Consider the following 71,269-nt stretch of genomic DNA (forward strand, 5'->3'; position numbering starts at 1 on the left):
ATCTCCTGGTCTGGGAAGGACGTACTGCCCAGGAAAGGGGTGGGTATTGCACCTGGTCCCTCTGTAAATGACCCTCTCCACCCCTCTGGCACTGCAGACATCCTAACAAAGCCAGAACAGCTCTGTGAGGACGCTGGGCACTTTTCAGTGAAGGTTTTGCACTCCCTGATCAATACCTGAAGCCTCCCGCTGCTCCGTATTAGGGCTGAGGTTCAGGGACCGTAGCTGATTAGGCACAGAAGAAAGCTCTGGGCTGGATCAGAGGCATCCAAGATGTCAGATCCTCTTTACTCATCAAAATACAAAAGCAAGAATCTCATCTGGCTGCTTGGCTGTGCTGAAATAATAGCTCATTCAGGAGGTGGAATTTAAGCCTAAAAGCTAACATTTGTGGTGTGTATTTATAACAGGCAGGCACAGGGAACCTATCCATACTCCATTTAATTTCTTTCACAAGCTCCTTTGATCCAGGCATTATTGTCCAGGCAAAATTGGCACAAATTTCATTGCAGACATCACCAGCCGTGCTGCTGTGAGCTGCCCAGCATCAGGGCTGAGAGGAGCTGCATTATAATTCATTTTAATTGAGCTCTTGGGCTAGCCACGCCAGCCAGCTCTCCTACTTCATCTGGTCACCATGAGCTCGTTACCTCCAAAACCCAAAGGTTTGCCTGCCTCATGGACAGGGGGCACAGAAATCATGGCACTTGCCTGACATCTGCTGTGGGTCTCAGCTGTGGTGCTTTGGGTGATGGAGGCACCTGCCCTGGCTGGGAAGGACTCAGCAGGTATTTGTGGAAGCTGCTGGATGCCTGTGGGATGTGTGGCGTCAAACCCTTGCGGAGAAGGGATGGATTCTGGGTTTCCAGGAAGTTCTCACCCTGCTTGCTCTGGGGAGAGCAGGACCTTGAGTCCTGGTGAAATTGGGCATCTGGTTTCCTTTGCAGACAGGGACGTGACTGCTGGAGACAGCGGTCCTGCTCCAGCTGCTCCCTGTAGCCCCTCAGGCTTCAGGATGCAGTTATTCTTATAAAGCAAAGAGGTGCACTGCTGTTGGGTGCTCTGGGCTCATCGGAGCCAAACTGGGACAGAGATCCAGCTGGGAGAGGAGACAAACCCACGCCCTGGGCTCCTCCAGTGGCCCATGCCTACCCCATGCCTAGCACATGCCCAGCAAAGCCTGCTCCTTCCCCAAATAATATCCTGGCCTGTTGCAAACATTGGGCTTGTTTTCCTGAGAAACTAGCCTTGGGCTCTTGGCCCATCTCTAACCAGGGAGAAAACCTCCCTGCTCTTCTGCTGCCCTCCTTTAATGACATTTTGCTGCTTGCCCTTGGGTTTGTTTTGAGATGGGCCATAAGGAACACCTCCAGGGTGGGAACCTTCCCTAAGCTGCTGGCCGTGTGCTTGAATAGATGTGGTGCCCTATTTTGTCCTCACCTGACCAGCTCATGGTGCTGCAGATCCTGCTGCTCCTGTGGCCGACAGAGGAACCCTTCCTTTGTAAGTCTTCAGCAAATTCATCTTCAAACTCTTTTCTGGCTGCTTTATTGTGTGTTTATGTTTAATCTGCCTGTTCTCTTTTTTAATTCCTCACTTGGACAAGCCTTCAGCATGCAAAGACCATCCCCTTTCCTTCACGGCCTCCTTTGCCCTGCTATTTAACCAGGATGCCCTTTCAAATGCCTTTTTCTGCAAGGAGGAACGTGTCTCTGCTTGGCCTCCAAAAGGGCATCTTTAAACCTGCCCCGTGCTGCCCGCACACGTTTCATCCTTTGGCTCTTTATCTTCTTTAGATCCTTTTTAATGAGCGCCCTCATTGCAATGTCATTCCCTTTTTCCAAGTAAACACTGGCAGGGTGGATTTTTGCTGTCCCTGCACGTATCTGATGGCCACATCACAGCCAGGCTTTGGGTACCGCTGGCTTGGAGGACCCAGGAGGGTGTTATGGATCCTTTGTGGGCTCAGAGACCAGCTGCTCTGCACGAAGACCTCTCTGGTGCCAAAAGCCTCATCTCAGCATCACACGGATAAAAGCTCTATACTAATTTGGTTTCAAAGAGTCACCAAAGCCATAGCTGGGAGGGACCCTGGAGGTGTCCTTCAAGCTGGAAATGGGCAGCAGTGTTGCCTCACCACTTCTCATCCCTGCTGCTCCTCTACGAGAGGTGTCTCTGAACCCACAGCTCGGAGGCTGGCTGATCCTACACCATAGCGATGTCAGCAGACAGCCCTGCTCGGTCAGAAGAAAGCTGATGTGTCCGGCAGGACCCAGATGTTCCTATGGTCATTTTGGGAAAAATATCTGTCCACTCTGTAAAAATGACTAGTGAGCAGTGGAGGAAGCACATGCCAGGCCTTTTTAAAATTTTCGTGGTATCAACCTCCACTTGTGCAACAGCCAGTTGTCCTCTTCATTAAAATAAAATAAAAATTAAAAACCTTGCAGCTCACAATGCCAGCTGCCCATGCTTGAGTGTAACAGCCAGGAGCTGTGCCCTAACACCGATGTGTTATTTCATGCTTGCAGCATACCCACAGCTCAAAAGGAGGAGGTTTTCATGCCAAGCTTCATCATGACCACTGGGATTTACTGGTTTGTTCCTCAGGGGTGTTTCCTCTGTCGCTGATGCTCACAACTCCATTGGAAACGTACCACGTGTGGGGACGTCTAGGGAATGGGATGGGATGGGAGACCCCAGGTGCTGCCCCCTGCCCTGCTGAGGCTTCCCGAGTCTCCTTGTGCCCAGATTCCTGTCCCAGTGCCAGCTGGAGGCACAGCACATCGGTGCTGGGTGAGGAAGGGCAGTGGGCAGAGCTCCAAGCCCTGCAGCTCGATAGCTGCCTCTGTCCCACCTCAGGGCTCTGCGGAGGCTGAGCCGGGGAGCCTTTTGCACTGGGATCAGCCAGCCGAGCGGGGGGCTTGCAGTGTTAATTAAACATCTGGAGAATTTGGCAGGCAGCCCGCTTAATTATCCCTGGTGCTCGAGGATGCTTTCAGGAGTCCTCCCTGTCCTGCACCTCCTCTCGTGGCTTCTTCCTGCCAGCATGTCACTGTCTGCATTCCCAGCAGAGATCTTCTTCTCTTGGTGCTGGTGGGGAAGTGAGCACCCTTTGCCCATGAGACGTGCTTCAGGCACCACAAAGTGCTGGGCAAAGCAGGCTGAGGAGCACTGCCATCCTCCTGTGGCCCTGCTGCATTGCCCAGAGCTGCCTTTGGGCTGTCCCAGAGGGAAGCTGCACATCTCTAGCCAAATGCAGTGATGAAATATCTCTGGGGAGTCCCCCGACAGCAGCTCAGAAAGCATCTACAATTCTGGCCCTGTGCTCCTAGGCTGAACCCAAGCCTTGGGTGAGCAGCTCTCCATGGGGCAGGACGTCCAGCCGCCTTGTCCTTCCCTGAGCCGTGACATCTTCAAGCCCTCTGATGGAGCTGGGAGGGCAAAGGGACGTGGTGTGGATGCAGAGAGCTCCTTTCCGAACCAGGAGTGCCACTCACCAAAACGAGGAGGGCCAGTCCCCACTTGGAGGGTATGTGCATGGAAGAGGCTGGCAAAACGCATCTGCTGCCTGGATCCTTCCTGAAAGTTAAAATGCAACTGGTAGGCTATGGGAAACAGTTATTTTGCAATTAGTACATGGGAGGCACAATGAGATAATTAGCCACCAGTTAACAGGATGAATGTAACGACCACATTCCCTGCTTACTGATGTTTGGCTAATTTGCCATCGGTGGCCTTGTTAAGCTGCTGTGAATTACGCAGGAGGCACAGCGAGCTGGAACGTGCTAGCAGGGGTGCAATGGCGCGTGGCTAGGGCTGGTGACATTTATTGCTCTGCAGGGGTGACAGTCCCCGTCCCACGTGGTTATCCCAGCTCCTGCTGATCCCTTTCTCCAGCAGCTGTGATGGCTTTTCCGGGGCTCTCTGCTGGCTTTGTCCCCAGATTTGGCCTGGTTGGAGATGCCCCCTGGACCTTGGTGTCCTCTGGATGTTTGTGCCTAGCTTGGCAGGCCTCCACATCAGGCACGGCAAAGAGAGAAGGGAAATGAACATTTTTTGGGTGGTGTCTGACCAGATTTGAGGCAGGCAGAGGTGGATGTGCCCACGAAGGCAGCTGTGTGGCTGGGCAAGTGCTGTGCAGGACCATCCGCTCGCCCCGCTGCGAGCTGGAGGTAATTAGCCTGAGCCCAGCGTGACGCTGCCAGTGCTTTGGGAAGATGCTGCCTGAGATATTTCAAGGGCACGTGGTTAAGCAACCTGTTAAATGCTCCTACAAATCTAACAAGATAACCAGCCCCCCGGGAAGCTGAGCAAACAGTTGTATTTGCACTCGGAGGAGGTGAGTGACCTCCACAGACGTGGAGCTGTTCGCTGGGAGCCCCGGGGGCAGCGCGGGAAGAACTCCCAGGGGCCACAGAATGGAAACTCTCACAAAGCAGCTTGTCTTCGGCAATTTGCTTCTTTTCTTCCTGGCTTGAAGGAGAAGCTGCAGAGACAGCATGAAAATGAAATATAACCAGGAGGGATACCCATTTCAGTTCTCCTGCATCTCTTACAGCTCCCTGTGGTCCCCGCTGCTCGTCTGCAGAAGTCCATGGCAAAGTGTTATTGAGCTGCTAGAGCTGACTGATTTTTTTTTTCCATATCCCTGAAGGGCCACAGTGACGAGTGCTGCTTTGAACGAGGGAGGACATCGTTAGCCAGTTGGCAGACCTTGTCCTCACGAGATCCGTGTGATGCCTGGCCGGGGCTGCTGAGTGAGCGGGTAGCACGGCCAGCTCTGCGCTGCCAGGTGGGAGATGGTGCAGGTATTTGGAAGAAGGACAGAGGCTTAGATTAAACCTGCCTCGATACCAAGCTCAAATAATACTCCTGCAGTGTCTCTGTGCCCCAGGTCTCTTTCAGGGAGGAGCTCCCTGCTGTCCTGCTGCTGTTATTCCTCCTGAGCTCAGGCCCTTCCCTGGCTGCAGGCAGGCAGGAAGCACAAGGGCTCCCAAACCTTGGGGATGGGGAGGAAGCCTTTTGAGCTTTTGCAGCTGTTTGCAGAGCACAATCCCATCCATGACTTTCGGGCTCTCTGTCATGTTCAACAAACTGGCTGAGCCACGGTCTGCAGTCCCCTCCCTCTCCAGGGGCCCCATCCATGTCTCTTTATCTTTCTGCTGGTGCTGCCCTGTGGTCCATGCACAGGGATATCCAAACAGGGTGTGCATCTGCTCCAAGCCAGCACGGCTCAAGCCTGGCATGGAGATGGCCCTGCTGCTGGCTTTGGTGACAGCAGGCTGAGCTGTGAGCAGGGCTGGCTCAGGAACACAAGTCCTTGCTGTCCAGCCAGCCCCACCAAAGGGAGGAGCAGCGACCTGGCTGCTGTAACCTGTTTCCACCTCCCTGTTGCAATCCCTGGGGGAAAGCAAGAAAACTTGGGCCAGCAAGGAGGATGCGTGAGCTGAGCTGAGATGCCATGGGCAGGGAGGCTGGTGGTGGGGCTGGATGGAGCACACAGGAGCTGGGTCACAGCAAAATCTGCCGAAGGGCAGTGGCAGCTTGCACATCCTCCTCCCCGTTCCTTGGGAGCAGAGAGAGACCTCGGCTCTGCATTTCTGTGGTTTCTTTGCTCATTATAGGAAAAACGAAGGGTGAAGACAGGTCAATGAATCATTACTGTTTGGTTTGGCTGCGCCACTGCATCGTGTTTAGGAATGGCTGATTCTTTTTCTTCTGTGAGTTGTTCTCTCTTCCCCTGCTCCTTCGGGTTTTGGGGTTGTTTTGTGTTTCTTTTTCTTTTCTTATTTTTTTTTTTTCTCCCCACGATTATCCTGAATTATTGCAAGATGGTGAAACAGCAGAGATCCTCTTTTCCTTGGGTTGGCTTCCCCTGCAGCAGATGTCAAATAAAAGAGCCTGTCTTTGGGATAACTCATCCCCAAAGGGGGTCGGTGCATCCTGGAGCCTTCACCCGTCCCATGCTGAGACATTGCAGGGAGCCATTGGCGCGGCCCTCAGGCTCATGACAGAACTTTCCAGGGAAGAAAACAAAGTAAAAAGGAACAGAATTCCTCTATCTGTTCCTGAAGTATGTATTTTTTCGGGTCCTTGCTGGAACATCTGTTCTGCATTTGCGCAAGAGACGCTAATATCTCTAGATTTGTTCCTTCCTTTGCTGCTGGGACTCTGGGGTTGCACGGCGAGAAGGGTGCACAGAGCAATGCACACGGGGACATGGGGAAACCCTTTCTCGAAGTTTAGGCATGGTGGAGGGTGCTGCAGGAGCTCTATGTGCCTTGGGGCCATGCAGGACCAGGGCACCACAGACCCACCTCCCTCCTGCCGTGACACACTCAGGCTGGAGGGGAGGCAGGGGGCAATTTTCTCATTTGAATCTCTGCTGGGTTATAATTTTCCCTAATTCCCCACCTGTCATGACAGAGGAGCTAGGAAGGAGAGCTCCCTCTTACATGTCGCTGTTTGATTACACGGTGTCAGAAGAGCCTACCCAAAATTATACCGTGGAGGTGGCACTGTCTGGACGGGGACTTGGCGGGGAGCCACGTGCAGCTCTCCTGGTGGTGGGGGATGCTGAGGGGGCTGGGAGGTGGAGAGCCCACTCCTTTGACTATCCCGGCACTCCCAGGAGTCAAAAATCAATATTAGGATGAGCCGGATGGGAAAAGGCAAATCTCCCCTGGAAATTTGAGTAAAGCTGTGGTCCAGATGACTTTACCCATGTTTTGGCTCCCTCTGTCCCCCCAGGGTGGGTAGGGAGGGTTGCAGAGCAGACCTACATAGTGATGGAGGTCAGGCTGGAGAGCTGTTAACCACCCAAAACTGCAAGAGGACTGTCCTGGGGACTGCAGCAGGCAGCTGGAGGGCCGATCAGAAGGCAGCCTGATGGTGGTGTAATCAGACTTTGGGGAGACTGCTGCGACAATCGGCTGTGACATTGCAGAGGGGGAGATACTTGCAGAATGAGGGATGCTCTGCCCAGAGGAAGGCAAGCGAGCAGCCAAAGAGTGGCAGTGAGCCTGGCTGGCAGAGCCCAGCTCAAGGGCACGTGTTATGGGTGGGGTTCAAGCTTTTTCTTCTGAAATTGTCTACCCTGGTAAACAATTTGATTGGCTCTTCAGGAAAAGCAGGTCTGTGTTGCTTCATGAAGCCGCAGCAGCACAGCAGCATACACTGGGTGAGGGTCACGGTGCACTGCCTGCCCTGGTGCATCCTCCATCACCAGCACAAGTGTTAGAGAACCTGGACTGCTGAGCCCATGGATTGCACTTGCCCAGCATGAAGAGCTTGACTCACTCATCTGAGGTCTCCAGGGGCTGAATTCCCCCTCCATCTCCTGTGTGTGGGTTTCCTGACAGAGCTCGAAGCAGAGGCTGGAAGCAGAGGCCTTGGGGCTGCTGGCTGGGGTCTGCAGAGAGCTGAGGCACGGCTCTCTGTTCCCTGTGCTGGCTGTGACCAGCCCCAGGCTGTGCCCAGGGCAGCTGCAGGGCAGGATCTGATGTGGGCAGCACCAGGAGAAGGAGCTGGTGCAGATCACAGTGTGCAGCCACTGGTGCCCATCTACTACTCTAAAATGAGGTGATGCTTTCAGCATAGTTTTGAGGAACAGGTGCCTGACCCCAATCCCAGTGAGCACACGGCCCTTTTCTTCCTCTCTGAGATGTCTGGGTGCTGCTATAGCAGTTTTGCTTTATGACCCTTTTCTGATGAAGGTCAAGGATGCCCTACAAGGGATGTAGGGGTTTGCCCAGATTTGCCCTCCAGCTCATCTCCTGGAATCACCCTAAACACTGCTGCTTTGTGGGGGTGAGCAGCATTTTCCATGCCTTGACACGGGATGCCCAGGGCTGTGCTTCAGCTGCCAAGCAGGGTTAGCTGGTCCTGATGCTGGCAGAGAGGGGTGTTTAACGATCCCTGCAGTCCACACTGGCCACTGAGTTCCCCTTCCCTGTTCACAAGGACCAGCGCCTGATGATGGATGTGATAGGAGAGCATGAATAGATAACGGGACGGGCCAGGAATAAATTAGCAATGGGCAGTGCCTCACCCAGCTCCCTCTAGCCCAAGTCTCCTTCAGTGCAAATGTGCTCCCCGTCTGCATCTCCGGATGCGCTCTTTAATCTGGTTTCAAATGTCCCAGGGTTTCCTTGGGAGAAACTTCTCCACAGGCTCATAAATCTTCTTGTCAGGAAGTTTTTTTCTTGCTACAGACCTGAAATCTTCCCTTTCTTAATTTCATGCTATTCATCCTCCCTTCTCGGTGCTGAGCACCTGGAGAGGTGCCGGAGTGCTTTCCCAGGGGTTATTTCTTTACTTTCCAGCTCTCTCCCTGCCTCCTGTTCCTGTCTGCCTGAGGTAACACAACGAGAGCCCTGGGCTACACTGGTGGAGGTGGGCAAAGCACAGGGTGAACCCCATGGCAAAGCAGAGGGGCTCCAGACCCAGCACCAGCTCTCCTTAGCCTGCCCTGCCTCTAACCTCTTGCTAACATCCTCCTCCCCCACCCCAGGCACTCAGAGATGATTCCCCACTCCCCTCTTTTCTGATACCCAGCCTAATTTTCCTTTGCTGCAGAGGAAGTCCCTCACTGTTCCCCTTTGCCTGGCGTGGCTGTGGAGAAGAGCTCGTTGCCCTGATCCCTGCTGCATCCATCCCTGCCTGCCCGTGCTGCGGCTTGGGGTGACGAGGAGCTGCAAGTCCTGCAGGCTCTCCAGGCTGCTGCTCGTGCAGCTCGTGCGCTGCAAATAGATGAGCCCCGAGGATCACCTTGCAGGTTAAATCTCGAGACTCTAAACACGGCCAGGTTGGGTTGCAGATGTTGATGCCAGAGTGTATTTATTCATTTCACAGTTTTGCTTATTTATCAGATCCTGTGATCATTAAATTGTGCATTACCATTTGGCATGTGGCAGGTTTTAATTCCTATGGCTGGTTTATGCCCTCTGCAGGTATTAGCCTAAATGCATTTCCTGACAAGTGATGGATGCTCCAGAAAGCCGTGGCAACATATTTATTGATCAGAGCTCTCCGTAACCCCAGCTCGCTAATGCAAGCTCTCGCAGCGCCAGGAACTATTGTCTCCTCAGACTGTTTCATTAACTCAGATGTGAGGGTTTGGACTTTCCTTCCATGCAGGATGGAGTAAATCTTGAGCGGTGTCAGCTCTGACAACAGCTCCGGCTCACTAAGTAGGGTAGACCTGGCCTGTGCTTGACAAGGAGACCACTGGGGCACATTTAGGGATGGAGAAGCCCTCCAAGGGCTTTCCGGTGAACGTGGGGGCAAGCACAGACCTCCCAGGTGTATTTGGGATTGGAGGGTGAGGCGTTGGCTTGAAGGTCCCTGCAGGGTCCGCAGTGCAGAGCCACCTTGGTGCTGCAGGGAAGGGGATGTGTGCGCTGCCTGCAGGGCTGTGCTGGGGAAAATCCAGTAGGAAAAGCTTCTGCTAACCCTTGATGAGATGGAGGAGCGTGGAAGTGTCCTGAGTTACCCTGAGTTTGGTGGAGATGTACACAGACTCTGACGGGCTCAGAAAGCTAATGAGCAAGGGGAGATGAGGAGCAGCTAATGAAGTGGCCAAACATTGTCAGAAAAAGGTGCAGTGGACCAGGAAGCCTCTTCTGCCCACAGGTGTGTTATGGAGGCTTGAAGGAGTGAGAGATCTCCTGGGTGGTGGTAACGGGGGCACTGTGAGCTCCTTGCCTTCCCCTGCATGTTGCAGGGTGCATTGCTGACACTCTTTCACTGCAGCTGCAAAAAGCTCTGATCTTTCCTGCTCTTCCCGAACCCAGCCTGAAGGAGTCCAGCCTCACCAGGAACAAGCACCTGAAGCCTTGAAAATATCCAGGTACTTTTGGGACAGAGGAAGGGGAGACAAATGCAGGGTGTCCTGCTCCATTCAGGGTCTCTCAGGAGCAGGGGATTCATGTCATGAAATGACCTTGCCAAGCAGCTTGTGCCCAGAAGTGTGAAGGTGGCACTGCTGTCCTCAGCGATCTGCAAACCTCCTCTCCCTTCAGCAACCTGGGGATTGCTTCATGCTGGGAGCAGGGCACAGCAGGCAGCTTCTTGGCCCCTCTACACTGCAAGATCCAGTGGGTGAAGGTACGTTGTTTGGGGCCAGCTGCTAACAGCTCCGAGCCTTCCTTCACCTCTGTCCTCAGCTCCAGTGATGGGAGGCGATCTCTCCACCCTGAAGCAAAAGCCAGCAATGCCAGTGGCTGCTACATAACCTCCCATCAGCTTCCAGAACCGTATTTTAAGACTCCCCTTCCTGAGATTGCACCTTGGGTCCAGCCATCTCCAAAACCCCAGCCCTGCACCATCCTCTCACCCTCTCTGGGAGCAGCAGGATGGGATGGATGGCATTGTCAGGGGGCTGGCCGCAGCTCGGTGCCTTGCAGGGAGAAGTCTGTGGTGCAGGACCACTGCTGTGGGGCACTGGGGATGGAGCAGATGCTGGCAAAGCAGCCAAGGCCACAGCTGGATGGGAAGAGGTGGGAGCTGGTGGGAGGTGGGGTGGGCTTGTCAGTGCCTCTGTTATGGGAAACTCCAGCTGATTCGGACCTGGTGGTGGGGACCGTCAATATCTGCAACGCTGCTCATTACCAGCAGCCCATCAGGTTTAAAGCCTCTGACTGTCCCCACCACTTAAATGTCCTAAATGTTAAGGAAGGGGGTCTTCAGGGCGCTGGGATGCTCTTCCCACCTTCCCCTGCTGGAGTCTGGTGAAGAGAAGGAGATGTTTAATAGAAAGAAACTGGATCTTACATTGATAGAGAGAGATTACAGCTTAATGTAAGATAAAGGAAGAATCCAAATGTCCTGTTGATGCAGCGAGGGGGGATCTTTATTGTTAAGCAGAGCCTTAATAATGCATGGTGTTGTGCTTGTCTTCTGGTAACTTTATTCCACCACTGTAAATCTGTTTTTAGTGATCTCATTATTTCAGCCTTAACTCCTGTTTAGAGATGGCCTGGAGGAGCCATCTGCCAGCCAGGAGAAATGCCTGCCTGCCTCCCCTCACCCCAGATGCTGAAAAATGCCCCTGTGCCCCCAAATATTGCTCCCAGGTACCAGGGGGGCAGTGCTGTGTCTGGCAGGTGGCAGGAAGCTCCTAGGATAGGGAGGAAAAATCTGTGTCATCCAGCAGGAGAGCAGACATCAGGTGGAGAGGAGCCCTGGTGGGACTGGAGGAGCGACCGAGGAATTTTTGGTGGCACCACGGTGGTGCTTGAGGCTTACAGGGTCCATGCATTTCACAGGGACTCTCCAAACATTAAAAATCCACTCTTATAAGAGCAAAAAAGCCTGACCTAACTACTTGATATGGTTCATTATAACCTCCATAGCAGGACAGCACCTGGCTGGGTTCCTCCTGCACCCCAGCAGTGCCCGTGTCCCTTTGCTGCTTTGCTGAGGCCGGGGACAAACCTCGGTGGCCGGCGCGGCTCTCCCAGCAGAGCTTTAATTAACAGAGAGTGGCAGCCGTTGTGCGATTTCAGGCTTCTTTTGCTGATCTAGGCGAGAGCCATTGCTCACCAGGTAGAGGGAATAAGGCTTGCATCGGAACATAAAAGATTGTTTTAATTAAACCTGGTATTTCCAAGCTCGCTGCTGGCTGCAGCCAAATGGAGGAGGCAGTTGGAGTCGGTCAGAAAATTCCATGTGAAAAAAGGCACTTTCTACTCTGTGGGCTATAAACGGAGCGGGGTAGAGCTGGAACAAGGCTCTCCTTTTGTCTGGAGGAGTATTTGCCTCTTGGCCAGGCGATCTGGTGGCATCAGGTCAGGCATCAAAGACATGCAGCTGCTCTGGGGTGCTGCGGAAGAGGAGCAGAGCTGCACGCAGCTCCTGCAGGGGTGCCCTGGGCTGCTCCGAGGCGTTTTTTGCTCATCAAACCTGGCGAGGAGCTTGAAGAACATATCTCAGCCTCTGCCCTCAGCTGCATTTCTTACTTCTGCCATGATGCTGAAATCCTCATTTGGGGATGTGAATCCCTTGTGCTGCTCCCTGTGTGCTTGCCCAGCCAAGCAGGGCGCTCAGCTCCTTCTGCCGAATTTCCAGTTCCCTGGGCAGCAGAAGCAAGCCAGGCAAAAGCACATTTTTAAGTGCTTATGGGCTCAGGGCTTTGCCTGCATAGCCAGGTAAATATCAGAGCCCCCAAACAGTGTGACTGGCCCGGGAATGGAGTTGGGTTTTGGGATGAGCATCACAAAACTGCCAGGCAAGAGATCACGCCATCCAAATAAACTCAGACAGACAAACAGACAGACACAGGGTGATGGCAAGGACCTCCCAGATGGGGCCCCCGAGGTGGAGCCAACTCACACGTGTTTTTCTGTAGCCACAGGCCATCTCCCACCCATGCACCGGAGCAGGGTGAAGAGCAGGCATCTCCAGCTGGATCTGCTCAGGCACTGCCCCGTGTCAAGCACGGCCCCTTTTCCTCCATCTGTTTTGCTGGTTTATTTTGACCAGGCGAGGATCTCGGTCTCCATGTGCCTGCAGATGGGCTGGGGTGATGTGCCCCACGGGCTGTGCATGGGACATGGGCTCCTCGGAGCCCTCGGAGGTGCTCAGGGGCTCCAGGACCTCCTGGACCACGGGTATGAGCCAGGAGAAGGGCTGGGCGTGGGATGTTTAGCAGCACAATCAGGCCGTAGGGTCCAAAATGGAAACTTCCCAGCTTGTTTTGTGCAACTAGTTGATATTAAATCCGCACTCTCTCGCCTAAAATAAACACAACTGAGCAAAGACATAAAAATATGCATGTATCCACAGACCGGGATACGCTTACACGCCACATATCTGGAGTTTCAAGCGTTGTGTTTGCCCAGAATGCTGCTTCAGCAAAACCAAAACTATTTGCAGAACAGAGTCGGTTACAGAAAAACTTCCCAGCTCAGAAATTTTTGGGGGCAAGAGCAACAGTGACTATTCAAGTGAAGCTGTCTGCCAAGGTATTTTCAAACCAGAAAGCTGCAGATGAATCAAAGTGGGCCTGTCTCAAAATTGGAGTAAATTTAAACAAACAAACAAATATGTTGAGAATGGCATGAAACTACTTGAAATGATCAAACCGAGCTACATTAGTTACCGTCCTTCCGCCCTTGAACTGCCGGCTTGTAGGAAGATAAAAGATCTCACATTCTTGTCTCGATATGAGACAGGAAACGTTTCTTAAATATCAAATATTTCTATGCATCAGAAAATACTTTTTTTTTTTTTTTTTTTTTTAACAGTGTCTCATCTGCTGTGGGTGCTTCTGCCAGGACGTTTTTGTGGTACGGCAGCGAGGTTTGTCAGATGTCTGGATCCCCTCAGTGGCTGCAGCCAGCTGATTTAAAGTGCATATGAAAACCTTAATTAATCAGCAATTAGAAATGGCAGCCTGTCAGCTTGCAAAGCCTGGCACTGCAAGGCACGGGCTCTGGCCATATACTTTCAGAGTGCCATTCCTGGAGCAAGGCATTGTGAAAACCTTTGCTGTAGGGATGCACCACTAAGCCATGGGCTTTGTCAGCATCCAGCACAATGTCAAGGAACAGAAAATGGATGGCAACACGCTGGAGAAGTGTCCCACATCTTGCATGGGGGGAGAAGGGACTGGGAGCTGTTAATCCTCCTTGCAAGCCAGCTCTGTGTTGGTCGCTCTGTGGTGGTTGCTCTCAAGTGATTTTCCCACAGAGATGCATGACTTCTGTGTGGAACAGTTTGCCCACAGAGGCTGTGGGGTCTCCCTTCTTGGAGATCTTCAAAAGCCACCTGGACTGGGCCTGGGCACCCTGCTCTGGGTGTCCCTGCTTGGGCAGGGGTTGGAGCAGAGGGACCCAAAGCTCCTGCCCACCTCAACCCCTCCCCATGAAACATCCATTTCAGTGCCCTGCAGGAGCAGGACTGCATTGCTGAGCTAAACAACAGGAAAGGATGCCCATGTTCACCCCCTACTTAAAAATTTCCCCACCAAAATGGGTCTAGGAGCAATGGCGTGAGCCAGCCAGGGCACATTAGAGACCCACACAGGGATATTATTGTGCTGCTGTGATTTAATATCCTTCAACAGGAGATAACCCATCTCCACAGATAAAAACAGGAACCCGGCATGAAAAATGCAGCCATTACCCAACTAGACACCGTTTCCTCGGCTCTGGGAAGCTCTGAGTGGAAGTAAATGCACACAGGATTGAAATTTCAGTCTGCTCCAACTTCCTCCTGGGGCCAGGGACATGTGGAGAGAAAGAAAAAGATTTACTTCTTTCAGGAGAAGCTGAGAGTGCTTTACATATCACTGGGTGCCTGGTGCGGCATGCTGACCAGGTCTGTGCATTTCATCTCGTTTCATCTCATTTCGTTAGACCTTTAATCACGTTAATGACAGTTCTAATGTTTTGGGATGGCTCTGGATCAGGGGCTGTGCTCTGGGCATTTTACTGCAGTGGGGAGGATGCCAGAAGTTGGATGCTTCTCTTGAGCAACCTGGCTTTCCTGCTGCTCTGCGCCAGCACCTGGGAAATATCAAGTGCAGGATACGTGGCCACTGGTGGAGATTATCCCCTTGGATCCCTCTGGCCATGTCCCTGCCACGTTTTCCACTCGAGCTCTCTCTGCAGCACTTTCTCCATCCTGGGTGTTTTCTTATGCAAGCCCTTCCTTCAGGTTTGTGCTCCAGGACACAAGCAGGCCAGCGGCAGTCCCCTGTTCCTGGGACATTTGAACAATCCTAGTCCCAGAGACTTTCATAAACCTTTGGAGGGTGAAAAAAACAACCCTGGTCTGGGAGGAAATTTTGTAAAAATAAAGACATCTTTATCCAGGAGCTCTGCACTGCTCTGGGGTCTGGGAACACAAAGAAAATCCTGATGCATTAACTGAAATTTTGTAAGTATTGCTGAATTACTGTCCCATTACCTCCTGCCATGGCCTTGGGCAACTTTCCCCATCCCTCCTTGGCTGCAGTTGCAGTGCATGGGGAATCAGAGACTGGTGCAGGACAGGGGCAGCTGCAGGGCAATGGTTTGATGGCACCACACATCCAGGTGATGGGAACACACGAAAGGTATGAATCCCACTGGCATTTCTGCTCAGCCTCCCAGGACTCAGCACTGCAGCACCTGCTGAGCAGTCTGTGATGAGAAGACTTGCTGAAAACAGGACCTCTGAGCTGCCTCTAAATGCCTCCCGAAATGCAAAGAGCTCCCTGCAAGAAGTAAATCTTTGTCATTTTTTCCCCACAGTTGCTCCGGACCCACACTGGGGCAGGTTTTCATATCAAACCTGAACTTTCTCTCTGCAGAAAATGGGCTAAAACTGGGAACGTGAAATTTTGTCTGAAAGCAGCAACTCTGTGTCCCGTCAATGCAGCTGGGCACCCCACGCCTCGGCAGCTCTCAACCCCAGCACACAATTCACAGCCACCTCATTTCAACCAGCAAGCCTCAAACACTTACCTAATTGCCTGGTATTCATCTCTTTGTGAATCGCTAATTACTGTGGTCTTGTTTGTGTTTGCATTTATACCACTAAACAGATGCCAGACAGCATCGTGCTCATTCTGCCACACTTCTTGCCCATCTTTTTCTTGTGTAGCGGCTGCATATCTCCTTTTCCAAGTAAATTTTGTTCTTTGCATTGCTTTTGCTTTGAATACATTGTGAATACAGTAACTCATTAGCTCCAAAAAATTCAGTGGCCAAGCCCATGGGTTTTGCAGCCCATGCCATCCTGGCAGCCACTGCTGTCAGGGGTGGGATGTTTTCTGAACAACTGCCCTGGGGATCTCCCTGCAGCTGCACCAGCTCCAGTCCTCAGGAAAAGCGTCAGCAAGTTTGGACTGCAAGCTGGCCCTTCTTTTCTTCAGCAAAATCTTCCTGATTGGAAACCGAGATGTTTTCAGCAGGAAAAGAGCAACTGGGAGCAAGTTACTGCAGTTCAGGTCAGGCAGAAGGGAGCTGCCCAGGATGTTTTTGTGGGCAGAGAGGAGGTATTTATGACTTTTGCCTGCTCCTGCGTGCATGCGTGATGGGTGGCCAGCCTCACTACCTGTGCTGCATGATGTACAGTCAGCTCCATCACCTGCGATGCATTTTTTCCCTCCTGCAGGTCTTGCATCCCCATGTACCAGGGGAGAACCCTGCCTGAGGCTGTCTCCTGAGACCATTTTCCATTTCTTGACACCACAGCTCTATGGGCATCGGTGGTATTTTTCCTCTCCTGCACACAGCTCTGATGCAGGCTGTTTGCTTGCAGGCTGGCAAGCGCAGGAACCCAGCCCGTGGCCGGCAGCTCCCGTCCTGACCCCAGCCAGGCCCCGCACCGATTGCTCTGCTCAGGCTTTTACGACTCGTTCAGCTGCACTCAGCTTTGATTGTGCCTGATCAAAATGCGCACGGCCAGCTTTGATAATCGCTGATGATCAGGAGCTTTTAGGAGGCAAGTGACAGGGCCAGTGCTAGCGTGATGGATTGGGTCATTAGGAGCAGCTGTTCCTGCCTTGCCTTGCCTTTTGAAGAGCCGTGGCTTTTTCCTGCTGCCCTGGGAGGGTGTTTTGGGGGGTCGTGGGGGTGCTGCATCCTCTCAGAAGCACAAAATTGTGGGGCTGCCCATCTTGCAGCCACCCCCAGCCCGCTCACTGCAGGCTGCTGGGATGCTGTGCTGGATCACCCACCTTCCTCGAGGACGAGCTGTGGTTTTCCAGACGAGACCTCAGCTCCTCCAGGACAGGGAAGCGTCTGCAATTACCACCCACCGACGCGAAAGAGCATAAACACAGCGGTCATAAATACCCCCCTGCCCTGGAGGAACCGAGCTGCTGCCAGCAATTAGTGAGCTGGTTACAAACCCCAGAGCAGGCTCCCAGCCCGTCTCCTGCTGCCCTGCCCCTTTCCCTGGCCTCCTTGGGGTTTCTGAGCCGCAGCTTGGGAAGCCCGTGTGTGCTCGGAGAGGTGATGCAGCCCTGGCAGTGCTAAAAGAGAGAAGATTTGCCTTGCACCAGGTCCTGTTGTTTTGGGGAAGCAACCTTTGCATCTCCAGCCATTGGTGGTCTCTCCAGAGCATGTTTCCACCCTGCAGAGCCCGGGACCTGTCACAGCACCAAAGTGTAGGGAAGCGTGGTGTGGAGCAGACTGCAGAGCATGCAGGGCTGAGAAACCCCGGGGAGAAGGCAGGCAGGGGAAAACGGAGCTGCACCTAGAGAAACCCATCAGAGATGCCACGACAGCTCACTCTGCTTGTAGAGATTTGGCAGCCCCGGGCTAGAGGCAAGCTGATAGAGCACATAGCTCCGCGTGGTGGGGCTCCTCTGAGCGGTTTGGCCCTGGATGGTCCCTGGGGATGCGTGAGCAGGAGAGGTGAATTGCACTTGTGGAGGAACGCCACGTACTTGCTTCCCTCAGGACGCCTTGTTCAGCCCTCCTGCTCTGCTGAGATGCCATCAGTTTAGGAATTAATTATAAATGTGAATTGGGAAAAAAAGTCATTTTGTTTAATAAAAAAAAAAAAAAAAAAAAAGAGAGAGAGAGAGGGGAGAGAGAGAAAATTTGCCAGAGCCATACATTAAAAACAAATTATGCTCAGCAGGCAGGTGAGCCAAGGCCCGCCAGGCAATCGGGAAGGCAGCGTGCAGGCGGTAATTGAAAAAAGTGAGACGCGAGCAAGCCGCTTATGCGCCGGCATAATAACTCCCTCTGCACGCAGGCAGCCACGGAGCGAAACAACTGCAGTGGCAGCCAGGGCAGGGATGAGAGATGCCCCGGGTCCCACGTCCCTGCTGTCCCCGTGCTGGGGTCAGTGCCTGGGAGCTGTGCCTGCAGCGGTTCCTCGCCGTGCTCGGATCGCTCCCGGGTTTGTTGAATGTCAGTGAGTGAGGGCTGGGGGCTCACTTTATAGCCCAAATTATGAGATGTTGTAGAGCACGAGTGTTAAACAACTGCTGCAGGGGAGGTGCTGCTGTCCCTCTGCAGTGCTGGTGGCTTCTCGTCCATAGGGCATGGCGCACGGGGTGGGGATGGAGTGGGGTCTGGGGGTGTTCTCCATGCGCAGCCCTGGGTTTGCATCAGAAGTTTGTAGGTCCAGTAGGATCAGGGCACATTAATGTGAGATGCTGTGCCAGCAGGGATGCTGCTCCCTGCCCTAGGAGCCACCAGCTGGCTCCACAAGCTGTGGTTTGTCTTGGAGTGGGAAAAGCAGTGAACCAGAGAGCTGGATAACTTGTCCCATGTCACACAGAGGACCCCGCGCGGGGAGCAGTCCCAACCCATGGCCCCGTGCAAGGCACGAGGAGTGCTAAAAACAAGACAAACTAAGTGCAGCTGGCATAAAATCCATGCAGTACATTGAACTGTAATGATTCTGACAATAAAGCAACCCAATAAATATTATGAAATGAAAACAGCCCTCCGGGAGCGTTTGCTATCGATTGCTGAGAGCTGGCATTTGTGCAGCAGATTACGTGTGAGACAGATTCGCTCTGGCTTTTCTTCTTTCCCTTTCAAATGCAGAACGAAAAGAGCTCTCTGGAGTCTGTGTTTGAGGGGGACCCCCCCTTGTGCCTGGGCTCTGTCAGCAAGGAGAGAAGGAGGCGAGCGAGCTGGGACGTGGGAGAAGGGTACGGCTGTGAACCATGTGGGGATGCAGCTCCTGTCCTTGCAGGTGATGGCAGCCCAGCTGGTGTCCCTTTGTCCGAGCCTCCACGTGTCCCCCAAAACCTCATATCCCCTTGGTTTGTGCTGGCTGGTGAGTGGGGCTGAGCTGTGGGGTCAGGGTGGGTTTGCCCCAGGCTGACAGGGACTCTGTGGGGCTGGGATGAGGGAGCTCGCTGCTGGCACCTTGCAACACCACAGCCCTGGAAGTTCTGCCTCCCTCGCCCCTAAAGCAGGGCTGGCAGTAAATGCTCCTTGGCTGGTCCTGTACGTGGGCCAGTTTTGGCTTCCTGGGTACCCCAGGTGTCCTGAGCATCCTGAGCAACCTCAGCACCATGGGCACCTCTGTCCTTGCCTGCACACAACCCCTTGTGTCTAGACATACACTCCCCTGGGTTTCTCTGGCTCCTGCCTGCTGCTTGGTGTCTCCCCTCCTTCTCCTTGCTAATTAACCATGTTTCCAGCAAGGACCTCTCTATTCCTGCTAATTACAGGACCACCACCCTATGAGACAGGAGTTTAAGTGTGATGGACTGGTCCCTACCTGCGCTTTCTAACAAGCATGGGCAGACTCTCAGGAGGTGGAAATGGGTAAGGGAATTCCTCATAAATTCAAGATATGGTGGGCAAGGCGGCTCTTCTGGTGTGAGGAGCAGGGTCTCCAGGTTTGGAAGCAAGCAGTCCTTCCAGCAGCAGGCAGGGGAGGCTCAGCATCCTTGACATGGATGCTGAGCTTACCCAGGCTGAAGGAAAGTCTGGACAATTTCATAAAAAAGAAAGGTTCATGGACACACGGCAATTACATCTGGCTCATGGAGACCCTGAGCCGAGAGGCAGCTGCATCTTCAGCTGATACACCCAAAAGATGCTGGCAAAAGAGAGGGGGTGTCAGGAAAACTTGGTGCTAAGCCAGGCTCCTCTGAGCACAAATGCTCCTCAGTGCATCCCTCTTCTCCTCTGCCCTCAGACACCCCCCTCTCAGCAAACCCTTTGCTGCAGACTCAAGGCAGAGCACCTGAGACACCGAGAGTCATTGCTCAGCACAGCTGGCATGTTTGACATAAACAACTTGGTCTTAGAAAAAAATAAGAAATACATTTAAAAGCTGCCGCAACATAAAAAGAGAAGTCCTAGAGTGTGTGTTATCTCAGCCAGAGCACCCAGACTGAGCTCGGCGCTTTCACCAGCCTCATTTTTTTTTCCAAGCAGCAGCTGGTTGTGATATACCAGGTGACATCTCCAGAGATCTGACTCCTTTTTAAACATTTTCATTTATTTATTTATTTATTTTCCCGAGAGATTGCTTGCAAAGGGCTCAGATAGGACAGGTCTGAAAAACAAAAACAAAACAAACAAACAAAAAAAGAAGAAAAAGGAAGACCGGTTATCCCTCTCCGGAAAGAGAGGATAAAATTGCTGGGCATTTTGCACACCGATGTTGTGACCGACCGCTGGGCGCATGACAAGAATGGGCCTGAATCTACTCACAGATATTTACCAGGATAAATGTGAAGTATCTGTGCTAGAGTCAATAGTTATTACTTGGGATTTTATCGGTGCGAGCAATAGCAATTGAAGGTGTTTTTTTTTTTTTTTCAAGGCATCTCCAAAAAACCCATTCCTGCTGGCTAAAGAGATACAATTCTTTGGTAACTGGAAATAATCATACGCATTTTGCTATCAGCGCCTGCTAAATAAGTCTGGGGCTGTGTATTAATGAGGACACTGCAAGAACTTTGGAGGGCAGCCTCGGCATTCGAAATGAAGGGGATGGATGGGAACGAGTGTCTGGAAGCAGCCAGAGGGAATTTAACGAGGAGAGCAGGGGGTGCCGTGGCTGGGGGGGGGTATAAGTGAATGCATGAGAGTGGAGCCAGGGGAGCGCGGCGAGGCAGCGGGGTGGCAGGAGAGGATCGGGGGGTTGAGACGGATCACTGACTTAGCATGAGTCAATAGTGTGATGGTTTAGCAGAAAGGGCAGCTCACCTCCTGGGATGCATTAATGCTGGATGCTGGATGCGAGCCAGGCGGAGCCGCGATTCTGCTCGGTCTGAGCCGTGTCCAGGACTGGGCACTGCAGCGGAAGGCATCTGCAGATGAACCGGAGAAAAACAGCGGTGTGTTTGAGCTCAGAGACACTGAGGTGGGCCAGGAATCAACCTTTCCTGCCCGTGAAAACATCTGTGTTTTTTTGGGGGAGTGGAGTGCGTTGGTTTCTAAAGGGCTCGTCCCACTTCTGCAACAGACCTCAGGATCCTCTGAGTGAGTCTGCGGGAAGAGGTTTCCCATGTCCTACCATTTCTACCCCTCAGATCCTCCTCCCAGGTCGTTCCACATACCCGCTTTATTTGGCTAAGTCTTCTCCCATGGAAGAAGCAATCCCCATCTCCATCTCCTACAGGGTATCTCCACGCCACCTGCATTTCTTGGGTCCACCCGAGGAGGTCTGGGTGCCTTGGCTGGGCAGGGAGCCTGGCTTCAGCCTTCCTGCTCTGGGCTTCCCCTTGTCTTTACTCCCTGGAAGAGCCCAGGGACTTGTAGAAGGGGCACACGCAGGGCTCCTGGGCCAGCAGATCGTATAGGACACACACCTTTTGTCCAGGCAATGTTTCTGACTGCAGACCCCTCTCCCACTGCCCCAGGACCCACGTCTGGCTCCCAAGGACACATCAGCAAGACACAAACCCTTACTGATTGCTTGATGAAAGCAAGGGGCAGACATCTCCACACTGGCCCCATCCTGCTTGGGATGCTCTGTGAGTAGTGGTTCTGGGTGACATTAGTGCTCAGGCAGGCCTGCACACACCAGGGGAATATGCCAGCACCACGCGTACCCCAGGGCGGTGATACAGCCTCGGGATTAAGCTCTGCTTTCAGCTATATTAGGAGGAATCTGTGGGAGGTCTCTCAAAATCAGAGGGATAGATTATCGTGGTAGTAAACGCAATCAGAACCTGTCCTGCCCAGGGTATTTAAATAACACCACCCGCTGCGTGGCTTCTGGGGATGTGCGCTCAGGGCTGTGACTCTGGCACTGGCATGGGCAGGGATTTTTGTGGGACTTGTGGCTGAGCCCGAGGTCAACTCTCCCCACTCCTGCATGCTGGGCACCCACATGTGCACTGCTCTGGGGTCCCAGCACCCTGAGAACATCCCTGTGTCCCACACCAGCCTCGCTGAGTCCTCCCCTCTGCTCCCTCCTTGCTGCTGCCGCATGCCTGCCAAACGCTGGGGAGATACCAGGTTCCCTCTCACACCATTCAGGGGGCACCCGAGCTGGTGGGCACACCCCAGGAGCCCTCTCCCAGCAGCATGGGGTGAAGCATTCACTCTCCAGCACGCAGCAGGGGCTGATACAAATCAGCTCTCGCACAGACCGCAGCACTCAGATGCCCGGTGCTTAAGGGGGCTGGCGAGCGGCGTCTGAAGTGCTGGTGTTCAGATGAGACACGTCCTCTTCAGAGGGCTGTGCACCGCTGTCTGCCTGGTTTTCATTCCTCCTCGCCTTTATTCTTTCTTTTCTTTCTTTCTATTTTTTTTTTTTTTAAGAGGTTTGGAAATGAGGCTGGTGCTGGAGCATGACACGCTGCTTGTTTTTGAGGGTGAGGTTTGCACCAGAATCGGAGGCCAGGCACCTTGTTCAGCAGTGGTGCTGCTGGAGTGCCCCATCCTGTCTGCCCTGTGGGAGTGGATGTCACCCGTGTGCCACTGGAGCTGTGCACAGGCTCACACACGGGCACACACACACATACAGGCACCAAACTAAAGCCTTGCACACCCTCTGACACACATGCAGCGTGCAAAAGGCATCACCCACCTCCCCCGTCACCGACTGAACGCCTTGCTGGAGCATCCCTTTGCACCTGAACGCACGTCTCCATTTCAAGCCTGTTGCCTGAATGTTTAGCTGTACTTACAGCTCCCACATAACCTCTCCCATGCATTTCTTCAAACGAACAGAAGAGTGCACGCAGAAAGAAGCGCAGCCTTCGTACACCATTGCCCAGGCACAATCAGCCTCCCCGAAGCTGCCTTGCTGACAGCCCCTGCTTCTCGCACCCGCACCCTCGCCTCCATCCTGTCCTCCCACCCTGGCGCATCCCCTGCAGGGATGGTGTTTGTCTGTGGTTTGATCTCTTTGCCTTGTGCTTCTGCAGCAAAGAATAACCAAGCTGCCTCAAAGGGAAAGAGGGGAAGCACCTCTGGGGCAGGGTAAATCACCCAGCTCAGAGAGCTCGAGCTGGCCACTGCCTGCACGGGGTGTCCCTCCTGGCACTGCCCCAAGCAATGCCAGGGAGACTGGTGTCTTCTGGGCAGATGGATCTGATGGGAAGGAAATCAGGATGGGAAGGGAGAGGATTTATTTGAGTGTTTGAGTGTAGGGAAGGCATTGAAACTAGGGCTCCTGCCTGGGGATGCTCCCTTGCCCCCAGGGCCACCCTGAGCTGGAGGGCACCGTGCCTGCTCCCACCCCAGTATGAGGGTGCTACAATCCCCATGGGAGGTTGCAGGGTGTGCTGTGGGTGCCACAGATAACCCCTGGGTTTTGAGCCCCAGTGTAGGGCTAAACAGTCCAGCTGGGATTTGGGAAGCTGAGGGGCAGGGGCAGGGGATGCTCCTCTGCCCCCTCTTCTCTGTCTGGGCAGGTTCAGCCGCAGCAGCTCCATGCAGGCTGCTCTCCTGGGCTGGCCTGATCCTGGTCCTGGGCCCCATCTGCTGCCAAGGAAGGGCAAAGCTCACCCGTACAGCACCTCTTTGGGTTGCAGCCACTGCAGGAGGGAGCAGAGGGGTGGTTGCAATAAGCAGGGGGGTTGGGATGGGGAGATGGGCAGGGGGAGGAAGGGATGGGGAGGAGAGCGGGCACACAGGAGGGGAGGGAATGCCAAGGGAGCACTGATAGATGGAAAAGGCAATTAAGACCCAAAGAAAGAAGGAAGCGAGACCTAAAAGGTAACTGACTAGAAAATTAAAATTATTCAGCTACAGAAAAATAGATGTAATGGCTTCAATGCGGTGCGGTCCCTGCCAGATCAGCACAGGCAGCACGTGAGGAGGGGTCTCCTTGGAGGTGCCAGGGACAGAGAGGATCCCCAAGTGCCCTGGGTTCTGTCACACGAGCGGGCTCCTTCCAGCCTCCTGCCCGTGCCCTGCCATCCCAGTGCCACCCTCAGGCTGCCAGACTGCCAGGTTTGTCCCCACGCCTTCACTGGCACCAGGGCTGGGGCTGCCGGGAGGGCACTGGTGCTGCTGGGGCTGATCCAGGCTGTGCAGAGTGCTGGGGGACCAAAAAAGGCTGAATGTCACCGTGCACCTTGCAGTGGATGGGGGTTGGACACCTCACTCCCCTTCCCTGCCATGTTGACACCGTGTTTTGTCTCTCTTTTCATTCTGCCTGTGCTCCTAGCTGCTTGTCTCCTGCAGGCACACAGAGAAAACATTGCATATCATAGGATGAGAAATGGTAAACACAGGTTTCTTGCTAGTTTTCCACTTGTTTTTATTTGTATTTATTTATTTATTTTTTCTTTCTGCGAGCATCAGCTAAAGCCACAAGGATGGGGTATTTAATTAAAGCATTGTCTTTCCCCTGCCTTTAGGCTCTGTAGGGTCCTTTCAGGGGGATCCCGTCCTGGTGAGGTTCAGACTTTACTGAAAAAGTGATGGGGACACCTCACCATGGTGTCCTGACCTTGCCCAGCCCAGCTGTGCCCTGGGGTTATCACTCAGAGACACCTGGAAGAGGACAAGGAAATCCCAAACCCATTCCAGGGCTGTTTCTGGGCAGGAGCCAGATCTTGGGGCAGAGCCCGCCAGGGTCTGTCTGATCCCGGCGGATTCCCCCTCTGAGACAATCCTGCCTCATAGCCTTGTCCCTCTTTAGCAGCATGTCCCTGAAAAATTACCTATGATTTGCTCTCGGTGCATTGCAGCATCTTCCCCTGGAGGGTTCTCAGGCTCTTTACGCACTCTAATTAATAATGATCTTCCTTATCATCACAGTAATTTATTTATTCAGCAGTACGGGGCAGACGTGCTGCCTCACAGACAAAAATAACCCCATGTCCTCGCAGTGGTGCTGGTGGAAGCTGACAGACCTCGAAACCAAGATCGTGGCCCAGAGCCCGAGCAAGGAGCTGGTGCCGAGGCTGCAGCCAGGGCCTCATCCTGTGGCGGGGCTGAGCAGAGGGGCTCCTAATCCCCTTTGCCACCCGCTGCTCTGCTCCTGTTTTGCATCTGTGCCAAAATCTTTTAGGGTTTTGCCTTGTGTCGGGAGTATTGGGGAGCCCCTCTCCTAAAGGTGCAGCTGGTGATGCTCAAGCACATCCTGCCTTTTGGGTGGATGGAGAGTGAGGTGAACCTCATGGTTTTGTGCAAAGCATCACATGTAAACCCACCCAAAACCCACAGCATCCTTCCCCCTGCCTTGCACACCAGTGAGGGATCTCTCCTGGCAGCCCAGTCCCTGCAGCTTCTCCCGGTGGGATCCCTGGGGATTTTAACCCTGCTGTGCCACCTGGGATCCCCGGGGATTTTAACCCTGCTGTGCCACCGTCTGCAGGCTGAGCGCGGCTGCCAGGGCTCTGCTCAGCCCCTGCAGGCTGCTCGAGAGCAAGGGAGGTGGGAGGGGGGCAGCCGATAAGCAGAGAGGTGCAGGATGCCCAGGAAGATTTATTGTGTTGTGTTTTCAATTCGCACATCGACACGAGACAAACAGATGAGGTTTCAGTACAGCAAGCTCAATTAATCAGGGCTTTGACAGCTGTGAAGCTGGACATTATTAATCCCTTTTGCAGACAGGATGAAGGGGTAATAATTACACTTCCCCCCCTCCAAAAAAAAAAAAATAAGAAAAAAGAAAAAAAGACAAGACGTTACTTCTGTTGGTCCCCCTTTCCATAACTTCCCAACATTTCCCAGCTGCAGTCCCTCGTAATGTTATGCTAATTGCAAAAATATTTCAACTCACCCATTCCGTGCAAAACTGGAAACAAAATGTGTGAGCATCAGGTCCTGAGAATATTCTGCGAGGTTAGTGGGGATGGGGGGCAACCAAGCCTAGCCTTTGGGAAGCAAAATTTGATCTCTGGAAGCATTTCTGTGTGTGTTTGCCCACAATATGTGGGCTCTGTGTTACGGGATGCCCCTTGTCCATCCATGGGAGTGTGCAGGCAATGGGGAGGCTGTGGGTTTGGGATGCAGGATGGGGAGATGCAGGATGGAGCTGGGGCACAGGGGCTCAGCAAGGACGTCCTCACTGCCAGCTTGAACCCAGGTTTCTGTGGCTGGAGAAGCCAGCACAAGGGAGCAGCCCAAAATGTCCCTGCTCTGAGACACAGAGACGCCGCGCCGATCCGCCCGACAATGTCATCTTCCAAGCGGGAGACATTTAAACAGTGAAATGCCAAAGGAGCAGCGTGGTATTTAAAGGCAAAGATGCAATTACCGAAGTTCTCGGGAGAGCAAGCACACAAATGAGGGAGGTTTCGGGGAGAGGTTGTTTATCCCGCTCCTAATTCTGCGCGCTGCTAGGAAGGGGCTGTGCAAACACGGGGCTGAGCGGAGCGGCTCCGGGGGGGACGGGTTTGTTTGACAGTTTGCCATTAGAGCTTCTGAAAAACCTGACATCGCCTGCAGCCACGGGGAAGGTGACAGGCTGTGCTTCCCGCAGCATCGTGCCTGGCTGAAGCCTCGTTACAGTCATTAGTGGCAGAGGTGCTTGGTTCCCATCCGCGCCCAGCAGGCGGGAGGTGCAGCCGGAGGGGAAAATAGCTGGGCAGGAGACATCCTATTTCACATCCTTGCTCTCCCCTTCATCACAGGCAGCAGGAGCTAGTGACCGGGATGGCAGAGGGCGTCCTGTTTTGGAGCAGGGACCGAGGGGTCTGCAAATGCTGACTGCTGGGGATGCCCCAGGCTGGTGCAACAAGTGATGGGGCAGCAGTGCTGGCACTGCAACCACAGTCCACCCGCAGCTCCTGACACCTTTTTGCCTTCTGATAAGGTTGGTGAGGCTCTGCAGGGAACTGCAGCACGAGGCTGAAGGTGCAGAGAGCCTGGCTGCGGCCGTGCAGCCCCCGGGGGGGCCCAGCCTCTCCCCGCTCGCCTCTTCCCACGTTTCGGTGCTGGAAGCGTTAGAAAGCTTTCTCCCAACATCCAGCCCAAATCTTTGTTCTTCTGCATCTGTCAAGTGCCTTTGGTGCTGGGTAATGCTAAATAATGCTAATTTTATTCCAGCTGCCTTGCTGGTGCTTAAAAACACTTGCAGAGGAAGAAAAATCAACATCAGCTGGAAGTGCCATCTTTGAGAGAGAAATGTCAGAGCAGCAGCGGGGGGACAAGGCTGGAAATCAGAGGGAGGCTGCAGGCAGAGGAGAGGGTGATGGTGCCTGTGTGCAGGGAGGCTGCCAGGGCCCCGACCTGCTGCAGCACCCAGCTGCCCTGGCCAGGCTCGGTGTGACTGCAAGCTGTGCATTGGCCATCTGGAGGCAGTGAGCACGGGGTCGGAAACAGCACAGACATGGGGTCCTAGAGATGATCTGCAAGCTTTTCCTCTTCATTCACAGGTGCTGAAGCACATGCAGGGGCTCTCTCTGCACCTGCAGCTTGTGGCAGGCTGCAGAGCACTGGCCCTGGCAGCTCTTGCATTCCCCACTTGCTGCTGGAGGCGTAGCACAGGGGCTTTAAGTCCTGCCTGCTTGGATGGGGTAAGCCTGGAGATTGTCAGCTCAAATTCAAGTGAATTCCTGATCCGGTGGCTCTGCGTGAAGCTGTGCAGGTCTGTGCTGGGCAGGCTTCAGAGGGAAAGAGAGGGAAGGGGGAAAAGAAAATAAAAGATAGAGGAATTGTGAGAGAGAATGAAGGGAATAAGGAGCAATAAGGAAGAAATTGAAAGAAAATAAGAAAGGAAGAAAGTTGGGAGGAGAAGAGAAGAGAAGAGAAGAGAATAGAGAAGAGAAGAGAAGAGAAGAGAAGAGAAGAGAAGAGAAGAGAAGAGAAGAGAAGAGAAGAGAAGAGAAGAGAAGAGAAGAGAAGAGAAGAGAAGAGAAGAGAAGAGAAGAGAAGAGAAGAGAAGAGAAGAGAAGAGAAGAGAAGAGAAGAAGGGAGAAAAGGGGAAAGGGAAGAAGGGAGAAAAGGGGAAAGGGAAAGGGGAAAGGGAAGGGGAAGGGGAAGGGGAAGGGGAAGGAGAAGGAGAAGGAGAAGGAGAAGGAGAAGGAGAAGGAGAAGGAGAAGGAGAAGGAAAAGGAAAAGGAAAAGGAAAAGGAAAAGGAAAAGGAAAAGGAAAAGGAAAAGGAAAAGGAAAAGGAAAAGGAAAAGGAAAAGGAAAAGGAAAAGGAAAAGGAAAAGGAAAAGGAAAAGGAAAAGGAGGGAAGACTCTGGCTTCCTAGGCTGGAAGGGAGACTTCTGAAGAGCTGATCTGACCTCCCACATGCTAAAAGCCATTGAAATAGAAATGAGCAAACACGGGGGAAAAAAAGTTCCCTGAATATTTGCTTATCTAGAAGAATGAATTTGCTTGGCCTGGGTTGCGCCCTCTCCCATGTTTGCTTTCTGCAAATACCCAGCCCTCGGGTTGTACCTGCGCAGACGCTCGGGCAGAGCCTGTTGCAGCACACGTCTGTGCACACAAATTAGCAGCGAGATGAATTGGCTGCTTCCAAACTGCCCCGAGCAGCCGTCCTGCTGCCATGGGCTGCCGGGACCAGCCTCACGGTGGCTGTTTTTAGAAAAATCACAGATTTTAACAGCATGTTAAATAATTACAACTTGCCATCTGCATCTGAGGGGCCTGCAAGCCACTTCCAGACATGCCCGAGGCAGGAAAATGGGAGGACAGGTTTTCTATGTGGGGAGTTTTTGACTCTGCTCCTCTGCATAGGGGTGTGGGAAGTGTTTGGTGTAGGGGTGTGTGTTTGTGTGCAGGCGGATTTGGAGGCAGGCACGCAGAGCTCCGTGTGTTTGCAAGGCTCCCTGCATGTGCTCTGACCCTGTGTAGGGTTTTATAGGGTCAGCAGGGTTATTTGTAGCCCTCCGGGCTGCTCTAGGGGGAAACCTCTGCCCAGCTGAGGTCAGCTGTGGGGCCAGGTGGTGTCTGCATCTGCTCAGCCCTTCCACTCTGCCCCTGAGCTGCTCTCACTGACCCTGTTTGCAGCCCTGGAGCTGCGGGAACCCTTCCCAGTGAGCCCAGGCAAGCTCCCATCCCAACCCCAGGCTCGGTGTGGCTGTCACCATGCAGCACAGGGCAGGGCAGGAGCTGTCATGTAGCCCTGCAGGGCTGGCACTCTGCTGCTGGTGCCACCCGTGGTGTCTCCATGCTCCTGGTGACACCGGGAGGCTGTGGGGACAGAGGGGGTCCTGTCCCAGCCGTACTTCTCCCAGTTCCCCGTAGATGGGAGCAGAGGTCTCCTTTTCCTCTGGCTCCAGCTGGGTGGGACAGAGCAGACTGTCTGGGAGCAAGGGGGTCCTGTCCAGAGGAGGGGATGCGAGGTTTTGCTTTTTCTCCACTTTTTCACTTGCCGGTTTTGGCACTGGGGGGATGGATGGATGGATGGACAGATGCTGCCTCAGGGCAGCCCCACACCTGCTGGAGAGGATGACCTGCACCCCCTGTGCTCCCCATCTCCATCCAAACCACGAGGTGGTTCACCTCTTCTCACCGCCCCCTCGTATTTTCCGCAGTGCCGATTAATTAACGCTTCCCAGCTCCGAGGCACGTTGCGAGCATTTCCTAATTAATCCTCGCATCAGCCTCTTCGGGGAAGGCGATGTGCCACCGGCCTGACTTCCCAGCCCGCAGCCTTCTGGAGGGCAGTGCTGGAAAAAAAATCCCCTGCACCCCATCAGCCCCACACTGCTGCTGCAGCACGAAGTGCTCGGGCATGAAGGATCCATCATGAGAGGGTTCTCAGCCTTCCCACAGGGACACTCTCTCTGTTGTCACCTCCTGAGGACATTGCACGTGGGCGCTGAGGAAGACGGAGCCCGGGAAGGGGTTAAAAGACAAAATTCTGCAGCTGCAACCTGGGAGCAAGAAGCAGATCATTTTTACCCAAAGCAATTTCCCCCCCGTAGCTCATTTTCCCACCTCCCCGCCGCCGGTACGGCAGGTAATTGCGCCTGAATGACGAGGTGGCTGCTGCTTTCTCCGTCCTGCTCTTCTCCCTGCTCCGTCTTGCAGCCGAGTGACGAGCCCTGATGCTGGGGATGTCACACCCCGGGGTGCAGCTGGTGGCCTCCTCGCAGGGTGCAGAAGTTGAGGATGCTGTCCTAAGTGCCAGCACTGCTGCTGACCTGTTGCACCTCCTGCACCGAGCCCCTGAGCTCGGAGCATCCTGGAGCTCTGGAGCAGCCCCCCCCCAGCCCCTCAGGCTCATTAAGGGGGCTCCTGAGGTGCCCTCCTGACACTTGTAACACAGCAGCACATGTCTACAGAAAGCCAGGCCCTGGCAATATCCCCCGGCTTTCCTTCCCCTGCTCTCACAGCCCTCCCCTGGAGGGCTGTAAATTTAGCAGGAGCCGCATTATTTCCAGACCGACCCCGTCTCACGTTTCCCCTGCCACCAGCTTAAGTGTCACCCCTTCCCGCTGGCCCCCACGGCCTCCCCTCCTTCCTGCCCCCATCACTGCTTCCCTCTGCTCCCTTCCTGAGCACGGGGACTCTCTGCGGGGACAGGAACGCCTGGGGATGGGTTTGGGGCCACAGGCTCACATACATGAATGCAGAGATGCACGCACAGGAATGTGCACCCCATGTGCAGTCTGGGTGTCTGGAGGCTCTTCCCGCTGCATGCCAGGATTTGGGGTGCTTCAGAGCTGGAAATCAGGTGGCTCTCTGGTTCCTCTGAGCAGGGACCTCGGCTTCATGTGGCCATGCATCATGTTGGGATCCTCCAAAATACCCATACTGTGGTGCCTCCTCTCCCCCACTGCCGTCAGGGAGAATATCCTGTCCTCTCTATCACCGTGTGGGAATCAGCCTCTCCAGGGCTCTTGCTGTTCTGTATGTCTCGCCGTTCCCATCTGACCTCCTTTTCAGGAGCATTTTGGCAGGAAAAAGAGAAGTTGTTCCCTCCTTGCACCCACTGGGTCCCCAGTGCCCAAGCAAGCCAGCCCTTGTTTGGAGGACCTGAAAGGCTCATTGTTCATTAACCCCACCAGGGAGTTTCCTGACAATTAATTCTTAATGAATTGAAAAACCCTCCACCTAACCCCTGTTTCTGCAGAAGCAGCTTCCGAAGCCTCTGCTCACCCTCTCGACGCTTCTAATCATTATCTCTCATTCCTTTGACTGTTTTAGAAACCAAAGCCGAGGCAGAAATTGGAAAGCGTTATTATTTCATTTGGGCTAAACTGCCTTGCTTCCAGCCCCGCTCCCCCCGGGCGCGATCATCAGCATATCTGATGGGCGAACATCTGCCTGTGCCACCCGCTCACGCCTGGCGGGGGGCTCGGGGGAGAAGGAAGCAGCCGAGGCCGTGACGCCACCTCCCGCTTTCTGCTCTCATCCTCCTCCCCCCCCGTCCCCCCCCAGCTTTATTTCTGAGGGACATTTGCATAGAAAGAGGGATTCTTGTTTCTGGTGCCTGCGCCAGCTCCTGCTGCTGGTTCCCCATCTGGAAGCACGACTCTTTCCCAGCGGTTGTGATTTGGGCAAGATTTGGTCGGGGTTTGGAGACATGCACCGGTGTGGGCATCTCCCTGAGCATCCCTGCCTCCCCCAGCCACTCAAAGGTTCACCGTTTTGCCCTCAAAATCAATCAGCAAAGCAGCTCAGGGGCACCGATGGAAGGTATCAGGGCGTTTTTGGGCTCATGTGCCACGTTATCCGTGCCTCAGTTTCCCTGGGCAGGGCTGTACAGGTGCCTGCAAGCTTCAGAGAATGGCCGTGTGGATTAATTACCACCCATGAAGTTATTTGAGTGACACAGATGCATAAACAATGAGAGCAATTTGCACAGCTCCAAGGGAGTGAGGTGCTAAATGACTCACGCAGCAACCACCACCGCAGCCATACATCAAGCCGGGCTGGCGCGGGGACAGGCGCTGTTCCCCGACGGACCCGCTGGATTCATTGGCCAAAAGGAGAATTTTTGCCACTCTGCTGCTTAAAACACATACATCCCTTCACTTCCCAAACCATATAAGAATTTATTCCTTTTTTAAAATAAATAAATTATTATTATTATTTTCATGATGAAAAGGGAGACACGGGACAGATTTTTCAGAGAACACTCTTTGGTAAAAATATCCATTTTGTTCCATTAAAAAAAAATAATCAGGCATTTTTACTCTTAGCTATCCTCCAATGGAAATTTTTAAACAAAACAAAATTTTTCCCAGGGAAATAATCTCTTTTTTTATTTTATTTTTTTTTCTTGGTTGTCAAGAAGGCATATTTTATTCCCTCCACCCCTAAAAATAATATCAAGATGAAAAACATCTTGTGGAGCCGCAAGAGCTCTCTGCCTCCATGGTCAGTGCTGTGCGAAGCGAGGGAAGCAGCAAGGACATCTTCCATTGGGGAAGTGAGTGGTGCTGCAATGGGGGCAATCCTGAGGATAAATCCTGAGGGATGGGGTGGATTTTTTTTGGAAATCTGATGTCTGCAAGGTCCTTTAAGTCAGCCTGGGCAGAGGATGCTGCACTAGGGGCTATGTGTTGGCTTGCCCTGCACCAGCTGGACGAAATTGGAGCAAAACTTGTTCTGCAGAGCAGGAGGCAGCAGCAGGGCAGCAGCTTGGGCTGCACCATCCAAACCCAGCCAGCCACCTCCAAACCCACACTGCGGAAATAAGGAGGCATTCTCTGGCTGCTGGCACTGGCAGTATTGCCTAGGAAGTAAAACCACCTCTTGACCCACGGGCAAGCCTCCAGAACGGGAGGCTTGGAAGAGAAACCCTTCCCGGGATTTGGTAATGGATCCGAAGTCACGGGGAAGCAATTAATGTGGAGCCCCATGGTAGCGTTTGAAAGCAGCCCTGGGTTGTCGACCTAAAACCAAAGGGAAGGATCCAGTGGAAATTGCATTTTGAATGAATGAAGCTCCTTCCGCAGCATTTGCAAGTGCAGCTGGTTTTCAGACGTTCTTTTTTTTTTTTTTTTTTTTTTTTTTTTTCCCCTGTTGAAAATGCCAAACTGTTGAAAGCAAAACAGCTTGTGAAAATGCGTGGATTGTGAGGAAACTTCATTCTCACAGAAAGAAAAAGGGGAGGAAGTGGTCAAAACATCAAAATGCTTGTGCATAATATACTGTAATGTATATAAAATAATTTAATAGTAATGGGTAATTAAAATCAGGACAAAACATTTTGATTTTATCCAACTGTGCTGAGTGACTCAAAATGATTCAATTCCAGTTCACAGGGAAAGCTCTGCCTTTGTTTTGCTCCTTTTGGGATCGAGGACTCTTTTGACCAGCTGGACTGTCCCCAGGAGAGAACGCTGTGCTTCCTCCCAGGAAAAAAGATTGGCCTGGGGGTGTCCAGCAGGGAGCTGGGCAGAGGATGGGGTGAATTCCTGCAGGGAAAGCAGGCATGGGACCTACCTGCAGCCCAGCAGAGACCTGCCCTGGGAGAAGGGTGAGAGGCTGAAGCAGGCTGGGTGGACTGAGTGATGTACAGCCAAAATGCATCCTCCTGGGACCTGTAGATGCTGGATGAGCTGGTGGCATCCCAATGAGCAGTGGCTCCCACTGGGAAACGAGTTGGTGGAAAACACATCTGCAATTTGGGGTGAGCAACACACGCCAAGGTCTTTTAGCAGGGCAAAACCGTCCCCTTGCCCTGCTCATTGTTGGCAGCTCCAGCTCATCGCTGCATTTCAGGGGCTGTTTGCTGAACGCAGACACATCCGTGGTGCTGGTGGCACTTCCAAGGGTGGGCATGAAACCATGTTCATCTCCAGCCTCCTTTGATATGCGCTGCTTGCAAGTCTGGAGTAAATCAGAGATAACGAGTGACTATCTCTGAGCACAGCCAAGGGAAGATAGGCTGGCTTTTTATGATTAATTACTCATTAATTTGCTTTACATTAAAAGAAATGCTGCTTTCTGTTTCCTCATTGTGAGCTCTCTTCTGTTTGCTGTTTGAGCATGGCAATGAATACATTTAGGCAAATGGGCTTTCAAAGTGTCATTGTGAAATGGAAACTTGAGCCTTGCAAATGTGACTTTCTTTTTTTTTTTTTTTTTTTTTTTCTTTTATTGCTTCCCCCACCCTGATTAAACTATTTGCCATCCTTAGCATGAATCTATGAATAGTTACAGTTGCCTCTTAGCTGCATTTTTGGGCTGGTAGACCCTCTGTCTGAAAATCTCATTTCACATGGTCCTGTAAATAGTGTTACTTTCCCTCGGGGTGGCTGTATTGGGGTCCTGGGGCAGGTTGGTCAAGGGGACGGATGTGAACACCAAAAACCTGCTGCTCATGGGATGCTCCATGGATGGGGTGTAGGAAGCTGCAGCTGTGCCTTCATGCAGCACTGCCTGAGGATGTGCTGCAGTTGCACATTGGAGGACACGGGGAAAAAGTCCTCTCCCACCCATTTCAAGAGCAATTGGAGATCCTTCCATCCCAAAAGAATCTTTCAGTCAGCGAAGAGAGGAACCTTCTCTTCACCAGGCAGCTGGAAACATCCTCAGCTCTCAAAATCACGACCTTACTTACAGTAGCTAAACCATCATTGACACGGTGACAGCACGCTCCTTCAGGAGCACTCCCTGTGCCAACCCTCTAAAGTCCTCAAGCCTTTCTCCATCAGTGTTTTCTCTTTCAGGGCTGCTCCTGGCTCCCTCCCAGCCCCAGCCTCCCCAGCCACCAGTCACACATTGGGCATCCCCTCCTTGGCAGGCGATGCCCACCCATGCCCCTTCCTTTGCCTCTCCTATTACTTTTTATTGCTCTTCACATCCACTGCTATTTATTTGGGTCTGAATGTGATAAACTCCACATTTGGGCTTTTCTTTTTTTTTTTTTAAAGCCAAATATTTGTGGAAAGTAATACTTAGCCAGACTCATATTCCATCCTTAACACAAATCTAATCCAGATACAAGCCAAACAGCAGGACCACAACTGCTCTTAATACTCACCGTGTTTCTAGCGTCACAGCTTTCATCAAAGAGAGGAGAAGTCAGCGTTTTGGTGGCCTTGGGCTTCCCTGTGCCTGCTGCCAGATACACCCCTGCACTGCCCTTGCTCCAATCCCTCCTCATCCCCAAATCCCCCCAATATCCCCCCCCAACCCTGTATTTCTTAACTCCATTTATCAGAGAAGCCAAACTGTCTTCGTGGGAGGGTGCAAAGATGATCAGCGAAGGAGGTGACCGCATGTTCAAAGAGGATTTAGGCTATTAATTGAATTCAGTCTATTAATTAATTGTGATTTGGTCTATTAATTTTCAGGCTTGGTCCTGATAATCTCTTTGTTATTCCCCTTGTTCTCTCTAAAGGTTTCCTTTTGCATCTGCCTACCGAGCACCGGTGATGTTCCTGGGCTAAGCGGTGCAAATGCAATTTGTGATTCCTGGTGGAGCTCGGAAAGCGGTGCTAATCCACGGGGGTGATTAGCAAAGCAGCTCAGCTTCAGCAAGGAGGCTGGAAGGGCACTGGTGGAGGGACCTCTCCTGGGTCTTGTCTTTGTGTCTCAGTTGTTCCCGGCTCTCCCCTGTCCAACCCAAAATGCTGGACACGGCTGGAGTAGGGGGTTAACCAGCATCACCAGAGGGGTGACACAGGGTGTCCTGTCCTCCTGCACAGGTTGCAGAGGTATCAAAGTGCCAAGGCACTTCTCTGCCCTCCTCCATGCCCCTTAACAAACCTTTTTATCCCCAAGGAGTCCTGCCATGTGAGCAAGTCTTGCTTTGGGCTGGAAGGCTATCTGTAAGTCACCTCCATCTCCTTTCTGCTCTCTGGGCTCAGCTCAGCTTCAAAGTCAGGAGCAGTCACTGTGAAAACCCACTGCTTGTTCATCATTTCCATGCTGCACAGAGCTCTCACCAATCCTGCGTCTCAGAGGGATATTGCAGGACAGCAAAAGTCATCACGAAGGGTGATCAAAGGTGTGGAAGGGTCCCCTAACTGAGTAACTTTGCTTGCTTACAGCCTGGGAAAGAGGTGACTGAAGGACACCTGGGTTGGGACATCTGTTGATTCTGGACTCCAGCACCATCATCTCCCGTGTGCCTGATCCCTTCAGTCTATATGAAGAGGATACAGCCCTTTTCTAGTGCTCCCTGTGGTAGTTTCCCTTGTGGAGGGTCTCCTAAATGGAACCTGAAGGGTCCTGCATGATGTTCAGCAGAGCACAGCCTCTTCTGTGCTCACCTCTTCCCACACCTTCCCCCTGGAAGCACTTTCTTCTCACCCCACCTGCTTTCCAGGCAGCATCGTGCAGCCCTTCTTGCCTCCCACCCCACATCTTCCTTCATTACCAGTCTCACAAGAGATCCAACTTAGCCACCACCAAACACGTGAGGGTTGGTGTGTGCAGTGGTTTACAAAGCACGCTGCCCCCAGTGATTTCCTCATCTGATGTTTTTGGAGACCTTCTGGGGAGCAAAGAACAGAGCAGTTGCTTTCTTCTCCTCCTTTTCAGGTTTCAGAGGGCTGAAGGACTTCTGAGAGCTCCTCAAACTGGCTATAAGTGTTTTGAGCTGAGAAGACGGGCTGGACTTGGAGTCCTGAATATGAGGTCTCTTTGTAGGAGAAGATCAGTCCCAGCTCCAGGCTTTTTGGCACTGTCCTTTGGCTACTCTTTTCCCCTTGATGTCTCTATGACCTCTCCTCAGCTCAGAGGAGGACAGGGAAACATCTTCCTCATTTCCCAAGGTCCAAAAGGGGAAGGCTTGAAGCACAGCCCTCCATGCAGTGTTATGGGAGAGGAGGGGGCTGGCTTTTGTCCAAGTGGCTCCCTGCTCCTTTTTTTGCAGGAGAAGAGAAGGGCAGAGGCTTTGCTCTGCAGAACCAGACAGACCCTCAGGTGTGGGTGCAATCTCAGTGGGCACACAAACTCCTGAGGGGTAGAACCACACAGGCACCTCATATTTTAATCAGCAGGAAGCACCACTCACCTCCCCAGGGTGGTGAGCAGAAGGTTTGGCACTGGGGCTCCCAGGGAGATTCTGCATGTCCTGTCCCCCCATGGCTGGACCGAGGATGCCCATCTGCATCCCTCCTGCCCACGTGTCCCAAAGGGAGCCAACCCCTCCACAGCATCCCTGCTGCTCTGCCCAAACCTTTCCAGCACCACGCAGCCCTGAGCTCTCTGTGCCAGTGGAGGAGCGAAGAGGCTGAAGGAGACGCTCATCATGCTCATTTCTCCACTTCTGCTCTGCTAGGTGCAGATTCAGACAGCTCAAAGAGCCACATCCCAGTGTCTAAAGCCTCGTGGTGTCTGGAGAAGTCCAGGAGACACCCAGGAGCTGCTGCGGGAACAGCTGCAGGAGCCAGAGGGAGCATGCCACACCAACGAGGGCTGGTGACAATTAGTTCCAACCACAACAAACTGTAATCACCGAATTGTTCAGAAATAATTACGTCTTGATAACAACATTACACTTTCTATTTCCTTTATTGCTGTTCTTGTTAAATGTAATTACCATGCAAATTGCACCGCGTAAGCAAGCCCAGGTGATTAACAGGGCCATGGGGGCCTTGGGAGCAGACTGAGGTGACTGCAAGTACATATCTCTGCTTGCTTAGTTGTCTGTCCAGATTTGCACTTGTGAACATTTCACATGCTCAGGGGATGCAAAGTGAGCTCAGCTTGGAGGAGAGAAACCAGGAGATAAGGGGATCCAGGTTGACCAGTGGGTCTGGGGCAGGCTCTGCTCTGAGGACTTCTAGCATGGGACAAACCCAGGTCTGATTTCTCACAGCTGATGCCCTGGACTGAAGGGTTCCCCTACCGTGCAGCACCCCTGGTCAATTCAGCATCCATCCCATGTCCCTCATGGTGGTGTCTGGGCACCTGTTAAGCTTTGTGTGCTTCTATGGCATGTGGTTCATCAGTGCTGCTCTTCCAGCTCTCACCATGCATCCACCTGCACAGGTAGGAACCAGAAGGTGCCTTTTTCTTCCTTCCTTCCTTCCTTCCTTCCCCTCTCATCAGCACAGAGGTATCTGAAGGACGTGAAAGGGAAGGCAGAGGAGGAGAGCTGCTAAGCATAATGAAGTGGAAGAGGATGACAGGAACTGCTGAACACAGTTCCCTAGGGAGCACTGGGAGCATCATCACCTGAGTCAGTGAAAAAGCTGCTGAGCACACCTGCAGCAGGGAAGGATGGTCTGGCAGCCACCCGATGGGACAAGTACGGCTCCTCGCTGCAGGAGCTGGGACCTGGGGTGCTCAGCACAGGTTCAGCCTCGACATACTCCCCCTGCCACCTCCTTGTCCACCAGTCCAGTGCCTCCTGTGTGCCTCAGACCCATACTGGTGACTCCTGGTACCTCACCTTGGTCTCGTGGCTGCAAAACAATCATCTCCTGACTCAGATCATCATGTCTGCATGGTACCAGGACTTTGCAGTAAATCAGCACCACAGATCTCCTCGGCTCTGCTATGAAACCAGGGCTGAAAAGCAGAGCCTGCAAGCATCCCAGGGCTGCAGCAGGGACCAGGGAGGAGACACGCCTTTCCCTTTCTCCTCTGGCTCCCCGAAAGACCCTTTTCTCAGCACCTGCTTTTACCAAGCTGTAAACAGCCAGTAAAGAGCACTTACCTGCTGTGCTCCCCAGAGCAGCCGCGAGACCTTGCTAATTATGGGGCTTTCAGCTCCTCAGACAGAATTGTCTCTCTATACGTACATGCATACATACATATGTGCACCGAGTTTATTATTATTACCATGCCAGACAATCCTTCTTCATTAGGCCTTGGAATTTGCTTTCGATGCTTTCAGTCAGATCTTTAACATTATTTAAACACAGTGGGTTTGGGAGAGTTTCTGCTATTTTTAATGCGGACCAGATTTTGCTGGGGTAAGAGAATGAAGCGGCTCTCCATCCGCAGCCATGAGCTGCCTTCCCCGGCTGCAGGAACCCTTCCAAAACCCCATCCAGAGCTGGGCAGAGGGAGGATGAGTCCCCTTGTCCCGCTGGCACCATGGCTCACCCTGGGAACATTGTGGAGCATGGTGGCACACCGGGGAGCACGCTGAGCATCCTCGTGCGTCATGGCTCGGGAGGACGTCAGGAGCACATCTGGCGCGGCCGGGCGCGTGACGGGGAAGGAGCCCCTGTGCTCAGCACAGCTGGGCTCTGCTTCTGCTTCAGGAGGCTTTGAACACCCAGGACCCCATATGGCACAGAGGGAAAGCGTCTCGTCCCGGCTCCCCGCCCGGCTGGGGCTGGTTTGCTGGTTGTGGAGCAGGAGAAGTGGCGAGATACTGGCGGAGGAAGGAGGAAGCTGGATGAGACTCCCACGGCGCGGGGATGGGGCTGTGTCCAAGCAGTCCTGGCTGTGTGGCTTTGGGAAAGTCAGGCACAGGCTGCTTTTGTGGTTCCCTCCATCCCAGTGGGAAGCCGGTTGCGTTTCTACCACATAACATGGGTTCTGTGCAAGAGAATTGTCCCGGTCGGTGCAGGTCTTTTGGTTGGTGCTTCTTTTGTATGTCTTTGTGGGGGATTGGATAGGAGGAAGAAAAGGAAAAAAAGAGAGAGGAATAAAAAGAGATAGAGACAGAAAGAGAAAGAGAAAAGAGAAAGGAGAAAAACAGAGAAATAGAAAAACAGAAAATTAGTCTTCACATTCTCTTCAGGCATTCAAAAACAGCAGAAAAACAGATACAAGTTATGTATCAGAATAACATTTCTTCCAGAAAGTGAAAAAAAAAAAAAATCCCTTATGAGACATCTCTGGTGTAGCAGCATTTGGTGGGAGAGATGGGAACAAACCACCATCTTGCAGAGGTGCCCAGGTGCAAGAGTAGTTGAAGCTGAAATAAAACGCTGGCACTAGAACAAACGTGTATAAATGAGCCATGAATAAATATAAGCTGGAGACGAGAAGAAACCATCCAACCAACAAGAGTCCTGAAACAGCCTTCTGCAAAGCAGTGGTGGGGAGAGAGAGATTAAAAGAAATACAGAGAGAGCTCCAAGACTTTGAGCACCTTCCGTCATTTTTTGCCCCAAAACCAGTGCCGCTGTCCATGGGAGCAAAGGCAGGAAGAGTAATTAGAAACAAAGGTGTGGAGATTATCACAGCCCATCTGGAAGCAAGGCCTGCAGAGCCCAACGCTCTGAGCTTTGTGGGTCCAGGCAACCTCCATCCTGGGGGAAAAGCTCATCGGCTTGTGGGAAATCCAGCATCTGCTAGGGCAGGGGGTGATGGGATGATGCTGGTAGGGATGGAGGTACAGCACTGGAAAGTTGGTGGGACCTCCAGCAGGCTTTTTTGCAGTGTAACTAGACCCTGGGGTTTGCAGAGCAGGAGGTGTCCTCAGCAGTCCCTGTGCCTCCACCCCTGCTTTCCAAACCACTGCCTCCCTTGGCATCATCAGTCGAGAGAGCTGCCATCCACTTGAGGCTCTCTCCTTCTTCTTGTCCTGATTATTATGATCATTACTGTCTCATTTCGAGCTGTAAATCAGAAATATTGTGCCTCGTATTTTTCCTCCCCGGGGAATGTATAACTAGGGGTGAGATTGGCTCTGAAGTTCAGTGCTGTTCTGTTGAAAAACTGCCTCGACAAATCGAAACTGTCTCACTTTTTAGAAGAAGTTTTGATTGGAATCAATCTTTCTTTTTTTTTATGAGCATAAAAAGGGAGTAGTTAAAAGTAAGATTTATTCCAAATTCATCTTATCAGCTCTGAGACATTCAATTTTGTAATCAATTCCCACAGGGGCTCCACCAAGAAGCCCATATTCAGAATCAATCTTGTATTTCATTAGGTTATTTCTGGTGTTAAAAAATAAGATTGATTCTTACTTTATGTTATAGCGCTACAGCAATTTATTTTTTAATGATATGAGGTAAGAATCAATCTCTGGCTTCTTCTTCCTTTTTTCTTTCTTTCCTTTTTTTTTTTTTTTTTTTTTTTTTCCATCCTGCTTTTCCTGCATTGCTTTCGTTAGAGCTGAGAGAGTTTAGCAAGTTCTGAAGGATTTTCAAATTATTCTTGTGCAAATGTGGACCCTGTAGGAGCCAGCCGGCTGCTCAGGGGATCTGCAGAGCACCAGGAGGCCCGACGCCAGGCGTGCTCTGCCGTGCCCTGGGATTTCAGCAGCATGCTCCTGAAAGCTGCTGCTGGCTCCGTTTCCTGTCATCCCAAAGCCATTCCTGCCAGAGTGGAAAGTGAGAATTTTGCACTCCATTTGCAGCAGTGTGGGGTCCCAGCAGGGCAGCCCCAGGCATCACCTGAACTCCTTCAGATAATCTTGCATCCCCACAGCAGGCTCCTTACCTGACTCCCCAGGGGATGCTCGCTGCTGGTCTGGACCAAATGAGCATTGGAGGTGCTGGGGGCAGTGAGATTTGAGCCCTGGCACCCCCATATCCTGCTGTCAGACACAGGCAGCATCTTTCTGAGGTGGTGTCTTGTGCCATGACAGGTCCCAGCACCCCCCCCCTCTTCGCCTAGTGGCACTGGTTGTTAGCCGTTCCTGTAATTGCAAAGACAATAATTATGCGTGACTAAATTAATCTGTGACAATTTATAATAAGTTGTGATTCATCACGAGTGATTCAGAGGTTACTCAAACAAGCACAGGTGCTTTTCATGGGTAGCTGGTAAATTACCTTGCCTGCGGTGCCAGGGCTTGGATGCACTGTGGGATTTCACTGTGCTGGTATTTGCCTGGCTACTTTCAAGAGATTTGGGGTTAGGTGGTAGGACTGTTTGAAGTCTCAGACTTCTCTTCTTTTTTCCTTCTGTTTCCCTTTGTGCCTAGAAACAAGCCACAGGTTGCCAGACATGGGGGGATACACTGTTGGAGTAACTGACCCAGGAGATAGCCCAATAATTGAAGCTACCTAACGCTACATAAAATTGTCCTCAAGGAGTCTCCCTGGCCTTGGTGGATCAAGGCAAACAGGGAAGCCTGGCTTCATGCTCCTTTGGTGAAGAATCTGGCCCTGTGTCATAGAGCAGCAAGCCTTTCTTTGCCCCCTCACCACCACAGGAGCATGCTGAGTTCTTTGCCAGAGCTCTCCTTAATGAGAGGTGACCCAAATCTCAGCTCACAGTGGCATTGGAATGATGTCTTGAGGTTTATCTGGCACCCAGCAGAAGAAAAGCTCCTGCTCCCCAAAACCCAGTTGCAAGTCCCCAGGAAGGTAGGTGGGGTTGGGTCCCTGGGCTTAGTTGCCTTCCACAACCCAGGCTCAGTGGAGGGCTGAACTCTTTTGCCTTCATGCAGGTGACTGGGAAGCTGCAGATGTTCCTGGGACCTCTCCTTGTTTGCTTCTCCCCCATTCATGGGGTGAATTATCCCCAAATCTGTTCATGCAGTATATAGATCCATCATGCTGCACTGGGAAGGATGGAGGTGCCAGGAGGTGTGTTGGAGGGGATCCTTTCCAGAGGACAAAATGCTGCCAGGTCCAATCATACACCCATGGGACTTCAAAAGCAGCATGGCAGGGCTGGGAGATGCTGGGAAAAACAGGTACGTGCAAGATGCACATCCCAATGTGTGTTTGGGGGGTCTGCACAGAGCAGGGACCCCGCCGAGACCACTCGCTCATCTTGTCCCTGCGCACGTCGTGGTGCACATCTCCCATTCCCCCCCTCTCCATCTGCCTGCCTCTCTGTCTGTGTCCTCATCCATGTCCCTCGCTCATCTCTGTCTTTGTCACTGTGTACATATCTGTCTGTCTGTGGCTCTGTTAGTCTTCAAAGGCCCTGAGTTCATTTGATTTCATTATCATTTCCCATCTCTTGAGCCCTATCTCTTTGTTTTTTCCCCTTTTCTCATTATAATTTACATGCAGCTTGGGTGCATGCTGGAAATGAAATGTGAATTTGATAAAGCAGCCATGGCTCTTGCTCCCAGCCATGGCCTGAAAGCCCTGAACCCCTTGGAGAAAAGCAGGCTCTTCTTCTTTTTTTTTTTATTTTTTTTTTCCATAAAGGGGGAAAAAATTGATTTTTTTTTTTTTCCATTGCACTGGCACAGAATGAAATTCTTCCAGCAATTACCGGGAGATAATGGCCTGAAATTAAACAGTCCTATCTCACTCTCTAACTATAGGACTTTTTATTTTTTCAAACTATTGAATACCAAGCGAATAATAATCAGGCGAGCATTAGGCATTCACACTCAGGCTACCTGGGACATGAAAGTATGTACAAGCGGCAGAGCTCCTCTCATTGTTTGTTATTAACTGCAACCCTCCGAGATCCGCAGCGCGTGTATGCAAATGGAGAGAGACATTAACCTTGTACCCAGCGTGATGTTGTTAAATCAGATATGGATATAGATATGGGTAAAGATATAGATATAGATGATACAGCAAAGCTTGTCTTGCTCATGGGCACGTATGAATTGTGGACAGCCTGCCCTGCACCAAGCAGCCAGGGGAAGAGGAGATCGGGTCAGATCCCTGGGGCAGTTCTGGATAACGTGGAGGCTTTGTGGATGTCACAGCCCAAGTCTCTGTGTAGGGATGGCACCTATTTTCCTGCTCTCCTGATGTCTCAGGGGGCAGTTACGGGGCTCTGGCATGGCCACGGAGGCAGCACACAGTGTCTGAGCAGAGCTTGGCAGAGCTGGAGCCAGCACTTCGCTTCCTGCTGAGCCAATCTCACTGAAATTACCCAGGAGATCTCAGCAAAAGTGTAATTGAGCTGCCCTGATTCAGACACAATTTGATGTGCAAGGGGAAGGGAAGAAATCCAGGAGGATGGAGCATGGCTCTTAAAACCGGCAAGGGGTGAAGGGAGGTGAGGAGATGAGAGAAACCGAGCACCTTGCTCTCCAGGGTGTTAAACAACCCAGGAACAGCCTCTACGAGAGGTTTGCAAGGAAAAGTGAAGGGCAGAGAGGCATCTCGTTGAGAGGAAGCACTCTCCACCACTGCTCGTCCAAGGGGCTATGTGGAGAAGGAGGTGAACGTGCAGATGTTCTGCTCAGGCTGTGGAGCTGGGGAAGAGTTATGTTCCTGATTGCTGAACGGGCTTTTCCAGCAGATGTTTGGATTTGTCTCACCTGGATTCCTTCTGCTTCAACAATTTTTCTAAAAAGACTTTAAAAAACTGCTCAAAATCTCTCCTTTAATATCTACATGGAACAGGACATTTTATTTGCTTGGAAATACCTTCGCTATACAATACCTGTCAACTTATAATCACAATTGCAAATCAAAATTGCAAGGGAAATCACATCAAATACTCGCAAATTCACCAGCTGAAGTGATATATTTTCAAGTGAGGGGGGTTTACGGTGGGTTTTCAGTTGCCAAGCATAGCTTTTTGTCCTGAGGTGGGGCTGGGAGATGCTTCAGCATCTCAGGAAGTCCTCCTGGGCTGAGGGGAATGCATGGGTGAGCCCCAGGATCTTTCTGCAGACGTGGTGCATGGAGAAAGGCAGGGACTCTGCCGAGCCGGGAGCCCTCCGGAAGGGTTAACAAGATAACAGGGAATGGTGGAGCCAGGGCTATAATTTATTTAAGCTTTCAAAAGGCTTTTGATAAAGTCCCTCATAGGAGGCTATTAAGGAAACTTGGTAACCACAGGATGAGAGGAAAAGCCTAGGCATGGATTAAAACCAAGATAAGGTGGGAATGGAAGGGAAGGAGCAAATGGCCAATTCTCAGCGGGTAGAAAGGTTAATAGCGGAGAGCCCCGAGGTCGCCCGAGGGGCTGCATGGTTTGGTGTATTTATGAACATTTATTTATGGGAAGGGACCAGTGTGGGTGTTACTGCTATGGGTCCCGGTGAAGGTGGATGAGGGCAAGGTGCAGCAGGAGCCCCGTGGTGCTGGTTGTGGGGTGGGATGGGGTGGGTGGTGGGTGATGCTGCACATGCAGCCAGCACTGGGGGTGCTCTCTGAGCTGGTGCCAACCTGTGGGATGTGCAGGGGTCCTGAAGAGCAGTGCCCACATCTCTGCCAGCAAGGCCAGGGCAATGGGAGACAGCTCACATCCAGTGCAGGGGCGAACAATAAGGTCCAGGCAGTGACAACATCAAAATAGAGAAAATACACATCCCTTTAGGTCAGTGGGACTGATTTACACCAGCTGAGTAAGTGCCCCAAAATCCACATTTCAAAGACCCAGTGACACCCATCTATACAAAGGGCATTTGCTGTATTTCATATGGGAAACACAGGTGGCACCTCCTCCCCCACCAGCAGGCAGGACTGCGGTGCTGAATGCCATGAAAAAGCCAAGTTCAGGAATTCAAATATTCACCTAAGGGGTGAGCAGGGTCCAAGGGAGAGGTCTGAGAAAACTCACTGCTGAGCATAAAAAGGAATATTGACTATTGACTCAGTGAATATTATCCATCCTCGGCAAACAGCCCTGTGGAGCAAGCAGTCTATGGACACCTGATTAAACAGTGTTTATGATAACCAGTTGAGAATCAGTATTGCAGGAGGCAATGCAGATTTGTGTGTTTTTGTTGTTTCACTTGTTGTTCTTGTCCTTTTTTTTTTTTTTTTTTTTTTTTTTCCTGGGCACAAATTGCTTGAGAAACTTCCTTATTTAAGAAACAGATGCGTAAAAGAGTTTGGAAACTGGAAGGAAGGTTTTGGTCTTTTCCAAGACAGACAGAAAAGATTCCAAGCTTCAAAATGGCTCCTCCTTTTGAAGAAAGAATTAACTGGAGGTTAAAAAGAAACCAGAAAGGAAAAGCCTAAACCATTCTGAAACAATTTAAATATGTTTCCAGAAGGATAAAAATGAGGTATTTCCAAATATTCCCATGAACTCAAAGCATTTTTTTCTGTTAATTTTCCACTCTTTTTTTTTTTTTTTTTCTTTAGAAAAGTAAAATTTAGAAAAATGGCTAGAATTTTGGTGAGAAAGCCTTGGAGAGAAAATCATTCCTCTCTCCCATCTGTGTAAAGATGACCCATGTAAGGAGGAATTAAATTGCGGCACTAATCTCAGTCCTGGGGTTTTCTAATTGTGAGCTCCATGTTTCTGCACCCTTTTAATGGATTTTCCTAGGTTGATTATACCATTATTTCACTGTGCGTGTATAAAACTGGCTGTTCAAAGTCAACTGTAAATGAAAATTGCAGTTGTTAAATCACTGGGGTGGCTAACTTGCTGGCTGCAAAACAAAACCAGCACCCACTAATTGGCCTTTAAACACGGGTGGTGGGGAAGCACTGCGACACACCTCTGGCATCCAGCGGGCACCATCCGACAGCAAAGTAAGCACCAGCAAAGCAGAAGTCACTTGAAAGGCCCTCGCCTGCCAAGGTCACCAAAGTGCCCAAGCTGCTGCTGCTGTGGCCCAAGGGGACCATCTGGGAGGCTGAGCTGTGTGCAAACCTCCTCTCCTCTCCCAGGTCACTTGCTGCCTGCAATGTTAATTACCCATTAGGAAAACAAACAAGCAAACCCATCTCCCTGCCCAAGGTGACTTCAGAGGGTAGGAGGAGGCTGGGGGAGCACTTCTTACCTGCTCTGCTGCATCTGGCGGAGGGAAGAGGACATAAACCTGGCCCATGCCCACACCATCACTGGCAGGAATTGTACAATAAATTCAAATATACAAGCAAAAATCATCCAAGGGATGAACTTTCAGGCTCTGCTCTTCTTTTAACTTAAGTTGAGACATTCTGAGCCTTTGCAGACTTCTTGCATCTTTCTATTTGTCTTTGCTTTTGCCCTCTTCTTCTTCATCCTCACCCTCATTAGAGCCCAACAGAAAAATCAGATGTTATCACAACGTCCTCCAGCTGCACTTGCCACCTTGTGGATGTCACAGCATTTTGCAGACACCCTTCCATGATGGCAGAGAGCAGCAGGAGGCAGGCTGTGCTTGCCACAACCTCCATGGCTTTGCCACCTGTCCCCCACCTTTCCCTGGGTATATGTGGGCTGGGGGCATGCAGTCAAGGTGGATAATGTCAGCTGAGACCCCACAGCTGCCTGGCACCAGGCTGCCAGGGCAGACCACCTAAGGGGTTTTCCAAGCTCCATCCTGCAGAGCCTCGAAGAGTGGTTTGCTTTTTCTTCTGAACCAGAACAAGGTTGAATTACCCAAATCTGTCAATGAGGAGCAGAGTTCTCGTCTTCCATCCAACCAAGCACTATGTTAAGTGGAAACCAGTGCTGCAGCTATATTTAGTGGTGTCTCTGTAGCTTATGGCAGCAGTCCCCAAGAAAGCTGATTGAAGACCAGTGCATCTTTGTCCTTGGGCTCTGGAGAGCAGACCCTCCATCTCCCTCCAGCAGGTGAGGCAAAGGGAAGGGTGTACAGCTGGGATAGAAGCAGGTAACACTGACTGCAGCTTTTTTGGCTGATCCTGGAAGGACTGTTTGTGGGCAACGTGTAACCAGGGAACAGGGAGGCACCATCAGTGGCTTTTTAGGCTGTTTCCTGACTAGGGGCAGAAGCAGCTCTTCTGAAACCAAGCATGTGCTTCTCATATTGTCCTTACAGACCTCAGGCAACCCTCAGCACAAAGCTTTTTTCTTCAAGGCTCATCAAAGTCTCCTTTGTGTTAGAGAGAAATTTAAAAGCAAGATAAAAACTAGGTTTACCAAAGAAATGCCTCCTATCCACCTGAAATCCCTGATTTGTGCATGTCGTCTATTGCCCCATGGCCTTCTGCAGCTCCTGCTGATAAATGCAGCGAAGTCCTTCCAACGGGGCCTCTTGCTGCACTGCACAGATATCCACCTCCAGCTGCACTGGGAGGGCAGCTCGGGTCCTTTTCCAACTGAGCACCCCAGATTGCCCCTTTAACCCCCAGATTTTTGCCCAAATTAGCTCCACATCATCAGTGGTGAGATGTCCAACTCCTGTAGCTCCTTCAGGCATCAGCTTTGTCATCTCATTGCCAGATTCATGAGATCTGACACAAAGGAGTGCATGTGCCAAGGAAAAGGGAAATTAATTTCAGTTCAGCCGCAGGTTTTGGGGGAAATTTGCTCAGGAGGAGTCTCAGTGGCACCAGGTTGGGTTGAAAGCAGCACAAAGTTAAAAAGCAAGCTTCGTGCCTCATCTGGTTTTTGCATTGCTCGGCGAGGTAGCGGTCTCGTGTAACATATTTATTAATGATCTGGAAGGAGAGGTAAACAGCTTGTTAATTACATTCTCCTGCCTCAGTTGGGAGGCGTTGCGAATGCCAGCGCAGATTGGGTAATAATAGAAAGAGACACCAGAGATGTTAGAGAGAAAGGAAGGAAAGACAACGAAATCCCTCCTGGGCTCAGGCAAACTGCGAAATAATCCAGGGCTGGGGTGTGTGGCAGCGTAGTGGTTTTACCGTGCCAGGCAGCTAAACACCACAACCACTCTCTCACTCCCCCTGCTTAGATGAGGAGGGGAAGAAGTAAAGTAAAGAACAATTCACGGGTTGAGATAAGGATAATTTAATTAAAGGGAAAAAAATAAGTTATTACAGAAATATTATTATAAACAAAAAATTTAACTAAATGAAAAAGAAAGGGGAAAAGAGAGGGGGAAAGGGGAAAAAAGGAGAGAAAAAAAAAAACACACAACAAAAACAAATAAAGGCTATGTGAAAGTGCAGAGAAAAGAAATTACTGTCTACTTCCCACAAATGAGCGATGCTTGACCACGTCCTTGAAGCAAGGCCTCAACACCTGTAGCTGGTGTTCGGGAGGAGGACCAATGTTTTCACAACGAGAGCCCACCCCCTCCTTCTTCCTCCTTTTTCCACCTTTTATTGCTGAGTGTGACACCATATGGCATGGAATATCCCTTTGGTTGGTTTAGGTCAGCTGCCCTAGTGATGTTTCTCTCCTCACTTTTTGCCCACCCCCTAGGAGGGTTAGAGAGAGGCCCGATGCTGTGCCAGCACTGCTCAGCAGTAGACACAACAGTGGTGTGATAACACTGCTGTTCCAGCTGCAAGTGCAGAGCACAACACTGTATGGGCTGTTGCAGGGAAAGTTAACATCCCAGCCAGACCCAGTACAAGCAGGAACAGCAAGCCAGTTTTAGAAAAGACCAGTGGACAGCACAGACGAGAGGGGTTTTAGCTCAGCCAGAGATGTGAAGGTGCTTCTAGGAGGGGTAGCACACAGGAGAGCTGAGCTGTGGTGCTAGAGGCAACGATGAGCTGACACAGTGTTAAAGAAGAGCTACAGAAATGATCAGAGGCCCTGGGGAAAGGGGAATTGCTTTGCTAGGAAAGATAAAATGTGCCTAGCTACGTCAGGCTCAGTGAAATGATGTGCAGGGGGGGCGGGACAAATACTTGAAGGACATAAATCTAGCAGATAGTGGGCTATAAATATGAGATGGGATATCATGTGTGGTGTGGGTGTCATTTTGTGTACACCTAGCAGCTGTCAGATTGCAGGCCAGGGAGGCAACAGCGCTCGTGTGGATGCTCCTCAGCACCACTCTTTGAAAGACAGGAGGAAAGGGTGGAAGGTGAAATACCCACGTTTATCACCATGACTTATGGTTATTATTGCTGGATGTTCCCAGCAGCATTGCTCTGGTCTTCAGGGTACCCATCAAACAGTCACTGGACTGTTGCAGTTTGCAGCCTAGCATGTTTGGGCAAGTGACCCCCAGTTTTATTTTTCCATAAAATACTATTCCATAAAAACCAGCACAGCCAGATGCTGCAAGATCTCCATCCTGCTCTTCCCTGGAGACTGAACAAGCTGCTTGTAAAGTTGTGAGGAAGGGGAAAAGTTTCTGAGTCCCCCCTGGAGGCTGGAGGATAGGAAGGGAGCTGGGAAGCAAGGAAGGGCCCTGGAGGGTCCTGGAGCAGGCTGGGACCTCCAAAATGGAAATGCCCTACTTGCTTCTGATACCTCTAGGAGCTGAGATTGGGAAGGTCAAATAGACTGCAAACAGAGGCTGAACCAAGGAAATGGTTGCACAGACCTGGCTGGTGCCTCTCTCCTTGTCAGGCACACATTCTTAACTTTGGGGTAAAAAAAGGCAACCTGGGGACAAATAAAAGCTGTGACACAGGGACTGATGTGAGAGGAAAGACTTGTGTAAAACCCCAGAGGCTGTGTTTTGTCAGAGAGAGTGGCAAGCAGTGGGGAAACAAGCACATGTCTGTCACTGGGGGGCTATGCTGTGTGCCATCAATACCTGTCTGTATCATCAATACCAGCCTCTGCTGGCCCTTAAGTTCTCCTGCTCTGACAGCAGTGGCTCAGAAAGCTCCTCAGGGTTGTCAGTGGGGACATTACATCCGTATTTATGGATTTACTAGGAACAAACGATCTTGGCTGTGGTCCACCAGCCAGTATGGGTGGAGGGCTCTGGAGCCAGGACATAAGCAGTGTGAAGAGGAGCTTCATCTGAGTTCTGTCCATGAGTCACAGCCTTGTGGAAACAATAGAATCAAAAACGGAATGTCAGGAACACAAATCCTGGCTCTGAGCCCTGGTAGTAGCTTACAGGCAGCCTGAGACCATGTAACCTGGCTGGTGCATGTTGGAGGGGATGGGTCCACCTGAGGCTCCTCAGTGCTGCCTTCCTTACACAGTCCTGGTCAGAATCCTCCCCCCATTGCAGAAAGTGTCTTAAACAATGCAGGGGAAGTCTCTTGTCCAGGAGGGTTTCTTAGAAAAATTAGGTGAAACATGTGCCTTGCAGAGAACACCCCTATTCTGGGTTTATATAAATGCCTTTCCTGTACTAAAAATGCAAAGTGGCTTTTTTTTTTTTTTTTTCTTTTCTTTTTTTTTTTTTTTTTTTAATGCAAGGCACGGTAGCCTTCCTTGCACCCTGGTTCTTGTGCCCTCCTTGTACTGGCTTTTGAACAACTCATCTGCCACTTAAGGCTGCATCTGACTGCGGGATCCTCTCAAAAAAGCAAGCTCTCTGTGCACTGATAACTGAGAAGTGTTCTTTCAGACTTAAGATCCTCTTCTGCAGCTCCTGCTAAATACAGCACTTAGAGCCTTTATGGTGCTTTTCATTTTCAAAGTGCTTTACAAACATTAATAATACAACACACATGAACTCCACCGCCACAGTAATACCCTAAATCCTTTCTCTTATCTCCTGTTTGGGCTCAGAACTTCCAGCCCGACAGAAGCCCACAAGCTCTGGAGTTCTCTGACAAATAAACACCATTAAAAATAATCTCTGGTCTTTCACTTTTCCCTCTTCTGAAAACACCTCTCTGCAGCCCTCCATGCCAATAACCCATTAACCCTCTCAGCTGCAGAGTTATGCACTGCGTATGGTAATTGGCTTGAGGAGAATGGTGGTTTTGGGCTGGGCTACCCCTGCAGCAGCTTTGTGCAGGTACTCCACACAAGGACCTCATCCTTCTGACCCTCAGGCTCAGCAGAGGCACTGGATTTTCCATCCCTGCAGCTCAGCTCTAGCAGCAGACTAGAGCCTAAGAGCCAGCAATTTTTATTATTTATTTATTTATTTCTTTTTTATGCAAGCCCTTCTTTTCCAAACCTTCATGTGATTTGTCCTTGGCCTTCCCATGCAAAAACAGTGAGGATGTGTTCCCTAGCCCTGCTGCCTGCTCCATGCATGCCACTTGGGACAGGCAGCAGCTCAGCCAGCAGGACTGATCCACTACAAATCTATTCCATCACACTTTACGGAAAAATGAAATTAGGGTGACTTGCCCCAGTGTGCTAGGCTGCAAACTGTAGCAGCTACAAACTGGTGGCTGTTTCACGAGCATTGTGAAGTCCCCAGCAGAGCTGCTGGAAACCCCCAGGAACTGAGCAGGACAGTGTGCAGTGGAGGGATTCCACTCTTCATCCTTTAAGGCAGTGGTTTGGCTTGGCTTGTCCTCCCTGCAACATCCCTTTGTGTGCTCTGGGTGCTGTATGGATGCACGTCAAATGATTCCAGTTTAAATCTGCACAACAGACAGCAGAAGCACCAAACACAGTTTTCAGGTAAGGCATGACAAGGCTAAGGAGTCAGCACTGGTCTGTCTCTCCTCTAATTACAGCAGGTTTGTCTCTGCCAGAGACAAAACCGTGTCACAACTAAGTGCTTTGAAGGAGCTGTGGGTCAAGTAGGAGGTCTGTGGCAGGAATGTGGCTTGATGCCAGCTCAGCACCAGTCCAGTGTTCTCACCACAAAGCCATCCTTTTCTGGGTCACGCCTTGCTTTCAGCTTGCTGTGGTTAGCAATGATCTTTGCAGACACCTATACAGCATCTGTCTCTAATTCTTCTCTGCACATTTTTTCCCTCTTTGCCCCTGCTTAGATTTTGCCATCCTTAAAACACAATTTCAATTTCTTGCCTTGATTTTACATTCAGATTTAGCAACCTGCATCTCAAATTTATGCTTAATAATTCTCCTTATCAAGCCATCAAGTAATTTTCCTCCCTCAAATTACTGCCTCCCCCACCCTCTCTTGGACTCCTCCTCCTCTTTCTCCATCTCTCTTTTGTGTCTGGCAATATTTCAGACTCCTTCTGTAATTTGCTTGACTGTGTAATTGATCAGAATAACTCAGTTTTACTACAATTTGCTTGAAATCCCTTTGTTAGCAATTAGAACACTTTGTTTAAAGACAAATAAGATTTAATGTGACTCTCTCTCTTCCTTGGCAGCCTCCCAGTCTGGTCTTTCCATGCCTCCTTGCGGCTGCCTGCTCCCTACTACCCTACTCATCAGCTGATGATGAATCCTCTGCCTCCCGTCCCTGGGATTCTGCCCTCTGCTTCTCCTCCTACTGCCTCTGGTGCTTCCTGGGCCACCTTCCTCACTGATTTGATGGGGTTTATTGCATTTGCATGGAGCATGTTGAATGCTGCATCCCTTCTCTCCCTTTGCTGCCCTCTCTCCCTGGAAATGCTCATGCTCCCACTGCAGGAGCAAATGGGTCTGAACTGGTCATCAGGGCTTTGAAATGGTTTTGGGCCACCTTTGAAACAGCTTCATGCCCAGAGACCATAAAAGATGCCAGCTTCAAGAGAGTGTTTGGGGACATGAAGTTGTGGGGTTATGGATGCAGGTAGGTGGTTTGCATGCTTTAGGATTTCAAGCCTCATCCCTAGATGCATGCAACAGCAGTGCCCTGTCTCAGGTATGTTTTCCTGAATGCCTTCAGCATCCTCGGCTTACTGGAAACCATCCACATGTGACAAATCCTGGAGAAGATCGGCCATCCCCATTGGGAAATGGCTCTGCAGCCACCTGGTTTACCGCAGACCCGGTGCTGCCAGGGTCCCAGGCCTCGGTGCTCCCCTGGTTCATGTAGACACTCCTTTGTTCATGGCTGGCTCTGAAGGTGACAGTCAGCTGCAGCCTGCCTGCTGTCATGAAGGCTGTTCTGTCACTCTAGAGGGAAATGGTATGGGGAATGGGGTAACAACCATTGCTACAGGACCTGGGAACCTCTTAGCTTCACTTGGCCCTGGTCTTGTTGTGGAGTAGATTATGTGGATGTGGAGCAGTGCATGCAACAGGTAGGAGCTGGTGGGTAGCACACAGTATGTGGAGTAGATGGCAAGCAGACAGAACTTGTGTCTAAGCAATCAGCTGCATCCATCCCAATACATGATCTGTGCTCTTCCTTCTTTACAGACTTCACCCTCAGCATCCTCATACCCATAAGCAGAGACCCACATTCATGATTCACGTTCCACATCCCCGTGTCATGCCATGTGATGGAGTGTGACAGGTCCTAGGACAGGGGTGGTGGCTGGGACAAGGGCTTCTCTCCAGGGAGATGTCTTCTCCCATCCCGTGGATGCTTTCTTCAGACTTGATTGGCCAGCTGAGAGGCAGTCCGGCTAGAGATAGTCAGCACCAGAGATTTACTTGCCTGAGATCCTGACCAGGCAGGAGGCATCACCCAGCTGGGCTGGCAGTGCATCGCCAACTCACAGAAACCCCAGTGCCATGAGCCACGATAGAGGAAAACTAAGGTGGTGGAGGGATGCCAGGAGTGGGGTAAAAGTGTCTGCCCCCCCAGAAAAGCCTTCCCAGAAGTATTGTACTCGGTGTCTGCCTTGCCTTAGGAAACTGCATGTGCGTCTGTCTGGGAGACACAGCCGTGCAGGCTCCAGAACGGTGGTTATTCCTCCCAGGGGATTTTGGATCTAGCAGCACGCTTTCAGCAGCCTGATGAGTTGTGTGCTGGGAGAGGGCCCAGGGGGAAGGGCTCACCCAGGGGCTCTCCTCTCTGCCTGAGAGGGGAGCACTGTCAGTCAAAGCAGCAGAGGAAAGCCATGTGGTTACCACGGTGTGTCATGGAATATCAAAACATGCCACAGGATTTCCGGCCAAAATGTCAAGTAGGGTCTCGTGAAAATATCTGACACCGGAATTACCCCGTGCCAAAGCTCAGCGGGATCACACTGCGGCTGGACAGTAAGAGCCTGTTATTTGCAGCCGACGCAGAACTGCTCTGTTAGCACTGGGATTTGGGCCGCTGAGCTCCTTCCAAGTGCTTTTCATAAACCTGGGCTTAGCTTCTTGCTCAGAGAGCCTTTTTCTGCACAACAGCCCAGGTTCTGCAGCAGGCCCCGTGGCCTTCAGCACTTCACATTTCGAACGAAGAAATGCAATGCTTAAAATATTTCAAAATGTGGTGCACATAACACAAGTAGGTGGTCAGGGACAAGGAGTGTCTGGCTTCATGGGGGCTGTGACTAGCTGACTGTAAAGCCCTTAGCTGATTTTAAAACCTCAGTCTAAATCAGCATGAGTTTTGCAGTTAAATGGCTAAGAAGAGGAAAGTGATATCGAGTGATGGCATGTGGAATGGCTTGCTGCAAGCTTCTCATCATGGGAGCAGCCCATTTGGATTGGAAATACCCTTTTCTATATCAGAGTTTCCAAACGGATGTGTCTGGTCTGAACTCACCCCAAAGGACAGCAAGGGAGGAAGGGCGCAGTGTGGGCTCAGATTCCAAAACACACCACAGTACCACAAGTGCCACCATGCTTGACCAGGGGTCCTGTGGGACCCAGGAGGGCCAGGAGCTACAGGAGGGACTCAGCCACTGGAGTGGGCCTGGAGATGCTGCCGGAGGCAGCAGTGCTTCACAAAATGGACAGCAAACAAACCATCGTGCTTATCTGTATCATGTCCAGATTTAATGCCTAATCCCAGCTGGCTGAGCTGGAGCTTGAAAGGTACTTGTTGCTTTTGTTTGCCTGTTTTGGACCTTTTGAAAAATAAATGCACTGAAGCGGTACAATTAGAAATATAGCGGTGGAAAAAAAAATGTAGGTTACTTTCTGCAGGGAATTTCTCAGAATGACTTACCTCAGGCTGCTGCTGGCGTCCCCTCCACAACAAGGCACAAGCAATATTATTTTTCCCAAAAAGGAATTTTAATAAAAGTATTACTGACAGGGTATGAAAACTGGGTAGAGAAGGATTGTGTTACTCTGTGGGCTGTAAGAGGGAAAGTTGAGGTCATCACGAGACCGTCAGCAACTTTCTGTGCCGGCTGTCTGCATCAGCAAGAGCTCCAGTTATTGAAGGTAAAACACATCCTTGGAAAGGAAGAGAGATGGTGGTAGAGGCTAAATGAGGGCTGATATTGCAGGGCAAGTCTTCCTGTGTCATCTCAATGCCTGCAAGCTTTGTGGGGTAGATTTGTCTGAGAGTCCAAGAGCAGAGATTTAGGGAAATTTGGCCCCTTTCCATACTGAAGCTGGTTGGTTTGACATTCATATTCCTGTATCCAGGTTGAGGCCAAAGGCATGTGGCACCTCCTCCTCCCACTCTGATGGAGCAAAACTTTTGGCATCACAGTCCCTTGCCCCACCTGGTGAATCCCAAACCCATCTGTCAGTGAGCTAAGCAGACTGTGTGCATCTCTCTAGATTCAGATGTTCCTGGTCTCCAGTCTTAGTGCAGGATGTCTTGTTGTGATGGGAACTTCAGTGTTTCTCATCTTGCCGTGGAAATCTACAGCCTGGCTCTGGCATCCCTTCAGACTCCTCTTGCAGGGTGGAAAGCCACTTGGCCTCTGCCCTCCCTTGTCTCTGGCTCTGCCAGGCTGCAAGGTGATGGGGAGGGACAAAAAAACTACTTCCACTTGTCACACGCTTCCCTACAGATCCTTGAGGCCCCGCAGCATGAATCTTGCCCCACGTGCTACATCTCCTCCGCAGAGCTCCTGGCTGGTGAGGACAGCCCTGATGTAAACTCAACTGGGTGAGCCAAGGCAGCGAGAGGAGAGGGAGCAGAGCGAGCAGCTCATGCTGTAAATCTCAGTCCCCGTAAAACAGGCAGGCGAGATTCAAATCCTCCCCCCCCTGTGCAATTTGAGTAGTCATCACTCACGCTCTTCTTCCTTTCCTCTGCTCCTCGCTGGGGTCCCGAGGCTGGTTATAAAATGTTCCTGTCCCCGATCCTGCCCCGACGCAGCACCACATTCCTCCTGCCCGCGGCCTGAGCTCCTCTGGCTCGGGGGACGGGAATCCGGAAGGCCGATGCGTGCCTGTGTTTATTTTTTACACACTCTTGCTGTTTTATGGTGTTTTTTGTGGTCGAGGGGTCAGCTGGGAGCAGAAATAATTTGCCTGCCTTGGGAAAAGAAATGTATCCATTAGCATTCTTGGCTCCAGTTGGAAATGCTCTGCTCCTCCCTCCTGCCTGCTGGAGAGGCAGAGCATCCCCAAACAGCCCCAGGGACGGCGAACTGCTCGCCATGTCCAAGCCGTGTCTGGCAGCCAGGCAGCACCTCTGGGCTTTGCTGTCAGAGCAGCTCCTGGTGGGCCACCAGCAGCCACGAGCCTGGGAGCCTCAGGCTCAGAAACTGGCAGGAAAAAGGCTGCTACCCCAGTAGGGAAGGGTTCTGCCCCCATATTGCTGTGGTCTGTTTTCTGGGAGATGAGCTGAAAGGGTTTCTTGTGTTTCCCTTGTTTGTGCCCTAGAAATGGAGCTGGCAGTGACCATGCTCCATCTCTGAAGGCTTCACTTGTTTCCTGTCTCTGCTCTGCCCAGATTTGCTGGTCATGCCTCGTGCTGTGCAGGGCACAGGCAAACTAGAGGAATGCCTGAAGCCCACCTCTGTTTTATGGGAATGGAAACCTTGCCAGGCATTGCCTTTGCAAACAGCCCAGCCTCTGCTTCCCTCTCCCCAGAGTGACCAGTGCCAACCCCAGTGGCTGAGCACCGAGACAACACAGGGAGCACAGCCCAGAGACACCAGGATCAGCTCCACTGGGTTCTGCTCCCAACACGGTGACTACGGAGACATTTACCCCATCAACATCCACACAGATCCTGTGCCACCTTTTACAAGCTGCTACTCCCAGCCCGACAAGGATTTTGCCCCAGGACATGGTTTTGGTACTTCGCAGGCCCTGAGGATCAGATTCTGCATTTGCCTGGCAGCCAGAGGGCAAAATAAATTGCAACCAAGGGCCCTCTGCAATGGGACAGAGAAACTGAGCCCTGCAGGATAATTACTCCAGGCCAAGGGTGTCTTTCTGATCAAACATTGTACTGCCTCCACCACACACCCCCACCCTAAATACTACTTGGCCGACCAGCAGGCAGAAGAGCTGATAAGCTGGGAAACTGCAGGGGATGGAGTCAGAAGCTGCGTGAAGGAGTCGGAGATAAAAGATGAATCCTCCCCTTGACACAGCATAGCTCTTCCTCTGCAGCTGCGAGCATCATGCTGACAGCTGCTTTACCATCCTCCTCTTCCTCTCCCCTGTTGGAGTGAATTTTATGTCAGCGGATGTCTGACAGACCTGGAGAGAGAGAGAGCCTCTGTCTTGCCCTGCAGGGGAGGGGAAAGGAGAACAGCTCGCCATCCTGAGATGCTTCAGCTATGCTCAGGAAGGGGGAAAGAGATGCAATGGGTCTGGGCTCCAGGCTGTGATCAGTGGGATGATGCGCAAGCAGTCTCATCTCCTTCAGGAGAAAACCTAAACCTAACCGAGTGCTACATGCCTGAGGACAGCGGACATGTCCTAGGACAGTGTCTGATGTGCATTCAGACAGAGGATGTCAGGGGCGTCATTGTGATAAATAAGCAAGGGTGGGACTCTAACCATGGGGCAGGGAATGAGTTAGTCATTCCTAAACAGAGGTGTGTTTCCATTGCATTTCTGTGCTGCTGAAAGCTTGGGAAACATCTCTCCTCTGTCTTGTGATATGGGTCTCCAAACCTGTACTCAGGCTGAGCACTGCTGCCATGTGTGATGGCTCTGAGTCCAACCCAGTGGGCTATTCTGTGCATGGGCTGCATCACAACAAACATAGCACCTAAAGACCAAAAACTTCAGCTACATCTGAAGGGGATTGCAGGAGACAGAAAATCCATACTTTTTGAAAGAGTGGGTGATTTGGTAGCTGAAATTTCCAGGAAACACTAGGAAATGGGTTGTCTTCCCACCACCCTACAGAGGAAGGGAAACACAGTTCCTTCCAAGAGCACCTAGGAGGGAAGCTGCGGGTGTGGAGATCAGTTTGGTATTGGCTGCAAGAAGCAGACACATCTCCCCAAAACGTTTTGCTGCTGCCACATTGCTTGCACACCCTGCACAGCACGCCAGAAGGTTGCATATGACTCTCTTATCACCTCGAGGAGGATGTCTGAGCTGCCACATGTGCCTCTGTCAGCAGTGACATTCGTAGAGATGATGGATGTGACACCGAACACCTTGAGTGTACTTCAGATTCAAGAAGTTTTGGGGGTTTCCATGTATCACTGAGAGGAAATGATCCTTCAGTAATTAATCAAGGAAGTGATTAATGCATTTTTACCTCAGCTGAGATTTAGCTACATTATTTCCCAGTCACAGCTGGAGGGAAGGAAGATAATAAATCCTGAGTGGCAGGGGGAGCAAATGCAGGGAAAAGTTGCTTTTTGTCCTTCCACACACAAGTACTGGCTGGGAGCACTGAGTGAGGTTAGCAGGTAGCAGGTTCAAAACAAGCACCTGATTCAGCTGTGAACTCCTTGCTATGGGATGTTAGGAGTGCTAAGGCTCAAATAGGTTCAGAGAAGCAGCTAGATACATCGGTGAAAGCCACTCTTCCAGCAGAAAATCCCCGAGACGCAAGTCACCAGGCAGGGAGAAACATCGATTAGATATGCTGGCTCATGCTCTTGCTCCTCTCTTGGCATCTGTTGGCCGCTTGGATGCCGAGCTAAGGGGCCCTTTGGGATGATCAGGCAGAGCTGCTTTCCTGCAGCAGCTGATGGGAAGGCTGGTGGAAGTCCAGGTGTCCCGCTGCCCTGTCCCCAAGGGGAGCAGTGGGGCAGCTCGTGTGGCTCCAGCCGAGCAGCTCCTAGATATCTGCCTCCCCTGGGAGTCCCTGTGTGATCCTCTGCCGTAGCGCCATCTGCAGCGGAGACAATCCCCTTCGCTAAATGAAACGAGTCCAAGAGCATTTGTCATTTGCATCACCGAGACTAAACAAAACCTTTTATTTAAGAAAATAATAAAATAGAATGGAACCATTGCCAGCATGGTTTCTTCAAACTTGTAGTGATAAACACCCAGACAAAGCTCTGCTAAATAATCTTGCAGCCTTACTTCTGCAGCAGGCGATAAAGCAGGAATAACAAACTACCTGGAGCTGGCAACACACCAGCCACCACTCCGTCAGCACAGATAGGAGTTAATTATTTCCTATCGGCCAGCTAGGGCTGGGAAATAAGGGGCAATGATTTCAAGGCTCTTCTTGTTAAGCAACAGTGACAAAAAGGGAAGGATATTAGGATTATTGTCTGCTTCTTTCATGAGGAGTAGCAGGGATGGTTGGTGCAGCGCAATTAAGGAAGCAGGGATTTCATCTCAAGCAACTGAGTTAATGAAACAAGAGAGATGTCTGTGAGAGGGATCCTTGAAAATACTGAGGATAATGGAGTTTATCACGAGGAGGATATTTGAATAACAAAGATTTCAGTCCCTCATTGCAGTGCATTGACGGAGACGCACAGTGGTGAGAGAAACACACGCTCAGGCCTTGAGCTGAGTGCATTCTGCAGGGAATTATTCCACTGGGGGGGCTGCCACCACCACTGCCTTTTCCCTTTGCATCTTTCCCATCTCACACTGCCCCATCCCTCCTGCGTGGAGGCTGTGCCCCGAGCTAGACACAAGGGATCCACTCCTGAGCCCTCCTCCAGCACCCCAGCACTCAGGGTAAATGGGTCCATTTTCCTTCACTGTACCATGCTTGGTCCTGAGGCAGAATATTTTCTCCATACTTACTTCAATCTGATGACCAAAGCAGACCAGATTATGCCAGTATTCAATATTGCTGCATCTTAGGTCTGCACACAAGCATCCAAAAGCTCTTTACCTACACAGATGGCTTCCATACTGGGGTTTTCTCTCTCTAGACAGAGATTTCTCTCCCCATTTCAGCTGTGGCTCCATTACCAGTGTGATTTTTACCAGTTAAAGCTGTGCCACTAAAAGCCTTGATGTGAATTTGATTTATAGTTTTGGAATTATTCCTCTTCACACATGGAAATAGTTATATGGGAATAAGGCGCCTTTATCCTGAGATAACCAAGTCCATGCAAAGGCAGGTTGTACCACATTAAACAATACCAGCACTGTTGGAGAGCTGGCTATCACTTGCTAAGTGCAGGCAAGCCCTGTGCTAGAAACTCCAGTTAAGACTTCTGTTTTTTATAAAAATGGTACTCCTTTCTTCTCTAAGACTAATGAAATATAATACAGGAAATCAACATGGCATCGGATATTTATTAGAAATGTAACATAGACCTGAGAAACTTGTCATTGCGATAAAAATACAGATTTACAAAGACAACAGAACATGACCAAATGCATCATGAGAAATAAATCAGGGGCTACCTTAGCTTATATTCAGAAAGGTGACTGTTCTTGATTCACTTTAATCATAAATTCCCCCAAATAAGACCTCATTTATCCCAGGAAGAAGCTGCCAAGGGTTATATTGCATTCACCTTCTAGGGATTTCTTCACATAAGACGTGAAGCTGCTTTTCTTGGCCGAGGACAAACTGACAGAGTCATTGCAGGATGTCCGGGCAGGCTGCAGAGGGGTTATGCCACCCGAACCACCGCCTGCCCCTTCTGGCCACAGAGATAGTAAGAACTGGGGACCTGAGCTCCTCTCCCAGTGATGGTGGTGCTGCAAAAAGAAATACAGACAAGTCCAGTTAATTATTTATAGCCCGGTTCACAAAGGTCCTTGTGTCAGACATGGATTTATGGGAAGTCACACATATACATACTCGCAGGCGTGTTACTTCTGCCCTGGGCCTGTGCCAATCCCACACTACCAATTAAGCAGCCACTGATGGTGTTTATCATCTCAGACGGCGAGGCTTTATCATCCCACTTGAATATCACCGCTTTGCTACTCCATTCGTGTGGCTCTCTGTGCTCTGCACTGGGTGTGGGGGTCTCTGGGTACCTGTGTGCTGGGCTGGGACACCCTGGCCAGAGGGGTTTTAGACTGGGGTCATCCCAAGGGGCTTCTGTTCCCACCAGGAAACTGGGCACAACCAAACCCAATCCATTGTTTGGGAGAATTGTGTGATTCATCTCAGCCCCACGCCCAAAGGGAACATCCCTGTGGCTTAGCAGCCACCGCAAGATGCTGAGATGTCTCTTCCTTGGCCTGGCTGGATGAGGTAAGCAGGCACACCTTTCCCTGGTAGATTTTGCTGTGTCAGGAAGGAACTGAACTGATATCTAAGCTGTGTCTTTGCAGCACTCTTCCCCAGGCTCCCACATGCAGCTTTCAATACTCCAAGGAGGCTGCTGTGCCCACACCATGGCTGGACACCCATGCACGTGTCTTTGAGAGAGTTTAGGAAACATCACCCATCACCTCCAGTAACAAAATCATTCAGGGCACTTGTCCTCCTGCCTGGTCCTTGGATTTGTGACATCCCCAGCACTCACTGCTGTACCTTTCCATCATCCAGGGGTTCTCCTGGCTGCTGTCTGTTGCAGTATAAAAGCCTTGGGTGCTGTGCCTGGTGTGGTGCTTTCTTTTCTGAGCACATGAGGTTTCCCAGCTGGGGCACTGGTGTTTGTAAAAAACAGGAAGACTCTTATCCTCCTGCAGGTTAAAGGTCTCCTGAGCACCCTGTCCGCTAATAATCCCTGCTCCACAGTGGCTGCTCCTTATCTGTCTCTGTTATTTGTGCTCGGTGTGTGGATGGCTCAGTCCAGCTGGGAGTGCTCAGACATGCACCTGTAAGCCTGCATTGCTATTATGTTGTTTTTTTGTTTGTTTGTTTGTTTGTGGGAATAATATAAATATTTAATTATTTTAACAGTAGGCCGTGAAGCACCCAGCTAAATGCAAAGCTGTGTTGTGGCTCTTGTTTATACACAGAGCGCTTGATAGTGCTTCACACAGCTCCCAGCCTACATGGATGAGACAGACAAAGCGTGAGGGGAAAGGGCAGAGACAGAAATAGCCTTGTGGCAGGGACCTGGCAGCAGAGTGACATCCCCTGTGTTTCCCCTAGCCACCAGATAATGCCAAGGTTATGTTTCCTCCTATCCCATCCCTTCAGGGCAGTCTGCTCCGGATAGCTTTGTTAGCACAGTGATACAGATCTGGTGTGCACAGGCTTGCAGCACACAGAGGAAAATCCCCACCTTCCTCCTGCTCAGCTCCTCCAGGGTCAATCCCAAGCCATGCAGGCTCGAGCACCAGCTCTAAATGTGATCGGTGCTCCCAAAATGTCACCTTTGCCCCAGCCGCACTGACTCACCCTCACTGGCAATACATGGACAAGAATATTTGGCCTTTGGGGTTAAGACCCCGTGTTTCTGCCTTGTCTCACACGGATGTACTTAGCTTTTATCAGTCAAAACACATTTAAATGGTCTATGTCGTTATCACTTCTTAGCTCTTGTACTAGTTAATAGGAGCAGACATGAGCATCACACTTGTGTTGCTGTTGATAGCCACACAAATTCCTCTCCTGATGTCTTTCCCCTTCCCGGGCAGCCCAGCCCAGCTCCCTGCAAAGTTGCACTGAAACTTTGAAGCAGCTTCCTTCCCCGAATCAGCCTGATTTTTACACCCGAAGGATTTATTTGGGCTTGTTCCTTCATGTCACAAACCAGTTATTTGTGTGTCAGGGTAAGGTACGGCGGCGTTGGACCACGATGCCTGTTTTGTACCTGCACTGAAAGATTGGCACCGTAGCAGCATTTGTTTGAACTTGCCCGCAGGCAGCCTGTTACGCTGGAAGGCGGTGCGGCTGCAGTCTGGGGCTGCTGGCTTCGAGCTGGCTCTGAATTGCTGGCTCATCTCCAAGAGCTTAATGGTCTTCCTGCAAAGGTACCAAGGCAAGCAGAGGAGGGGTAGGTAACAGAGGCTCTATTTACGAGTGGGGCTCGGATCCGTGCAGGGACTGAACGTCTGCAGAATAAGAGCTCACAGACAGGCCAGCCTTAGGCAGTGCTGACCTCAAGCAAGATTTCAGCTCCAGCTAGAAAAACGGCGATTTTGTTACAAAACGAGCTCCACATGGAGAGTACGGCACTGCTCCTCAGATTACATCCATGAAGGAGGAATGTCCCGTAGGACAGCGCTGGTTGGAGGTCACCCCTCGCCACAACCACATCAACACGTCCACGGTGGCAGGAGTTGCAGCCTGTGCTTAGCCCTTGCTTTTCAGGCCTCGGGTGGAAGCTCAGGTCATTCGAGGTCTCTGATGCCTCTCTGGAAGAGGGATGTGATGTGCTGCACCGCCTGCACTCAGAGAAATGTGTCTTGGTGTAGAGCTGCTGCAGAACAGCTAAGTGTTGTAGGGTCAACGGGTGCCCCAGGAGCATGGGTGCTATATCAGCTATGGGTAGGACAGACACTGTGCATGGTTTGCTGCCACACCAAGCCCAAAAAAGTGAGGTGGGACCTGCCAGGGATTAGAACTGAGAGCTCAGTGCATGATTTTGATGTAAATTCCTTGAGGCTGAGAGCACCTCTTGCTTTTGGGGTAAATTCCTTAAGACTGATCAAGCCTCTCCTGAGATCCCATTCTTTGCGTTTTTCCAGAATAATTAAACTAAACCACTTCAGGCCACCAATGTGAAAAGCTGAGGAGAAAGTCCTCGATGGCTCATGAAGCCTCTTGCATTGATGTGAGCATCTTGGCAGGCTTGGGCCATCCTGGGGGTGCCTGTAAGCTCTCCTGTGCCCTGGGAGTTGGTTGTGTTAGCTCTGCTGGGTGCCAGAACATTGTGCCTGATGCCTCTGCTCAGGGACATGCAGCACAGGGTCACTGCATCTGAATGTACATATGGCAAGGGCAGATGGAGGCAAAATGCCATTGAAGCATCCTTGGTCACCGTGCCTGGGGTACCTGGATCAGGGAGGAGAGCTCTCACGGTGTGTCTGAGCCCTTAGAGGAGGTGTGTGTGCTGGTACGCACCTCCAAACCCGGACAGAACGGGGCACTTTACTCTTGTTTTAGTATCCTCTCTTTTAAGCAAAGCTCCACCTCTCTGCTCCCCAGAAGAGTAACTAATGGCACCTCTGATTATCCTCCGAGCATGTCAGATTTAACCCACATCTAAATGAAGGGTGAATTTTGCAAAGGTGATGCGCCCGCCAAATGCCAGCCGTTCAAGAATAATTATTCTTTGGTTATTTTTCATAAAGCTTCCCATAATCTCATGACACCGTGTTAGAAAGTGGGAATTAATGTGGCGCTGCTCAGCTGCTCTCCCTTTCAGCAAACACTGATTGTTTTTTGTTAGTTTTCTCCTGTCTTGGCAGGTTTATTCCTCATACATGCTCGTGATTGACTTCAGTTCTGGTGAAAGAAGGCAGACTGACAGCCAGCCCCGGGGAATTAGAGCCTCTTGCTCTGCAAAGGACGCAGCAGCAAAGGCAAATCCTTCTTTCTGCACAATTCATCCCTCCCTGACCTGGATGCTCCTTCTTAACACAAAAGTACTAATGCCTGCTGCTTGTATGGAGCTGCAGAGAGAAAACCTGGGAAAAAAAAAAAAATAAATACTGTGGTCAAAGCTTAAAACAAACTTCCCCGAGAGCAGGGGAGCGGGTCAGCTTGCAGCGGCTCTGCATCCCGTCCCCAGCCAGGCTGTGTTTATGACTAATCCTTGCAAAGCCCCAGGTAGGGGTCGATAAGCAAATGTTATTCCCCAGGAGGGCGGCAGGGAAATTGAGCCTCTGTGACTCATCCAGCCCTCGGCCCCACTGCTGAGGCTGCAGCTTGTGGAGAGGGCTGTGATGGAAGTGCTTCGGCAGAGCGCTGGAAGCAGGGTTTCTGAAGGGAGGCACTTAAACGCCGGCTCTGGCCCCAGGTAAATGGTCTGATTGGAAGCCAAGGGGAGCTGCAGTGGCAAATTGCTGTTTGGCTCTGCTTCATGCAGGCTGGACGTTGCATGGCTAATGAAGCAGGGCTCGTACTGACAAGGATAAAACCCACCTTTGCAGCAATCTCCTCCTGCACAGAGCACCGTCGGGGTGGCTCTCCTCAATCACCTGGCAGGAGACTTTGGCGCAGTGCCTGGTCCATCTCCCAGTGCAGCTGGGCCTGTGGGGCTCTTGTGTAGCCAAAATAAATGGTGCTCGTGCTGGTGAGGAGCATCCCAGAGAGCCTGGGAGCACTGGGGGGGGGGGGGTTGTTCCTTGGCAAGGTCAGAGATTTGGTGACCTCCAGCCCCTTTGCCTGCTTGCACTGGGCTCATGTGCAGGCAGAGTTTGGGCTGTCCCTTGTAAGCCTCACCTGGGAATTTCCTGTATCTGACATGTCAGGACTTTTCAAAAACCTGTTAAAGTCACAGGGAAGATGGCTCTGGATCAGGCTGCCAGCCACAGGCTGCATCTCCAGGCGGGCGTTTTGGGTGCACAGAGGATGCCATGTGGGCAAGTGGGGACAAGACACGGATCCTCCTCTTCCCAGCAATGCAGAGGTTGATGTGTGCCCATCATGTCTGAGGGTCTTGCAGAGATGTCCAACAAGGGCAGGGCAGGGAAAATGTCTTTGTACATACTCAATTTTGTCTGCAAATACAGTCTGCACAGGGGAAGAGAGGATGCTTGGTGCACCCACACATGGTTACAGTGCATGTGTGTTTGCTTATGCGTGAATGCATGTCTGTGATATATGTGTAAGGCTGAGGTATCTTCACTGCAGGTCTGTGATGTGCCGAATGTGCTTAGCTGGGTTATGAGGGTGGATGTGAGCACGTGCCTGCAGTTTGCCTGCTGATATACCCCTGTGCTGATGCGTGTGACTTGCCTGTGCTCGTGGTCAGCACCCGGGTGCTGCACCTTGGTGTACAAGTGAGCAACTGATTGTGTATGCTCGGGATGTGTGTCCGTGTGTGCATTCCTGGGATGTGCAGGCATCCTGCCTGCATGTGCCTGCTGCCCACCAGAGGGGTGTCTGCATGTGCTGTGCTCTGCCTGTGCACTCGGGCAGACCCACCTGCCTTTCCCTGCATGCTGTGGGCTTTCCTGCTGGCTGCTCACACCTCCTCCCATTTCCATCTCATTTCCAGCCTCTGCTGCTCTGTGCCTTGAATAAATGGTGCAAGCACCCAGCAGCTTGTTGGCTGGAAGGGGCTCTGCAGGGCTTTTTGTGCTTCTGCTGGCTGCAGCAGTGACGGCTGCTGCACAGGCTGCAACCTGGGGGCTGGGGCTCAGCTGGGGGTGCAGCACCCACCACGGGCTGTCAGTGCCTTGTGCCAGACTGGAAGCAGGGGGCTGCAAGTCAGCAGCATCCTGAGGAGCCAGGATTTTTTATTTTTTTTTTTGCCAAACCACTAAGCTGTGTGGTGAGTGGTGCAGTCCCTGCTCATGTGCATGACAGAAGGAACCAGCCCCGTGGGGAAAAGTCATTACTGTGGAAGTCGTCCGAGGAAGAGGAGTGCCAGTACTAGTGCTGCTCCTTGGCCCTGATGTGTCTTTCAGGAAGGCACACTTCCTCAGTCCTTTGCAGAAGTCAAATGCCAAGAGGAGAAAGAGTGAGAAGAGACTGTACATCCCTTGCCACGAGGCAGGACTGTCTCCTTCCTACACAGGAATGGGTTCAACCTTGTTGAAGATGCCTCAGCAAATGGAGACTCCACCTCTCCCCACACAACTTGTCCTAGGACTTCATTATTCCCAGTGTTAGAGGTTTGCTGACAGCTAACCTGAACCTCTCTCCTAGAGTAGGACTTCGTGTCCTGTCCCCAGCGTCCATGGAGAATTCCTTTCTTATTTGAAACAGCTTTTTAAAACGTTTAAAAGCTATGCTCATGTCTTGGGCTTCTCTTTACAAGACTAAAAAGCCCCAGTGCCTTTGATCTTTTCTTACATTGTTTTCAATGCTTTCCTCTGGACTGCAGCCAAAAGGTCCATCTGTCTCCTGAAAAACCACACACACCTTGGACACAGTTTTGCCTCTATCTGGAAGCCCAGGTTTCTGGACCATTGCATCTGTTTCAAATTCAGGTCACGTTCACAGCGGTTGAGGTTTGCAGAAATGACTGGTAGAGGTGAGCAGAGAAATGTCCTCTGGGAGATCCTGAGCCTGTGGCACCTGGGTGTTTTTCTCCTCCCAGCCCAGGATGAGAGCTCAACAGATGGGAACTATTCATGAGGCATGCTGCTGGTTCCTGGGCAAGCAGAGCTGCTCTGAGTACTGCTGAATTCCATTCCCTGTGCATCACCTTGGTCAGGGCATCCTCTGTGTGCATGGCATCCTGCCTGGCACTTCCCCAGCCTCCCTGCAGGCAGAGGGGCTCTGCGTCTCCATCTCCAGGTACCTGCACAGCTGAGCCATCCACGGCCTCAGAATGGTTCAGGACAGAATGCCGAGCTGGCAGCTGGTCAGCAAACCCAGATGAGGGTGAAATCCTGCTGTCCTGTGGGTATTCTGAAATGTGTTGACTGCCTGCTCTGGGGAAGGGATCTGTGATGCTGAGGTGACAAATCAGGGATGTGATTTTCAAGGGATGCAACATTCTCCACTTCCTGCAAGACCCATTTTCATACCATACCCTCAGCAGGAGAACGCAGAAACCATGGAATCCTTGTTAAGAATAAAGCAGTGCAGCCTGTACTCTTTTCTTTTGCAGCATGAAAGATGAGAAAAAAAATATATTAAAAAAACGAAACCCTGCATTTATTCCTCTGCACCACAGACTCCAGCCAGAGCAGAAAAGCCTCAGTAACGAGTAGTCCTGCACACTCCTGGTGCATTGCTTCCCCTGCTGCCCTTGGGGTGCATCCTCCTGGTGGGGAGGAGGGTGACCTGGCTTCAGCATCCCTGGGAGCTCTCACATGCTGCTAACAGATGCTTGAATGAGACGTTTCTTTCAGGGGGAGGAAACCAGTTCAGCTGGGAAGTGCAAAGGCAGTGATTTTGCCCTTTATCGGTAAGGTGTTGCCCTGTGGTTTTGTTTTTTATTTGTTCCCCTCATTCATAGATGCTTTAAAAAAATGAGAGAGGGAAAGAAAGTGAATGAATGAAAATCCATTAAACCTACCCAGTAGCTTAAATGTTTATGTCGTGTCTAACTGCCTGATCCTGCCATTACTTTCCTCTGCATCCTGCTGTACCTGCAATTCAAGAAAATTGCCTCCCAAATTGCCATCTTTAGTTTGAGATCCACGTACGACTTGGCTGTAAGCAGCGGATGGAAATGAAATGGACTAAAAATTTAATCCAGCCAGGATTTCCTTGTGTTTTTCAATAGTCCTTGCTGTCAAACTGTAAGTCCTGCTTATTAAAGGTCATGCATATTAGAGAATGAGGCAGGAAGAATTACAGAAACTGACATCTTTAGTGGTGCAACTAAATAAAAAAGAATTGATCTTTGCCTGCGTCTACACATTTGCCTCTGTACACAGGCAGAAAGACCAAAGTTGTGTTTGTTACAGTGACGTGTACATGCAGAAACTTTTGGTAGAAAGCTTCAATATGCAAGCTGAGTTGTGATTTGCTCTTAGAACAGGGCTAAAATCCCTCAGCTTCACACTTTAGTGATCAGGTTTCATCTCCTAATTTGACCGAACAGCCTCTGGAGATGAATGAAGATTTCCATGTAGAGATTTTTTATTTTATTTTATTATTTTTCCAAGTGAAGTACTATTTCATCCCCCACTTCCCTAAGGAGATTGTTAAAAAAAATATCCATTTTGGAAATGTGGTCCTGGTTATTCCTCCTTTATTAGGGATTTTCTAACTAAACCACAACTGTCCTAGTTTCCAGTAAACTCACAGCTTCACACACAGATGCACACACTAATGTCTCAGCTGTTAAACTGGCCCTCAGATCATCTGCACTGAGTTCTTCAGTTCCCAAAAGGGCAACCTCTTGCCTCTAACTCTCTTTCTCTTTCTTTTCTCCCTTCTCCCCTTCTCTCAGTCTCCTTCCAGTAATCACTTATTTTTAGGACCATTAATTTGAAGGTTCCAAAACTCAAAGCCATTAAAAAATAAAAGTAAAAGAAAGAAAACTCCTCACTGCTTTGGAGAGTGGTGGTGAGCCAGGGGAGAGATGAAGGATGGGGATGAAACAGAAGGATGGAGCAAATTCATGGAAGAATGGTTCTGTGGAGGATCATTAATTGCCGATATATCATTTGTGGCTCAGGGTGTCCCTGCTTCACAAATTGCTGAGGCCTGGCACGGTAGGCTTGACTTGTTCTGATAACCTTATCTGAATACCTGCGGTTGGCCATCCCTGGGGATGGGACAGGGGCAATTTGGTCTGACCTAGGTGTGACAACCTGTGGGCTCCTGGCTTAGGAGAACACACCAGGACCATGACCTATCAGCAACAGGGAGAGAGGGAGTGCCTGCAGATCTACAGTCCCATGGTGTTGGAAGGAAGGTCAGCAAGGAGAGTCCTGCTTCAGGCTCTCCACTGGGCTTCCTAGGAGTAGGAAGGATGCATCACTCTTGAGGATGATGTGTATGGGGTCTGCAGGGCTGATGGAGAGCCTGATGTGCCAGTCCCTTTTCATTGACATCAGTAGCAAGCACCTTATGGACAAGGGCTGAATGCTCCTGTCCCACTTCTGCTGGCTACCTTGTTGTTCCCCCACAGAAAGGATGGGCACAATAAATATTCATCGTGCTTGCACTTACAGGTCTATTAAAAGCTACATTTTTTTTTTCTCAAGGTATGTTCCTCTATTCTGATTATGCTAACGGCCTACCAAATCACTCTCTCTAAATATGCCGTCGCCCCAGTGATAAATGCGGCTGCTGGAGTGGGTCCTTTCTGGCATTAATCGAATGCTTTAATGAAGTCAGCACACTGTTCATATGCATTAAAATACTTGGTCCCAGCCTGAAGAGGCGCAGTGGCTCTCTGACTCTCGTGCCTCTGCGCCAGAGGTAAATAAAGCACTTAAGGCATGTGCTGGGGAGGAATGAATATCTAATGGAGTTTTTATCACTGCTCATCCTTTTAGCTCACCTCCTATTTCTCCCCCCACCCCCATCCTTCTTTTTTAGTATTAGTGGCGTTTAGGGCCTCCCCTCCCAGGCTGACATGGGGAAGTGGCACAGGAGGGCTCTGATGGCTATTTGTTCTCTCTCATTCCTGTTATGTGTGACAAATTGGTGCACTGATTTAAGCTTAGCAGCTCCCCTCACAGGCCAGCATCTTCCCAGGAAAGCAAGGACACTGACCAGAGTGGGAGAGCAGAGCAGGGATCGAGCTCATAAGGGGTAAGTAAACCTCCAACAAGTCTTTTTTGTACACAGGAACTGCGCATCTGTGCTCGTGTGGCAGTCCAGAGAGCTATTTCTCCTACCTGGACTTAGACACCAACATTTGCTCAGCTGGATTGCTCTCTACTCTGTTGCCTAAACACAAACATCTGTAGTGTGGGTGTCTGCATTTGAGCTGGGTGCATACTCATCCTTTGTGGGACTGAATCTCCCCTTGCACACACATTTCCAGTGACTATATTAACCGTGGCTCAGTTTGCTCACACAGAAGTCTAGACCCATGTGGGACATGCAGGATCCCTTTGGGCTTCCTGCTGGCCCAGGAAGAAGGGCATTATATAGGTCCTGCACTGCATTTGCAAGCCCTGTGTGGATGTTTTGGGTATCCAGATGTATCTTATACAGCACTGAATGCCTATGGTTAGGAACCGGGCTGAGCTTCTGTTCCCCAGGAGCACAAGTGGCCAAGGCAGGTGGCTGCATGCAGACAGCTGAATTCAGGTGGCTGAACCCACCCAGGGCATTTTTCATCCCTGACTGAATCTCCACGTGAAGAGCAGGGAGGGCAGTTCAGGCTTCCTAGTATATTCAGGCTTGTCATTATTCAGGCTTGTCATTATTAACAAAAACTTCATTTTGTGGAAGACTGGGTGGGGACCCCTGTCTGTGGGATGCGGACAAACTATTCCCCAAAACCTATCAACAAATTTCACATAGGCTGCAAAATAACAGCTACAAATCTCATTACCAAATGGAGCTAGAAGCAAACGCTCAAGGGAAGCAATGAGACTGTAAGCACCTTCCAAGCCCTGAGCATCTTCCATTTACTAATTTCATGCTGTTTTGGAGAAGGAAGATAACACTGCACAGCAGGGACCCAAGACACATGGCAGGCTGTGTTTTGTACCACATGAG

Source organism: Netta rufina, assembly GCF_964035555.1.
Source record: "Netta rufina genome assembly, chromosome: Z".
NCBI classification, from domain to species: Eukaryota; Metazoa; Chordata; class Aves; order Anseriformes; family Anatidae; genus Netta; species Netta rufina.